Source organism: Desmodus rotundus, chromosome 8, assembly GCF_022682495.2.
Source record: "Desmodus rotundus isolate HL8 chromosome 8, HLdesRot8A.1, whole genome shotgun sequence".
In the NCBI taxonomy this organism is placed as follows: domain Eukaryota; kingdom Metazoa; phylum Chordata; class Mammalia; order Chiroptera; family Phyllostomidae; genus Desmodus; species Desmodus rotundus.
In genome coordinates this window covers 131,450,801-131,518,663 of record NC_071394.1, presented here as the reverse complement: position 1 = coordinate 131,518,663, position 67,863 = coordinate 131,450,801, and the positions used below count along the sequence as shown (strand labels likewise).

The 67,863-nt window shown below is 58.9% G+C and overlaps 3 protein-coding genes across 9 annotated transcripts in view; 2 read left to right on the top strand and 1 right to left on the bottom strand.

The window, feature by feature from the left end:
• CISH (cytokine inducible SH2 containing protein) overlaps positions 1-284 on the top strand; it is a 5,712-nt gene extending 5,428 nt beyond the window's left edge. Inside the window, exon 3 of the mRNA XM_024565885.4 lies at positions 1-284. This exon is cut by the window's left edge and continues 1,987 nt beyond it. The gene's annotated coding sequence lies outside the window, so the exon portion shown is untranslated.
• Positions 285-17,588: 17,304 nt separating this feature from the next.
• On the bottom strand, positions 17,589-28,666 carry HEMK1 (HemK methyltransferase 1, mitochondrial release factors N(5)-glutamine). Of its 4 annotated transcripts, none has more exons than XM_024566222.4 (11): positions 27,261-27,589; positions 25,890-26,233; positions 25,429-25,520; positions 25,018-25,111; positions 20,957-21,091; positions 20,573-20,637; positions 20,265-20,314; positions 19,580-19,688; positions 18,642-18,737; positions 18,372-18,485; positions 17,589-18,222 (listed from the first exon to the last, which is right to left on the bottom strand). In XM_024566222.4, exons 2-11 carry the CDS (start codon positions 25,941-25,943, stop codon positions 18,129-18,131), a joined length of 903 nt encoding a protein of 300 aa, XP_024421990.2. In that variant the 5' UTR covers positions 25,944-26,233; positions 27,261-27,589; the 3' UTR covers positions 17,589-18,128. The 4 variants fall into 4 exon arrangements, with proteins under 4 accessions (XP_024421990.2, XP_045055870.2, XP_053785967.1 ...); XM_053929992.2 differs by lacking the exon at positions 27,261-27,589 and adding an exon at positions 28,402-28,666 and having other exon boundaries at positions 17,791-18,222; positions 25,852-26,233; XM_024566221.4 differs by having other exon boundaries at positions 17,791-18,222; positions 25,852-26,233; positions 27,261-27,588.
• Positions 27,588-37,371, top strand: C8H3orf18 (chromosome 8 C3orf18 homolog). Of its 4 annotated transcripts, none has more exons than XM_053929994.2 (5): positions 27,588-27,605; positions 30,728-31,099; positions 33,838-33,863; positions 34,450-34,579; positions 35,825-37,371. In XM_053929994.2, exons 2-5 carry the CDS (start codon positions 30,866-30,868, stop codon positions 35,903-35,905), a joined length of 471 nt encoding a protein of 156 aa, XP_053785969.1. In that variant the 5' UTR covers positions 27,588-27,605; positions 30,728-30,865; the 3' UTR covers positions 35,906-37,371. The 4 variants fall into 4 exon arrangements, with proteins under 4 accessions (XP_053785969.1, XP_053785968.1, XP_071078267.1 ...); XM_053929993.2 differs by lacking the exon at positions 27,588-27,605 and adding an exon at positions 27,630-27,646; XM_071222166.1 differs by lacking the exon at positions 27,588-27,605 and adding an exon at positions 28,791-28,995.
• Positions 37,372-67,863: the final 30,492 nt, after the last annotated feature.

Sequence of the window (67,863 nt, the reverse complement as noted above, 5' to 3'; positions counted from 1 at the left end):
GGCGCCAGGGCGTGACTGGGAAGCTCCTATGCCCGACCACCAGGAGGCCTGCGGAAGGGTCATTCTGCGCAGTGGGGCAGATTTATTGCGTTGAGGATAGTGACCAGTAAGCCGGCAGGCAGGTCTGACCTCAGGTCAGGGCAGGTGGGGTTGGGGGATCCTCTCCTTCACTCAGGGTCCCGCACACCGAAAGTGGGGAGAAGAGCAGTTAAGATGGAAAATGCCCTTGTCTGGCGCTCTGACTTTGGAACGTTTCGGCACCTGCAATCTCACGAGGCCTTGCGGTGTTCTGTCCCTTCACTGGAGTACATCACAGGAAAGCTTTGAACCTCATCCAGTTGTCCAATCCTTATTTTACAGACAGTGCTGGCTGGTTGAGAGCAGGAAGGTGTGAGGAGTGACAGGGAGGCAGGAAAGGATAAAAAGCAAGAGCCATGGAGGCCCAGGACCTTGGGGGCAAAGAGTGGAGCTGACGCTAGGCGAGAGTGAGCAGGGGCAGTTGAAGGCTCTTTCCTGGGAGTGGTGCCCGGGCGCCCAGCCTGGTGCCTCCTCTGCTGCTGGCTCCTGGGCCTGAGAACACGCCTCCTCCAGGTCCCCGTGGCCCTGCCAGCGATGTATGAAGTGTCTTATTGCTTCAGCCTGGATCTTAGTGCCTTTGTGACTCCCAAAATGTCTGCAGTGACCCCTCTATGGACTCCACCCCCAGATCTGAGTCACCTGGTGGGCAGGTAGCAGATGACAGAGTGGCCAAAGGAAGGCTGTTCCCCACCTGGTGCAGTGGCCTGGACAGAAAGCTGCTGTGACCAGGGGGAGCCCAGGAACTTCGTTGCCAACAGAGGAGAGACATCTCAGTGTGTCCACGGGTGCTGGCAGTGGACAGGGCTTTGCACCCCATGCAGTGCTGACCACACGCCTGGGAGTGGGTCTAACTAGTACCCATACTCCACAAATAAGGAAACTGAGGCCCGGAGGGGCAAGGGACTGGCTGACGAAGTGAGGCACAGGGCAGAGCTAGCCCTGAGGGGCCCCAACTGCCCACCCAACTGCTACCTGAGACGGCGAGGACTGGCCGCTTTCAGGCAAGTTGCACTTGGGTGCTGGTTCTATCCCCAAGTCCCTCCTTGCTAAGGTCTCTGCAGCCACTGTCCTGTCCAGCAGAGTCCCATCCCCCTGACCCCTGCCTCATCTCAAGCCAGGGTCCCGCTCTTGCCTGGGGAGGGGCTGCCAGCTACTTCTGAGCCCCGGTAATTTTATGCTTTAACCTTATCTTCATGTTTCCCTCTCGGTGAAGTGAGTGATGCCTAGAAGAGGGACTGTGGAAGCTGTGTCCTTGGGTCCCAAACCCAAGACAGAAACCCAGTTTAACAGAGGCGGAAGATCCTCTGGTCAGCACAGGCACCCTTGGGTGGTCCTGAGCTGGTAAGAGGGGCACACCCTGCCAGCACTGGCCGGGGAGAAAGAGGGGCCACCTGGTAGGTGCACGCTGGGCCCAGCACCCGGCACTAACAATAACTGATGGTGACCCTTCACCAACTAAGTCCTTTACCAGCTCACAAGCCCCTTGGGTACCAACGGGGCCAGACTCCAGCTAGGCCCTGGGGACACAGACAACTGAATTAATGGGCACTCAGGATGAGTTTTTAGGGTAAATAAAGCAAAGCAGAAGATGGGGCAGAGTGGCTTTGGGTGTAGGGACGCTGCTGCAGATGAGAGGCTCGGGGAAAGCTCTGGAGCAGGGTGGCCCTGAGTCTGGACACCCCAGCAAAGAGCAGGAGCTCACTATGAGACAACTTAGGGCAAGGACATCCCAGGTGGCAGGAGCTTCCAGTGCAATGGCCCTGAGCAGGTCCACACCTGGTATGATAGGAGTGAGGAGGCTGGAGTGGCTGCACAGGGCAGAGGGGGCACATGGTATGGCCGAGCACCTGTTGAGTGTTTAGCAGGGAAATGCTCTGATATGATGCTCATTTCTAAAGGGCAGACCTGTAAGCTGGCTGGGGATGGCCCCAAGAGGACCTGGGGGCAGGACACCAAAGGAGGCTGAGAGGTGTGATGGGGGACCCAAGAAAACCCAGAATTATCTTCTGCAAGGCAGGCCCCTTGTAGTACAGGCTTCCCCCACTACGTGAGGGTTCTAGGAACCCATCTGCATCAGTGTGCCAGCTGGCATTGTTGTGAGAGGCTGCATTGAGCTTCAGTTAATTTTTTTTTGAAGACCTTCAGCATGTTTGTCCATTTCATGATGGGTGACTTACGAGCACACCTGCCCACACCGCGCTGAGTGCTCTGCAGTTTTTGACTAAAACCCACCAGATCCCCAAGCCCCACCCTCCCTATTCACCCCATCTTTCCTGGAGCAACGTTTTTTTATTTCCCTGGATGAAAAAAGTCCTCAAAGGGAAACATTTGCTAATGTGGAAGAGGTAAAACAGAAAATGGCAGAAGCACTAAAAGGCATCAAAATTTACAAGTTCAAGAACTGTTCTGAGAGATGTAAAAATGTCTCAGTAGGTGTATTGCATCGAATGGAGAGTACTTGGAAGGTGAATGGAGTTTAAACATGTAAAATAAATACACAATATTTTACAAAGAAATTCCGGGCTCTTTTGGGGCCCCCTCATATGGGCGATGGCAGTGTGGTGGGAGTGGGAGAAGGTAGGCACTGCAGCTTGGTGACCCTGGGCTGGGTCCATGCCCCACTGAGTTCTCACCACAGACTTGCACACCAGCAGAGGTTGTCCCCATGTACAGCCGAAGAGGGAAGACTCACAGAAAGTCGGTGGCTCTTTTAGGGTCACACAGCTTGTGAGGGGCAGAGCCAAGGTTCTAACTCTGACTTGAGAGGTCTACTCTGCCTCTCAGGGGCTAGTAAGCCAAAGCCTTGGCACTCAGGAGGTGCTGAGGGCATGTGGAAGGGGTGGGTCAATTCAGGAGGGCTACCTGGAGGAGGGGGCAAGGGCTAGGGCTGGGGGCTGGGTCCTGGAGGATTCTGCCTGGCCCTGGGGAGGTGGAGCTCAGTTCTGAGTACTGTGCCTCCCTGGACTCACAACACTCCTCTGGAGCCACTGTGGGGACGGAGATGCCACGTGGTCATCCAGGCCAGTGAGAGCTCTTGCTGGGACATTTCACCACAATCATGGGGTGCTCCAACACCCCCGAATCATCAGGCCCTGCACCTTGGCCTGGCTGTTCATCTGCCAGATGAGCAAGCCTGCAGGGCTGAGGGTGGACAGGTCTGAAGGGGGCTGGGGGCGTGGATGGGTGGGCTCCAGTCTCAGGGGAAGCCTCCAGTCCTGCACAGCCATGCACGGGGCAGGGGGCAAGGGCCTGACTTGGGCCTGGAAGAAGGCAGGAAGATTCTGGGGAGTTTCCAGTCGCCCCCTCCTCCAGGAGAAGGGGGCCCTGCACAGGCCTGGGCAGCCCTTGCTCACCAGCCTGTTGGGCCAGTCTCACTGGAAAGAAGGATCGAGCTTTGCCAGAAGTCCAATCACCTCTCCTTGTGAGTGTGTCCTTCCCCCGACCCCGACTGCCTGGTGTGGGGCCTGTCCCCAGCTTCAGCGGGCCCCACAGCTGGCTGCCCAACAGGTCACTCCAACAGTCACTCTGGGGCAGCAAGTTAGGACTCCTGCGTCCAAGACTGGAGAGAGAGGAGGCCCCTGGAGGTTTCGTCTTTCTAACACAGCCCCACACCTGATTTTACTCCAGCCGCCCCTCCAGTCTGCACCGGGGCTGTGCACTTGGCTCTGGGAAGTTTCCCTCTATCTCACTCATTCAGATGGCTCCTTGGCTGTGAAACAGGAAGCATGATAGCACCTCTCTCAGAGGGGACATGGGGGCCCCAGGGGGATGTTTGAGGTGATGCTCAGGAAAGCCTGACAAGGTTCAACGTGGCAGCTGCTACAGCTGTCATTGTATCCATTCCTTGTCCGTGTGTTTAATCCCATTTGAGAGGTGTACAGGACAGTGGTTGGTGTCCCCTGAGGTCCCCATGGGGGCTGCAGGGGAGTCAGGCTGGAACTCTGGGCCTCTAAGCAGTCCCTGACCCCATTAGCTCTGCCACCGTCCTCCAAGTGCAGCCCTCCACCCTCCGGTGTCATTTGCTACCCACAGCCTTGGGTTCCAGCCCTGGCGAATAGATCCTTTGGTTTTGGCCTTTGTGTGGCTCAGCATGAAGGCAAGTCCAGCCCAATCTTCTAGCAACTTCTTTTCCAGCTCCATGACAGTGCAGACCATCTGCTACCCTTACTCAAGGTCTCCCTCAGGCCTGTTACTTGCCCATCCCTCAGTGGCCCGTACCCTCAAAGGTGAGTTACAGGCGAGGGAGGGGAGCTGGGCACGTGCCTCTAGGTCTGTTCCATTTCAAAGATGCAAGCCTGAGACCCACAGAGGCAAAGCAGCTTATCTACAGTCAACCAGGGAGGAAGTGAGCATACGGGGCTCAGATTCCAGGCAGAGAGCTTGTCCCCTCACCCTAGAGCTCTTGAACTGGAGTCCCTGCCTGCTGGCTGGCAGTGTGAACAGCCTGGCTTGTGGCCACCCAGGCTCCTAGTGTCCAGACCTGGACTCTTCACTGTCCCGAGACACACCCCCACCCTTCTCCCATCTTGGAGACAGCCCCCACATTCACTCCTGGCCTGTTGATCTCCAAGTCCACTCGCCTTGCCCTTGGCCCCTCCCGCTACCCCCAAGGCTGTCTTGCCCAGACCTCCCCTTACCCTTTCTCACTCCTCTGGCTGGACCCTCCTGACGGCCTCCTCACCAGCCCAACTGCCCACTGCAAGGTGCAGTGCTCATAAACCTGACCTGGCGCTTCCGTCCCCCCTGAGCGCTGTTCACAGGCTTCTGCCTTATCTTGCCCGGGCCATACCCCAGGGTCCGGGATTCGGCTTTCCAAACTGCCAAGCCATTTCATTCTGCTCCCCACCCCCAAGGAGTCCACCAGGCTGTGTCACTCATCCTGGAATGTCCTCCTCCCTCAGTTCTGCCAGGGTGAACTCTTACTCACCCATCAAAGCCCGATTCAAATGTTCCTTTTCCAAGAAGCCTTCCCTAACTTCTCCAGCCTTCACTTGCATCTGCTTTAGGTACCTCACTGCATCCTGGGGAATCTCCCTGGAGCACGAGTTTTCCCAGGTCTCTCCGGCCTAGGGAGGAGAAAAAGTACCTTCCATAACAGATTAAAAGCAGGCATTCTTTGGCTTCTTGTGAAGTCTCCCTATCTCTCTCATACACACACACATACCCCGTGCTTTCCCTCAAAGTCCCCTGGGGGTGGCTTTGAGGAGGTAAACCAGCCAAGTGAGGAGGAAGAACACAGGCACGGTTCACAGCTCAGCCCTTCCAAACTTGCTCTAGGACCTCAGGCAAATGGTTATAGCTCCTGGCACCTCCGTCTTCCCCATCTGTCTAACAGAGGCTGTGGTGGAGCCGTGCCATGGGTAGGTTGGAAAGGGGTGGGCCTGGCTTTGGGGGATACGAAGTGAATGGAACTGATGCTCGTCTCTCGGCAGGCCTGGAGCCTTTTTGATGTGGTCAAAGCCTGATGCTCATTGGGAAGACATTTGCTTCCATGGACCAGGTCTAGTTGAAGCAGGCAGGGCCCAGAACACAAGAGGCAGCCTTTGAGGGCTGCTCTGCCAGGCAGTCCCCACAGGTGAGACCCACACTCTGACGGTGTGGCTGGAGAGGGACACCCATCCAATGTGCCCCGGGCAAAGCCCTGTCCCCAGGACTTTCTCCACGCCCAGCACCGATGAGCCACACGGGGCCTCTCCTGTCACCAGAGCTGGGTTGCTGCATCGTCAGAGGTAAGGATTTCCATCAAAGTCTGGACTGGGCCAAAGCTCCTTCCTCCGAAGAAGCATTTCACAGCTGCCCATCCCTCCTTCTGAGCGCCAGCACTCATTGTGTGTGTGTGTGTGTGCGCGCGCATGTGCACGCTCATGCCTGTTGGTGTTTGTACTTGGCAAACAGCCCTGTGGTTTCCCAGCTCCTGCGGGTGGAGGGCCATGGCAGAAGAGCAGGTTCTCAGGAACCCTTTTCTCCAAAGCCGCAGGGAGGCCAGGCCCAAGGAGGCTTATCCAGGAGATATGTTCGAGGGGTGTGGGTAAGACTCAAGGGCAGTTCCCTGGCAGAGAGCACCCTTCCCCCACCGTCATGGCTGTGGGGGTGGCCCTAGGACCCTCGCTGGCTCAGTGTTGCCATCCCGGCATCTTGGAGGCAGGTCGAGCTTATGCAGGCAAAGGCGGGTGACCTGGGCAGGTGGCTTCATCTCCCTGAGCCATCTAAGTCTCAACGTAGAACCAAGTCCTGGTGTTGCGGTCACTGCCATCGGCTCCCTCTCTCCCTACCCTAGGGTGCCCAGGCTGCTCTCTGTAGGTCTTGACCTCTTCCCTCAAGCCAGCGGGTACCTGAGGGGGGCTGTGCTTTGGGAGCAGTACCACCCCTTTCTCCTCTGGGTCTCTGCGGGTGAGCCAGGGCCTACTAGGCTCTGGGAGATCCCTGGGCCTTGCACGGGGCAGAGAAGGTGTGGTGTGGCCACCCTGCCCCCACCCAGGGTGAGGTGTTTTCGTTAGAATTGAAGCAGCTGTGGCTGGAGGCCTCTTCCCAGGAAAAAAGAGCAGGGCGCCTCTTCCAAGAACTCCGAGGAGGCAGGGGCGGGGGAAGCGGGGGAGTTAATTTTAAACCAAACAGCCTTCAACGCTTCTCAGGAACTGGTTGCTCAACCTGACCTGGCAGGTCTCAGGCGAGCGGGCAGGCATGGTGCCAGCTCAGATGTGGTGGGGGGTGGAGGACGCGCCCCAGAGGGGGAGGCCCATGACCTTGAGGGAAGTTGGGTCCTGTCCTTGCCCATGAATCAGGGCCCGTCACCTCTGACCCCTACCAACCTGACTCGGCTTGCTGGGGTGTGGGGTGGAGTGACTTCCTGTGTCCTGACCCGGCAATGTGAAGTCTCACAATATTAATAATACAGGTGTCAGGTCCTTCCAAGGGTCCCGAGATTGACTGTCATGTCCCCCCTTCCCTGCTCAGAGTCTGCCACTCCTATCCCCTGGTCTGTCCCTCTGGAGGTTATCTGACAAAGGCCTGTGCCGTTAGCCTATGGGACAGGACCCTGGGGTACCAGGCTGGGAGCAGGGGCAGGGAGAGATGGAGGGAGCCTGCAGCAAGCTGGCCGAAGTTCTGGGCCCAAGGAGTGAGCCTCCAGTGCCTGTGGGGAGGGTCTGAGCTGAACCCTCTGGGCCTGTCCCCAGGGCTGACTGGGAGTCAACAAGGTGCCTTCCCATACACTAATCTCCTGTCCCCTACCCAATGTGGCCACCCCCTCCCGACTGAGGACCCTCCTCCCAGCAGCTGGTCCCTAGAGAGGATCCTTCCAGGATACCCCTTCTCCACCACCTCTACCAGCTGCGCACTGAGACCCCAGTAGCCCGGGTGGGGCGGGGCCTCTGTTCTAGGAAAGAACCCTGAGCAAAGGCTGCCAGGAGCCAAAGTTCTTGGAATCAGTACCGCAGGGAGAGGGGACGCTTCTTGGAACTTGCTGGCTACTCTAGGGAGAGAGGCTCAGAGGATGAGCAATGACCTAGTTAAGGGGAAAGGGGTGCTAAGGCCTCAGCTTGTGTCCCTACCTCCAGGAAACCCTCCTTGACTTCAGACGCCTCCTCAGACAACCCCGTCTTGGAAGCAAGTATGCTGGGCCCCTCTAAGGGTCTGTCAGCCCAGGCCTGGCACAGCTTCCGTGGTCCCCAATGTCCAGCAGAGGCGGGGCCCAGAGTGCGCGGCCAGAAACAGTCGGGAAAATAGGCAGCACGTGTGCGTGGGGAGAGGCAGCGTGTGCGCACGGCCACACAGGTGGAAGTGGGAAGTGAGGCGCAAGTTTATCACCCAGGCCGGTGAAGTGGGAGAGAGGAGGCAGGGCCAGGTGGGGTCAGCAGGGCCAGGCCCTGCTCACTGACTGCCCCCTTGCCAGTGGACGGGCAGCTCTGGCCAGGACTCCTGTCACCTTTTCAGGCTGGACTTTTCCTCAGCTTCAGCATCAGGCCACTGAGGGTGGTCCCACCACCAGGGAGCGTCTGTGCAGCCTGGAGCCTGCATCTGGCCTGCGGGGCCTCAGTTTTCCTATCTGAAGAATGGGGAGGAGAAGCTGCAGGCCCCCAGGACGGCTGTGAGGGGTGTGACCCCAGCCTGGGACTGGGTTGGGGCCCGGCACCTCTTTGAAGGACTAGCCCTGAGCCGTGGTCCCTCAGAAGGTCCCAGGGTCAGCACCGGCAGAGCACGGCCAGGAAGTCTGGCAGAGGGGACTAGGGTGGTCTGGATGGGCCTGGAGGGAAGAAAAGGGCTCCCTCTCTGGCGGGGTGGTCTTGGGACAGCTGTTTAACCACTCAGGACCTGTTTGCCTTCCAAAGAATGGAGAAGCCTCCCTGGCCAAGGCTGGACAGAGGTCACTCCTAGCTGTCACTGAGCACAGCCGCCTGCCTGCTTCCCCCCGCCCCCAGCGTGTCACAGGGAGGGGCCCCCTGACCACCCTCCAGGGACCAGTCCTGGGATGGAGAAGGGCTGAGACTGCTGGGTGAGGACTGTGAGGCGGGGCTGGAACAGAGAGGTCCTTTGACCCCTGCGGAATGACAGGGGGTGGGCCAAGGGCACCCCAGAGACATAGTTCATCACTGAGCCATGCAGTGCTGATTCTCTGGGGTCCCCGAGGCCCCTGTAGACGGTGGGAATGCTGTGCTGTCCGCCCAGAGGCCCTGGGACCTGCGCCAGGTCAGGCTGGCCTTGGCCAGAAGGAACCTGCCATAGGACAGCGGGACCTGGAGTCCACCTACCCCGACTCGGCATAGCAGTCAGTAGCCTCCACAGGGTTTGCAGGGACACCGGGGCCCTGCTACAGGTGGCTCCAGAGCCAGGCCACCGCCTGTGTGACCTGAGCCCACCGCCAGCCCTCTTTGTGCACCCGTCTGTAAAGTGAGGACAGTTGGGGGTGGAGTAAATGGATGCATCTGGTGCTTTTCCCTCCTCCTCGGGGCCTCCTCCCTGGTCCCAGCCAGAGTCCACATGGACATGAGCCCCACTGTTACTCTGGCCCTTACTGAAGCAAGAAGCGTCTGTGGACGCACCTGCTTTGCCCGCTGAAGCCCAGGCCCTGGTGCTGGCAGGGCCCCAGGTGGGAGGACAGAGGGAGACCCACATCGCAGGATCGAAATATTTAAAAACCATAAAACTCAAGCTACAAACTGCTAAAAAAAATATGTGCTATCCTCCTCCTCAGCAAATAAACTTCCATAACAATAATAACCTGTAAACCTGTGATGTTTGTGCCTGAAAGTCATATAAAAATATGAGAGAAAGTCAAATATCAAAACTTACTGAATTTAATGATTATTGCTTATGCCCTGGTGTGCAGCAATGTTGGGCAAGAAGATAAAGACGCCTAATTCAGAAGGTTTTATATAGTTATCCTGTAATATTTACTGTTCTTGCTTTTATTCCAGTAAAACTATCGATCATGTGATTAAAATAAAATACTACATAAATCTAATTTAAAATATTAACAATTTGAAAGTATTGAAAATATATTTCAAAAACTTACTGTTAAGAGTCAAAATTAGTAAAATTAAAAAGGCAACATACAAACTCTAAGTTATAATAATGTCAAAATTTAAATTAAAAAGATTTGAAACTAAAGCTTTATTGAACTTGTTGAAGCTTTATGTTAACTTTATTTACTAATTGTTACGTAATTTTCTAGAAATAAGCCTTCCCAATTCACACGCAAGCCCTCTGGGAATGAAGGGCAGCTCTCAGCCTCCCTGCGCGGCCCTGGGGCCGGAATAATGCTGTCAGGAGTGCGTGTTCAGGTCTGTCTCACACTGTGCCAGTGCTGGGTGTCAAATCCTCGATGACGCGGAAACCCAAGCATTCTTTAGCCCGTTTTCTGTGAATTGATTGTTTGTGCGTCTGTGATTCATTCTAAGTAACAGGCCGCAGGCAGATTAGAAGGATGCCGAGAGACCAGGTGTGATTTCCAGTGAACCATTCTAGCAGTTTGGAAACAAATTATAGTCCACTGTCTTCCTCACACAGGAAACCACCCTCACTTCTCGTTGGACAAAATATCAGAACATGATCAATGAAACCCCAAGTCCTTTAGAGCAGGGGTCCCCAAACTCCAGGCCTGTTAGGAACCAGGCCCCACAGCAGGAGGTGAGCTTGAATGTAAAGCGCTTGAATCATCCTGAAACCACCCCCCTCCCCCACCGGCCACCCCTGCCCGGTCCATGGAAAAATTGTCTTCCACAAAACCCATCCCTGGTGCCAAAGAGGTTGGGGACTGATGCTTTAGAGCACCTCACTGGGCATCACATCAGTGCTGACTCTGGGGGAGAAAGCCTTTCTTCCTTCAAGGGCCTCGCCTGCACTCTTCGCAGGGCAGGTCTGGGGAAAGGAGAGCCCCATCAGAAACCCATTGAGTGTTACCTCCCCATCTCGGGGAGAAGCAGGCTCTGGGACAAGGCTCCAAATAAGAATAGCTTATTTGGGAGGTGAGGTTGAGACAACTCTCCATGGTTCTCTCACCCTTCTGTTCACTCCCCAGTAGAGGCACCCATTGCCCTTGTTTCAAACAGTCCTTTTAAGGGTGATTATTATGGTGAACAGCCTTAGAAGACAGATAACAACTCCCTCCAGGGAAAAGGGCAGATTTGTTTCTTTCCAGTGTAATAAAGATAATATCTCCCTCTGGGGTAAAGCTTGGGCAGGTTTGCTTGTAGCCTATTATAAAAGGTCTGGGTTCCTTTAGCTCACGGTTCCTCTCCAGTAATGCAGCCCTCTGCGTGCGCAAGCATCCTCTGGTGCTTACCGAGTTGCCCTGTGGGAACTGAGGTTTGGGGGATGTGGTACAAGAAAATGCTGATCCTCTGTCTACTGTTGCAACTGTGAATAATAAACAGACCTTTGTTTCTGAGCCGGTGGTCTTGTGTCTCCTGCAGAATCCTAAGGAATAGGGTAGGCTCACTCACTGGCTTGCAAGTTGTGTAAAATCTCAGAGCCTTCCCTAGAGGACAGGGAATGTGAGACAGGGAAGGAAATGCAGCCAAAGCAGGCGTGTTGATGAGCGGGTTCCCTCTGTGGGCGACTGAGGCTCAGTCCTCACTGAGCGACGGTGCAAAGAACATACCTCAGGGTTGTCCCACCAAAGGGGCGAGGAGGCTGGGGTGTGCATCCGCCACCTCCCACCCTCCACTGGCTCAGGGCTGCTCCAGCGGGTGAGCTCCCTGGCACTTTTGGCCCCTTACCAAGCTGGCCTCTGCAGCAGAGAAAGTCCGGCCGAGCGCCACAGCTGCAGTGTGGGAACTGGAGGGCGGGGGACTGAGCTGCTTGGGTTCCATGGGAGCTCCCCGTGAGCTGGGCCTTCTCTGAATGCTGCCCAGCCCTGGTGCCTGGCGAAATGCCAAGCAGACAGTACTGGAAGGCGGGCCACATGACCCAAGGAAAAGGGCCTGTCCACTTGCCTATCTCCTCCACGAGGCCAGGAGCTGCTGAGGGACCACTTCTGGGTCGGTGTCTGCTTCACGCCCTACTGCCCAAGAGTAGGCGTCCCAATCAGCAAATACTCAGTAAAGGTTTGTTGCATGAATGACGCAAGTAAATATGCTTCTAAAACAAACAAAGAAGACTCTGAGTCAGCCAGAGCTGACTGAGCCATCCTCAACTTAGAGAAAGGCTATCAATCCAAAATCGACCCCACAACACGTAGAGAGGCACCGCCACCTATGCAGGACACAGGCTACAAACGCTCTGGCCGTCACTGTTTTTCAAATACTGTATCGAAGGTCTTAGCCAAGCTCTGAGACAAGGAAAATAAACAAGAGCTATACACATTAGAAAGGAAAAGACAAACGTGTCGTCATTTTTTGTGGTACAAGTTCAGTGTAGAAATTCCAAAACAAGCAAAGAACCGCCGATCTAAGAAAAGCGAAGAAAGCGGCCAGTTCTGATAAACCACACACATCACCAGCTTTCCCAGTCCAGCAAGAACCGCTTAGGGCACCTCCTGGTATGACCAAGAACAACGCATGTTGTGTCACATCGGGGGGAGAGGGGCCGCAGCGCTGACTTTTCCCTAGAGCCACAGGCCTGCGCAGCCAGCGGAACTGCAAGCCACCTGCCTCCTGGCTGAGTTTTACCTCTTGCCTCCCAGAACCCACCAAACGTTCTCTGTGTTCCCCAAGCTAGGTGCACAGGCGAGGTCCCAATGTCCCCCAGCCCCACCCCGGAGCTGGCCCAGCTGCACATAAGCTGGCAGTTCCAGAGGGTAGGCTGGCTGTGGACAGCCAGGTAGCGATGGGCTCAGAGCCTCGTGAGGCAAAGGCCACCTCTCTGCCCTCGGAGACTAAGTGGGAGGGAAGCTCTCTGTGCTGGAGCAGAGAACTGTCTCAGGCCATTTTGTGAGAGAGCAGCACCCAACTGACCTGAGGGTTCTCACCCCCTTGTCCGGCCCCACCTTCACCCCACTGAGCACAGGCGCAGACGGGCCCAGGCAACCGCTGGGGCGCTCAGGATGTGCAGGAACAGACACATCCAGGAACGGCAGATGCCCAGGGCTCTGCCCGCCTGGGGCGCAGCGTCCCAGGCCTCCTCCGCCTATGGAGGGAGCACAGGGCCTTGCTGGGCCCTCAGGAAAGCACCGGGGTGGGGGCAGGTGGTGACACTGGTGGCAGCGCCATGTCCCCTGCCAGCTCCAGGGCGACTCAGGGACTGGCAGACTCTGAAGGGCAGGGTGGCCTGGGCATGACTCCCACTGTTTCAGGGTCAATTTTATGTTTAGTAGGGGGGTGAGCAGTAGGCGAGAGTGAGGACCAAGCCTAAAATCCCAGCCGCTCTTTAGAGGCCTGTCCGCAGGAGTCCACACCCAAGTCCACGAGTCCCTCAAGGCCCCGGCCCCACCTGAGTCATGCCCTTGCTGGGCCCGGCTTACAGTTGGTGCTCAGTGCTTATGGGTAAGCGAGTTCCTAGGGACGAAAGCAGAGACAGAACAGAGGACCTCAATCACCCCTCCTCCAAGCTGGGGAGGTGGCCTCAGCTCTCAGAAACCAAGGCCCCTCACAGAGGGTGTTGATAGGATAAAAGGGCTTGTCCCAGAGGCTGTCCTCACATGACCCTGGATTCCACCCCACCCAAGAGGAGGCTGAGGTGCTGAGCCCTTGGTTGTGACTCAGCGGAAGATGACAGGAAGGGGCGGGTGACGGAGCTGCGGGCCCTGGGGCTTTGCTTCTCCTTTCTCTTTCCAAAGCACTGCGAGTTCCAAGAAACAAAGGTGCTAGAACTACAGCAAGCCCAGGCTTCCAGGGACACAGGCTTCCCTGGTCCTCCCACCTCGGGAGACGTCATCAGAGGCCCCAGGGAAGCCCCCAGTCCCTGTCCTCCATGTAGGGACTTCTTCCCCTGGTGCCCTAGGACCAGGGGCTGAGTACCTGGAAGGTCCACACCAGAGCCAGGACAGGGTTGTGGACTCTTAAGACTTTCCAGGACTGTATGGCCCAGACTCACATGCTGGGACACTCCCCTGGGTGAGAGGAGGCTTGGGGATCCTCCAGGACATGTAGGGGTGGAGCAGTCAGAGCAGACTTCCTGGGAGTGGCAGAGGCTACCTACATTAAGAACCCGAGGGACACAAATATTAGCACACGCAGTGTCTGTGAAATACTGCCGTACCCCGATGTTTTATTGGGCGAGGGTTTCGGTGTGGGCAGGGCTGCACTCTTCCCCAAAGCTCTGGGGAGAGCCCCTCTCCTCATCTCTTCCAGCCCCAGGAGACTGTCTGTACCCCTCAGCCCTTCCACGCTGATGTGACGGGTGGCCTCCCTCTCATAAGAACCCTTGGGGTTGCACCGAGCCACCCGGACCACCCAGGGCAATCTCCCTATCTCGAGGTCCTTCTCCCTTGGGAGGTGGACATTCACAGGTTTGGGGGGTGAGAATGTGGGCCTCTTTGGGGCCATTGTTCTTCCTACCACAGGAGCGGTAGGGTTGCTTTGCCGGTCCCAAGCCCCATCCAGAGGGCTTGTCCAGGACTGAGGGGTCATGAGGGGTGATCAGGCCACGACTCTGGCCAACACAACGTTGGCTGGGGGCTGGCTGGGGCCCAGAGCTCCAGGAAACCTTGTGCCTGCCCCTGCCAGCGCCAAGGACAGCCTGTACTCCTGGCGGGGCCACTGTGCAGAGATCAGGTGCACCCCATCCCTGGAAGTGGCCACGGCTCAACTCGAGCAGCTGCTTGGCCCAGGGGGTGGTGGGGAGGCCAGGCCATGAATGGCTTCCTCTGCCTGCTGACCGCAATGTGTCCGAGCTGCTGTCAGGTCAGGCAGGAGCCACATGAAAGTTCCAGCTCCGCTCTAGAAAATGCATACTCTCCAGCTTATTGGTGGACATTTACTGAGCTTGAGTTATGCCAGATCCACATGGAGCCTCAGAGAGATGAGGAGACATAAAGGTTTCCAGATGCAAGGATGCCATCGATGCTGGCTGAAGGTCAGGCTAGGGGCTGGTGAGGAGAACAGAGAGGGCAGGGCGGGTGCTCCAGAGGAGGTAGTTGGTGTTGGAGCTTGAAGGAGAGGGTGACTCCGATGACCATGGTGGGCAAGGGCACTCCTGAGGGGCACACTGGCTGGGCAGAGGGAGAAGGCATGGCTAGGAGGGACTGCAGCTCTTTAGGGTGGCAGGAGGCCAGGGCAGTGGAGCAGAGTCCACAGGTGGGCAGAGATGCACACGCAGCCTGCAGAGGCTGCTGGGCAGCCCTCCGAGCCTGGCGGCAGTGGGCGCTTAGTTCCACTAGAAGCTGGCTCAGAGCGCCAAGGGCCCTTGGCAGGGTCCCCAGGCCTCTCCCATAGCCACCCCCTCTACCTTTTCAGACCTGGGCTCTATGGGACACCGACACCACACATAGCCATGGGCAGCTGCTCACGGGTTCAGGGCAGGGGTTGGGAAGTTAATGGTCCAGAGGGGAGAGCAGGAAAAGGGCTGGGGGCACATTTCAATAAGCAGCTAGATGTGCCCTGTGGAGAAACCCATGGGCAGCTGGGAAAAGCACCCAGTGTGATGAAGTCTCAGTGTCCTCAGCTGTCAGGAGGGGGATGGAATTGTTCTCCCAGAGTACGTCCACCAGACCCCTACACCCTCTGCCCACGCCCTGGCTCTGGCTGAAGGAGCCTGGGCAGGCAGCAGCCATGTCTCTCAAAACCTCAGGGGCCTGGACTCCATCAGCCCCATGGCCTCATGCTGTTCCACCTCCTGGGCTCTGGGACACATGCTGGAGGAGACAGCTCATCTTTGGCTCTGGCCCCAGGAAGGAGGGGGGAGGTGAGCCTGGCCTACCTTGGACTGGAGCCACTGGCTGCCCTGGCCTGGACCTCGGGGCACTCAGGCCCTGGTAAGAGAGGAGGGTGGGGGTTGGGGGAGACGTGGCTGCCAGGCTACCAGCCTCTGGAGGCTCCATCTCTGGAGGACAGAGAGCAGTCAAGAGCCCAAGGCTGAAATCCCTGCCTCCCTTCCCTTTCAGATGTCCATGTCCCTGCCAGTCAGACAGGTGCCCGAGGCTACAGAACCCTTCCTCTGTCTGCCTTCCAAGGCAGCCAATGAAAACACAATGCCCCATAACAGGTGCATCCCACAGGCTCCTCTCAGCCATCCTGTCAGATAAAGCACTTGTCCCATTTCTCAGGCTTGGAAGCCAAGGCTGTGGGAGATGAAGGCATCTGCCCAAAGTCACATCCTGGTGGCAGGCAAATGCCAGGATCTGCAGCCAGGCCGGTGTGGCTCTGGCATGGGAGCTCAACATCTGAGGCCCCGTCAAGCCATTGGTTGCAGGCTCCAGGCCCCACCCTGCCAGTCCACTTGGCCTGGACCTCTTTCCCAGGAGAATGGAGCCTTACTGTTTTCTGGGAAGGATGTTGTCCCCAAGGGTGGCTTCTGTCTCAGTGACCCTGGCTGCCCCTACACTGTCATTCTCCATCATTATGCTCTCCTGGGGGGCCCAGCCCACCCGCTGGCTGAGGCCTTCCCTCAGTGATGGGCCTGAGCCAGGAGGATGGGAGCATCAGGGAAGCCAGTGCTGGCTGAGGTGCGGCCCAGGCTCGGGGACAAGGACACAGGGCTGCTGGTCAGGGAAGCTACCCAGGGATGCCACTGGGGACAGCGAGACCCAAGGGCACAGGCAGCAGGAGAGCGAAGGCAGTACTGGGGAGGACCGTGTGGCAAACGTTGGAGAGCACCGGGGCTCAGAAGGCCAAAGCCTTGCTCTGATTGTGCCCTACCCCACCCCCACCCCAGGATCCTCCTGAAGCAGCTGTGAGATGTAGCCCCTGACTCCTCCCCAAGGAAAACCAGGGGCAACTGGGAGCCCCTGCAGCTGCGGCCGGGCAAGGAACAGATACCAGGGCCCTGGGGGCTGTAGTGTGACCTCTGCCAAGGCAAAAGTGACACCCAGCTACAGCAGGGGAGTTACTCAAACCAGATGTGACCCCAGCAATACAGACTCCCCAAAGGGAGGGACCTAACTTCCCGTCTTCACTTGACTACGCCCATCACAAGGCCTCAGGCGGCCATGTCTTCTGGGGAAGGCCCCGCCTGGGGACTGGGCACTCAGACACCAGCCACACACTCACCCAGCTGGCAGAGCGAACTGAGGCTGCCACCTTGCTCTGGCCCTGGAACCAGAAGAGCCAGCCTCTCAGGAAAAGTTGCTGCTCGTGGTCCCACCGTAAGACATAATTCCAGAACCACAATTCCAGGACCTGATCTGATCCCTAAACCAGATGAGGGTTCCAGCAGAGAACACTACCTACCCAACCACACTGCCTCTGGCCACCGTACCAACAGGCCAGGCCCTCACAATTCCTGGGAGGGTGGGGGAGTCTGATGGAATGAGCCAGCCTGGTCTGCCACGGTCCTCTGAAGCCAGCCCAAGGCAGGCTCATACCTGTGTCACCTGGAGGTTCCCTGTCACTGGACAGAAGGGCTCGGCCTTCAGGCCTCCTGGCAGTCATGGGTCTGCACAGACCAGAGCTGGGGTGGAGATCACACCGGTGCCTCCTCTGTCGGGCTTCTTTCTCTCTCCGGCCCCAGCCAGGGACAGACGGTTTAGCTGCAACCCCCTTGGAAGGGATATCTCAGCTCAAACTAGGGGCTAAAAAGTAAATACAAGCCCTGCTTACCCCACACGGGCTCAAGCCCTCAGCTAAATGAATGTGGACCCCAAATTGTGCAGCTAGGACCCTCAGCCCCATTCCTGCCCCCACCCCAGAAGCCGGCAGCTATCCCCCAGCTGAAGCAAGAGGAGGCTCCTGTGCTCTGAGCCGAGGCCCCTCTGCAGGGGAGTGTGTGGGTGGGCACCCAGGGCGATGGGGGGCTGAACCAACCCTTGGAAGAGACGCGCCACTGTCCCAGGCCAGGATCCCCCATGTGCCCCCCTCCACACTGGCCTCCCACACCATGCCACTGGGCAGAAGGACGTTCTTACCCCCAGCACTGCTGGGGGTTAGGAGCCAGAGCATCTACCAATCACAGTGACAGAACTGTGGTCTCTTTACTGGTCACTTGACACTGTTTTTGCTTATTCATTTTTTTATCCTTACCCAAGGACATGCTCATTGATTTTAGAGGGAGGGGGAGGGAGGAAGAGAGGGAGGGAAACACCGATGTGAGAAACAGTGGTCGGTTGTCTCTCGCACGTGCCCGACTGGGGATGAGACCCACAACCTTGTGGCGTAGGAGACAACGCTCTAACCAGCTGGGCCACCCTAGCCAGGGCCAGTTTCTTGACACTTTATTGGCCAAATCTCCCCAGGTCCCCAGAGCTGTTCCACCCACAGAGACACCAAGCAGCCTGCACTGGCCACACTGGTGTGACAGAGCCAGGCTGGGGACCCGGCGCTGCTCAGCTCCTGAGTCAGACTGTGGACGGCCTTGCTCTTTGCTGCCCCAGGAAGGACACCCCTGCGCTACCTTCTTCCCCCAAGCCTCCTAGAAACATAGAGCACCGGGAATCCCAGGGTCACGGGAAATGCCCCAAGCATCCGGGGCTCTGGAAGGCCCCATCCCCCTCTCTTCAAGGAGCATTCTGGGAAGAAGTGTCATCTAGGCACTCTGGCAGATGGGGGCTCTGGCCAGGCATCCACAGGGTAGCCACGCTGGGCGCCAGACCTCTGGATGTGCAGGAACCGGGACCTGAGGAGACACGGACAAGGACCAGTGACTGCCTGGGCCCAGGGAGTGAGTGGGGACGGGGGACAGCACACTGTCCCCACTGCCGGAGCTGTGATAGACCAGTGGAAGGACCAGTGTGCCTGGAGGGCTGGGGGAGGATGGACTCTCACCTCCCACAGAAGTCCCTGCGCACAGCCACGAGGTTGAGGGACAGGTCAGGCCGGCTCTGAAGCCAGCTGCTGACAAGCTCTGGGTGTCTTGGGTCCACTTCTAAGAAGATGCTTCTACGTGGGGGAGAAATGGGCCAGTTCAGCTGGGCAGGACCGGACCTGCACTTTTGGGTTGCCCAGGCTGGGAGGGGTGGGGGCAGGATGACGGCCGGGGCAGGCCCAGGACTCCTGGTAGGGGAGGAGGCTGATGGGGACCCTCCCCATTCATACCCAGAGTCCTTCAGGAGCCGTGGGGCCAGGGCCAGGATGTGTTCAATGATGTCCATGCCCTTCTCCCCGCCATCCAGGGCGGCTGGGTCTTCGTAGCTGAAGGGGAGGTGGTGGGAAGTGAGAATCCGGGGTGGGAGTCCAAAAGGCACAGAAGAGCTGAGCAGAGCCTCCATGAAGGGGCCCCCTGAACTTACTCTGGGCTGAGAGTCTCAGGACCCAGGCGAGGGGCCCCCAAACGACAGCAGCTCCAGCTCCCCTTCGTCCCACGAGCAGCGCGCACCAGGCAGCGCCACATGTGCCTGGTGAACCCCACTGCCTGACAGCCCTCCATGCCTCAGTGTGTCCCCGCACCAGGCTGCTCCTATTCTTGGTCCGGGTGGCCCAGAGCTGTCCCTGACCACCCTTGAGGGCCCAGGAAGGGGAGCCAGCGCCCTGCCCCACACAGCCACTGCCCTGTCCGGGGCTCTGGGGCGACCCGGGGTGCTCAGCCCGTGGTGAGAACAGGAAGGCTCAGTGCAAAGCTGGATTAGTTTGGTGCCAGCTTTCCTGCTAAGCCCCTACATGACCTTGGACATGGCACCTTCCATGTCTGGGCCTCAGTCTTCTCTGAAATGATGTGCCTGTCTGAGCACCTTCCATGTGTTCTGCCCCGTGTCTGATACCCTGCTGAGTCACTGCCGAGTCCTCCCACAGCCCCGCAGAGCTCGGCCGCCCTTTCAGGGGCCAGAAACTGAGGTGTGGGGAGGTGCGGTCGTCATCCAGTGGTCTTAGGTGGGAAGGCAGAAGCTAAACACAGGCAATTCCGTGGGCTCTAGAGTGAGCTCTCTCCCAACACCAGCACCCTTTCAGCCCCTTCCCCCCACACCTCCCGACGGTGTGGTCCTCATGGGCAGACTTGGCCTTCTCAGGCCTGGGCCCTGTCCAAGCCCATCCCGCACCTGCGGATCTCAGGGGCCAGCTGCTCCATGTCCTGGCGGAAGACGTAGGGAGGGTTGCTGACGATCAGGTCCAGGGGGCCCCAGTATAGAAGGTGTGCCCAGCTCCCCTCTGCATCCAGGGAACACACAGCAGAGAAGGGGAGGTGAAGTGGTAGCTCCACCCACCATCACGTCCCCTTCCCTGGGGAGCCACACCTGGGGCCTGCTCCCGGACCTGACAAGCCAGACCAAACCAGACCAGCACATTAGGGCCCAGGGCCCCTGCCAGGAGCTGAGACACTCGGTAAAGAGCGTGGCCAAGCCATGCTGTGCCTGGGCACAGGGGGGATGAGGGCCACACAAGAGGGGCTTTCTCTTAACCTTCTGCTTAGGCCTTGACAACAAGCCAGCCCCAGACAACGAATTAGTTATGGGGGATTTGGAAGATAAGAAAAGCCCTGGGCTGGTCCCCTCATGGGTCAAGTCAGCCCAGGAGGCCACAGGGACTTGCCTGTCCTCAGCAAGGACTGGTCCGAGATCCCCTATGTGCGCATGTGTGAGTGCGTGTGCGTGTGCCCACGCGTGCATGCATGTGTGGGGGGTAAATGTTGCGAAGCCCTCCCTCCAGCATCGCAGAGTGCCTCGTCCACCCGGCAGCACCTATCTCCAGGGTCCCCACCCCAGGGCAGATGGGTGGGGAAGGTACCTAAGGTCACATCGAGGGGGACGATCTGAATCCTGTCCTGCAAACGAAGCCTGGAGAGATGGGAAGGGAAGGGAAGGGCAGAATCCTGCTCTTGGCTGCAAGGACTGGGAGGACACGCCCTTCGTGGACTGTGAGACACCTGGTGCTCCCCACCACTCGTACCCCAGTGGGAGCCATGCCAGGCTGCCCCAGTGCCTCGCCCTTCTTGGGAGTGGATATCAGTGGGTTGGTCACCTGAACAGGGGCTGAGGTCAAGCCCAAGTCTGACTCCTGTCACCCCCAACCTTCTGGTCCCCCAGCCCACCTACCTCTGAGCATTCTCAAGGGTCAGGCAAATGGCAGCTTCTCCCTTATCCACAGCGATGGCTCGGCTCTGCTCCGAGAATGTATGAAGGGTACATGGGAGGAAGGTGCTGGGAGAGGCCAGGCCTAGAGACCAGAGCCCCCAACCAACCACCAGCCAGATAAAGAGGGAAAGACCCACATCTTTTCCCTCTGCAGGCCAGGGCCTGGACAGACAGAAGGGGACAGAGGTAGAGGCTGTGACTATGGTGGGCTGGGGGTAGCCCTGTCCTCCCACATCTGGTAGTGTCCCCTCTAGTGCTTCTAGCACAGACAGCTGGGGTAGGGACAGTGAGTAGCAGTCAGCCTGCCCAACCAGGGCGGGGTAGAGGGATGCAGGGGACACTCACCTGGGGGAGCCGGCTCAGCAGGCTGAGGGAGATGGCTCCCGATCCACAGCCCACCTCCAAGATGAGCGGGCTTCCTTGGGCATCCGCCTCATGGGGTCTCAGGGCCGCCTCCTCCAGCACCCATTCAACCAGCTCCTGTGGGGCAGAGAGGTTTGGATCAGAGCCTGTGCTAACCTGGCCCCTGGGGTCTTGGCACTGAGACCCCAGCATAATTAGTCTTTGAGTGAATGCAGGAGGGGGCGTGGCCACACTGACTGGGACCATGTCTGCACGGAACACGGGCAGTCATTCTGCCTCTGTTTCCCCACCTGTAAACTTGAGCACTGTTGAGGATAACCCACCTCATCAGGGTATGGCGGGGAGCAAACCACACGACATTCACGAACTACACGGCGTCGGCACGTGGTCAGTGTTCGGTAATCCCCAGCTCGAGACAATGCAAAGAGCCATTCTTGACGGTCCCTGGCTCTTCCCTCTGTGCTGGCCCCGCCTCCAGAGCTTTCCCTATATTAACGTGTCAGGTCCTCATGCCCGGTCCATGAGGAAACTCAGGCCCAGGGGTCAAGATCTCACCTCAAGCCTGGCTTGCAGCTCAAGGCGGCCAATTATCAAGGGCCGGGATGTCCAGGGCTTCCTCACCCACCCATCTGCCACCCACAGGAACTGTGCATGGTAGCCCAGGTAGGGGGGAGGCAAGAGGGGACTGCTGCTGCCCAAGGCCAAGTGTTTCTAGCCAGCAGTGGAGTGGGGGGCCCAGGTGTGGTGCAGGGAAAGGGCAGTGTGGCCCCTTCCCAAAGGCATCCTTTCGAATGAGTGACTCGTGGGCTCTCAGGCAGGCCCGGCACAGGGAATGGTGGCGGATGGGGCCAGCAGATGGGTGCTTCCCTCCTCTGAAATAAGGTCCACCTCCTCTTGGAAGACTCGCTCGGCCCCCGCCAGGCTCTCTCTACCATGGCTCCCCACACTGGGAGCCTAAGGTCTACATTGGGGTCTGCCTTTCCCAGCAGACTGCAGGCTGCATGCCGGCAAGGCCAGAGCTCAAACACATCAAGGGCTGTCCCCCACCAGCAGGGCCTGGCCCACAGAGGGGCCTCTTGGCCACTTCCCAGGGGCGGGGCAAACGCTCTGTGGCAGTGGGAAGATATGCTCTGAGTCCCAGACCCCAGGTGCCTCCAACTCCCTGACGTCAGCTGTCAGGCCCTACTCTCCACAGAGGCTCCTCCGTGCTGAGTCCCAGAAAGCACTTCTTCCTGCTGGGCACCCCAACCCCAGGAGTAAAGCTCACTTGTCCCCAGAGCAGCAAGTCCACTGCAGGCAGAGCTTGGCCAGCAGGCCGCACCTTCCTGCTCCAAGCCCCTTCTGCACCACACGAGCTGCTGCTCCCAGGTGAGGTGGCCTGGCTCCAGCCAGAGAGGGCTTCCCTCACTCACTGCCACGGGCCCTGGACCAACCACTCCTGGAGGCTTGGGGCACTGGCAGCCGGCTGGACCCCCAGCGCTGGGACTGGCTCAGAGCAAGCAGCCTCGGGTTGTGGCTGAGAGCCTGTGGTCTCAGTGGTGAGGCCACGTACGGAGCGGCTGGTGGGATGGCTGAGACTTGTCAGGGCTGTGAGTTTCTCTTGGTTTCCTGGCCACAGACAGACTTACTCTGGCTGGAGAATGACCCCTCAGCCAACCACAGCAGCCAGCTGCCTGCCAGATACCCCCAACCTCAGACACACCACATCTGTGAGTGGCCAACCCAGGGCAGGGTGTGAAGCTGAGAGATGGCGTCCCACTGGCACCAGTGGCCCCCCTTGCCTCTCTCTTACACTCCAGGCCACAGGAGGGTCACCTTGGCTGTAGGACCACCAGGGGGTGGGGTGGGGTGGAGACCACCCCTAAGAAGTCCAGAAACTCTCTCTCTTCCTCATCCAGTGAAGAGCTTCCCTCAGCATTAAGCGGTAGCTCCATGGGGGAGGCTGAAAGCCAGGCTGGTCACAGGTCCAGGGCAGCTTTTCCAGGTGGACAAGGGAAGAATCCGAGGACAGAGTGGGGTAAGGGCAGAGGGGCCATGCAGGAAGGCCACAGGGATTGGGCAGCTGCTGGCTCTGCCTGGAGCCGCCGCCTCCCACAGACTCCACACCCCCTCAAGAGGATGGCCCAAGGCCTCAGCAGGACCCGAGTGCCATATGCACCCTCTGCTAGGATCACGTCTCTGGCAGGGCATCCCCAGGATGGTGGCATTGCCTCCCTCTAGCCAATCACAGACAAGTCACTGAGCCTCTCCCACCAGGCTGGTGGGGATGGCTTCCCTCACAGCCTTGGGTTTCTCGCTGCACATGCCACAGGCCAGAGTCGAGCCACCTGCTGGACCCCAGGGAAAGCCCAGCTGGGCAGGCCGCGCACCTGCAACTTCGCATTTCAGACCCCGGCACCTGTGATCAGAACCCACCCTTTGGCGGACACAGAGCCCACGCAGCACGGTCCCTCCCGTGCACCCATCCTCTCTCTCCCTGCCACAGGCCACGTCCTCTCAAGTTCTTGGTAATGCACCCCCAGTGTGGCTTCACATTGGGGTGAACCCGGAGGGTTCTGAGAAATGCCTGTACAGTGAGGTGAGAACTGGGGCTCCCAGCCGCAGCCTCCCCCGTCCCCCACCCACTCCTGCTGCAGCAGAGCTGCTCTCCTGGTCCGGTCCCAGTCAGGATGGGGGCCCACGTGGCAGCCGGAAGTCTACACTCAGGACCCTGGAATACATGGCTGGTGCCAGGTCAACTCTAAAGTGACTCAGAGGTCATCATGGTAGCTTCCCTCCCTTCCCCTGACCCTTGGCAGCTTTGGGGAATAGTGAATGGTCTCCTGGCCAGAGGTCACATGCTTGGGGGAGACACAGGGTGACCTCCCAAAAGCCTGCAGGTGACAGGCTACATCCTACTCTGGGTCTTAACATCTCTTCCCAGCTCAGCCAATCCCAGGTGGGGCAGGCCCAGGTGACATATGGGGCCCTGACCCGGGAGTCAGGGTGTCCGGGTGTTGCCCCCATGTTACCCCTCCTTCCCCGCACCCCACCCTACTCCACTGCGCTTCAGCAGCCCTGTGACTTCAGCAAGGTCTTGAATTCCCTACTGTCCCTGCCCTGACGGTGGGCAGTGGGGCGAGGACCTGGCCTCACCACCGTGTGATGTGGGGGTGGGCAGAGTGAGAGGATTTCCTGGCTTGGGGAGAGAGGCTGGGAGAGTGAAGAGGGGCTCCGGGGCCCTGGCTGGTCAGGGAGACCAGGCCTGATCTTTCCCAGGAATGTTTGTGTGCCTGGGTGCCCTTTTAGAAACGCCCCTTTCTCAGAACCTGGTGCCCTCTGGCTTACCCATTGGCCCCAACCAGCCTCACCCCCTGCTCTGTGCTGGCTCCCAGCTTGGCCACCTACACGGTCAGAAGAAAGCCCATGAAGGGCCATAGAAAGCAGGACCAGGGTGCCTTGCCAAGGGACAGCATGCTGGGGCTATGCACTCCCCAGTCCTAGTAACTTGAGGGACAGGTGGTTATCTCACCAGAGAGCAGATCCAAAAGGACCACCAAATCATAGATTCCCTTCTGGGAGGCCCAACCCGCTCATCATCTGGGCCCACAGAGGGCAGAGACCTGCCTGAGGTCACACAGCTGTACCAGGCCTCCAGATGTCCAGCCACAGCTCTCCTCACTTCGCCTATGCTTCCTGAGGAGGAGGAGGTTTGTTTCCTATCGGTTAGGTAGGCCTTGGGCCCAAGGTACAACCCCTAGGGAAATGACAGGTACAGGCTAAGTCCTTGGTAGACAGCACTAGTTGGGGTACCCTGAGCCACTGCCAGCCCTGAGGGCTGGGGCGATGGCTTGGGATATGAGGACAGTCAAGGAGGCCAGCAGGAGACTTCTGTGCTCTTGGCCTCATCTACCCAGCCAGCCGGGACACACCGGTTTGGAAGGGCACAGCCTCTCAGGACAGCAGACATGAGGCCCCAGCGCCCCCTGGAGGAAGTCTGGGGCAGGACAAGTGCCCTGACCCCCACACTCATCCCCATCCCACTGTTCTGGGGGCACACCTACCTCCGTTTCTGGCCGAGGGATGAACACTGGGGGCGTCATCTTCAGACTGAGCCCTTGAAAGTCCCACTCACCGAGGATGTACTGCACAGGCATCCTGCAGAGGGGGTGGCTGGGTGAGCATCTGTGCCAGAGCCTGGACCCAGAGGACCATGCCTGGGTTGAGGGGTAACACTTGCGACTGAAAGTGTAAGGTAGGGTCATGTCTCCTGTACCCAGGGACTCCTGGCCAAGGCCTTCCCTCCCTCCCTTCTTCCTACTTGTCACCCTGAAGCCCCTCTCATCACTCCCTCGTCGCAGCACCTCCCTACCCTTGGACAGTTTCCTCCTCCGTGATCATGAACTTGGTGGGGCTGGGGGAAGCTGAACCCTTGCTCCTTGCAGAGCTCTCAGGTCTGGCTCATGGGTGCTCACCTTTGCAACCGGCGGCCACTCAGTTCCTGGATGCACTGCAGTTGCCCAGGGGTCAGGGGCTGCCTCCGAAGTGCTGGCCTCAGGCTCTGAAACTGTCCCACAGAGAATGTCAGTGACTGGCGGCCCCGGTCCAGAGCCCTGGCCCAGATTTCTCATGTGAACAATGCCTTTGGGCCCAGCACTGGCCACCTCGGTCATCTCTTCACCCCCAGCCTGGCACACATTGTAATAGTTTGCAGGATGAGTGAACAAGTATTTGCCTAAAGCATTCATCCAGAAAAATCGCGTCACTCTCAGATCAGCACTCTAGGGGTGTGGTGGGGTGGAGAGAAAAGCCTGGAGGTCTCTTCCCCAAGGTCCTTCCTCCCCCCTCTTCCCCAAGGTCCTCTGACTGCCCCCTCCCACAACAACATTGCACTTAACTGTTTTGGCTCCAAGGACATGAGCCACGATGTACTCACTGGATTCCCGGGCCTCAGGGATGCCCTCCTTCTCAAAGACCGCTGTCCACTCATTGACCAGCTGTGTGGCACTCAACAACCCAGCCTGAGGCAGATGGCGTCGCCAGGAGCTGAAGGCCCAGCCCAGAGTTCCTCCCCTCCACCCCAGGCCAGAGAGGAGGACCCGCAGCATTCCACCCCAACGCTCCATGTCGCCAGGGAAGGCTCCCCTGAGCATTCCCAAGTCCCCAAGTCTTCCTTGTGATGTCAGCTGCCGAGATGGTTGCTGGCCCCGGCGGGGTGGAGGTGGAGGTCACAGACTCTGGCTTCTCAAAGTGGCTCTGGTCTTCAGATGTGCTGCTGCCCTGGCAGAGGGAAGGAGAACCAGGACAGCAGCTGAGCCTTGCAGGACTCACTCCCCTCCACCTGCTGCCTGAGAGAGCATGCTCCGCTCTGCCACCTTCCTGACGCCACTTTAGACCCTCACCCACCTATTCGCTTCTTCTGGTCTGGCCAGTGATGTTTCCTTCATGTTTTTGGCCAAAGCGGGCTGAACCCATAGCTCAGCCCCTGCTAATAAATGGGCTGCTGGTGGGGCAGGGCCCAGGCTTGGGGCTGGACACATCGGTTTGACCCAAAAAGGTTATTATTTCTGAGTCTATTTCCTTGTCCATAAAATGGGGAAAATACCACCAATTTCAACAAGCAGTGCATTAGTCAATGAATGTCAAGGTTCTAGGAGCCAGCTCAGGACAGGGGGGACTCGATGATATATGTTCTTAATATTACAAGGGGGAGGAGGCTGCATTTGGTTGGAGGTTTTGCTTTTGACATTCTGCCTGTACTGTCATTGATTTGCACACTGAAATGCCACCCCACCCCACCCCCAATATAACCCACATTCCTAAATGTCAGCATAAATTGCCAGCTAAAATACTGCCAGTTTTTAATTTTATATTTATAATCACAAATTTTACTGAATATTTTTAATCAGTGGTCCCCTTTCCTTTCACACAGTCCGAGGTCCAAACAAGCGTTTATTGAGCCCCTGCTAGGTGCCACATCTTCAGAGACAAGAAGGGAGGGAAAGGGGGCAGCAACTTGCCCAAAGTCACCCAGCAAGGAGCTGTCCGTCCCAGGCAAGACATAAATCCTGGTCGTCGGGACTCCAGAGGGGTCTCGGTCGCCTGAACGCTGCCGGGGCCTGAAGTCAGGGGCGCAGCTTCCCTCTCGGTCCAGCACCGCAGCGTCACTGACCCAGGCAACGTCGCCCCCTCCCCAAGCCCATCTCTCCCTGTGCACAATGAGGAACTGCGCGCAGGGAAGGGTGGTGTCTCGAAGGTGTTGCAGCCCAGGCAGCGCCCCCACCCGATCCCCATGTCTAGCGCGTACCTGCCTGTGGGGTTACCCAACCCGACCGCCCGGCCTCCTGGAGAAAAGGCCCTGGGCTCGGATCCCGGACGTGCGTGGCTCGCGGAGAGCTCCCCCGGATGCCCTGCTTCCGGGGCGGTGCAGCTGAGAAAGGGCTCGGGAGAACCCAGTCGCCCAGCTCCAGGGTTCCTAACGCCACTGAGTAGCACTCGAGAGTCCCCTGAGAGCGGTGGGAGAGGCTGTGAGGGCCGCTCCCACACCTCACGCAGGCCCACGGACGAAATAGTGTTTGGCTGTGTGTGGGCTTGCTCCCTAAAGGCCCTGATCTTCCTGAAGGTTACGGCAGAAACACGGCTCCATCTCGCGGTGACTTCTCGGAGCGGGCCTTTGGGAACCGGGCCGCGGCGGTGTGCAGTCAGACCGAAAGGGGGCGCGTCACCTACGGGTTCTGGGTTCGAGAGTAATCCCGAAGTCCAGGGGCGTGGTCTAGCCGGCGCACAGTCCCAGGGTTGGGGAGTGTACCAATTTGGTGGGCGGGACTCCGAGTCCAGGACCTGCCCGGGCGAATGGCCGGAGCAGGGCGGGGGGCCAGGTGGCAACTGGACCCCAGGGCATCTCTTGCCCTCTTGCTCCCGCTTTAGGGTTTGGAGCAGGGAACTAGAAACCGGACATAGGAGACCAGGGTTTGAATTCTGACTCTATTGCCAACTAGTCGTAAGGCTTTGTCCTGGTGCCCAGCCCTCTATGGGCCCCACTTCCTCCTATAAAATTCTTGGCTGTGTCCCGCGAAGTGTGGCCCGGTAACGCCCCCTTCCCGCACCAGAATCCAGTGCTAACTAGATCACCATTCACCAAACTACTATTTAACATAAAATTTCCCGGGGAGCGGCGGGGATCTGTGTTTGTAACAGGCTACTTCGATCATCTCCATAAACTCCTTTGAAAACCTGAGGATTAGAAGGCATCTGAAGGCCCCTCCCCTGAGCTGAGCTGAGCTGATCGCGCCCTGGGAGGAAGCTACTGCGAGGGGAATACGGAGGCTTGCCTGGGTCGGGGTGCCCAATAATGCAACTGCAAGAATGATACTGTCCCTTTCCCAACTTCCCTGAAGATGCCCCATTTGCACCCCGGGGTGGGCGCCGTTTACCAACAGCCCTCATACCAGAGCCCATCTGAGCAAGAATCCGAGACCCAGGGAGGGGAAGCATCTTGCTCTAGGTCACAAAGCCAGCGCAGGGTCTAACCAGACAGAGGTCCGCGCAGGCCCAAGGACTCCCAGTCCAATGCTCTCCCTAAGCCTGCAGCGTTCGCCTGCGTTACAGGACCTCGAGTCTGTCCTGGCGGAGGTGGAGCCAGGCTGGCCCGGGGCCCGCGTTCTGGTCCAGGACGGGCCTAGCCACCCACGGTGGCCGCGCAACTCCCGCAGAGGCCACGGGGAGTGAGGGGCAGTGTTCAAGAACTACCACCCGGCTCCCTCTGGGGGCGGAGCCGGATCCAAGCGACAGAAGAGTGGGCCAATGCCTGGAGGGCTCTGGACCTGGCAGCCAATCGGGGCCCGGGGGCGCGGAGCCGGCAGGGAGGAGAGGCTCCAGAGCGCCACGGACCCGCGCGGCTGCTGGCCTCGGCCCCACCCCCGCGGTGGGTCCCGGCCCTGCCTGTCCCGGCTAGGCTGGGAGAGCCTGCGCTTGCGGCTGCGAGCGGTGCGGCGCAGCGGGCCCAGCCCGGGCTCGGAGCGGACAGGGAGGGTGGACCTCAGGTCAGACCCGCGGCCCCTCACCCCGGGCCTGGGGGTTCCCCACCCCCCCGGCCGGGTCCTTCGTCGCCACCACCCCTAGCCTCTCCCGCTGAGCTCGGCGCCCCAGAGAGGATTAAGTAAGTGCTGAGGTCGCGGAGGCGGGGATGGTGGTTGGGTCCACCATCACCCTCAGTTCCTCAGGGAGGATTGAGGAACCTGGTGGAGAACAGTGCGCGGGTTCTCTGAGGGAGGTCGCGGGGCCGGCCCCTTTCGTCCTGGTTTCCTTCCCTTGCGCTTTGGACGCTGAGGCAGTGCCAGACCGGGATGAGCAGGGCCCTTCCTCTCCTTTGGGCACAAGAGTAAAAGAGCCCCTGAAAGAGTTAAGGGTCTGGCCCAAGGTCACTCCTGGGGTCAGTGGCAGAGCCAAGAAAGAACCTGGGACTCCTGACCTGCCCAGCCTCGCTGGAGGGAGAGGGCGGAGGGTGGTAGGGCAGAGGAGGGTAAGAGGAGCCGCTCCCACCCCATGTCAGGCTGCCAGCCTTGCCCTGCCTAGGGAGCCATCACGCATGTGTGCCAACCTCACACACACCAGTGCACCTGCACTGGGGGAATCTCATATACATACCCGTGAGCACGCACAGGGAGGTGTGTGTGCAGCTGTGTGCCAGGGATCCCTCCCCTCCCTAGGCTACCCCACAGCTTGGCTAGGACCCCTTCCCACCCTGCCTTCCCCAGGGCCCTTTGGGCTGGGAAGGCCCAAGCCACACCCTGGGCTGGGCACATCTCCCACACTCTGCTCCTAAAGGGGGGTGTGGAGAGGGGAGGAGGACGTACCTCAGAGTGAAAGCTCCATCCCTGCCTTAGAGGACCTGCTCCCCTTGCCTTTCTTCTTGTCCCTGGCGGCCACTAGGTCCCCTATAAGTGGTCTAGTGGCCCCAAGAGCCTGCAGAGGAGCCCTGCCAGAGGACATGACTCTAGCCTCTTTCTTATTCCTGTCTTCTGGTCTCCCCATACCTGTCCCTGCCCCCATCCCAAGCACCACCTGGACCACACAGTGGGCTGGGTCCAGTGGCTTCTATGACTCCCTTTCCCAAGGGGGCTGGCCAGGGGGAGAAGCTCTCACGTTTCCTGGGTGCTCACCATGGATGGGGTTTTTGCTGAGCTAAGCCTTTTCTAGGGTCAGATTCATTCTGACATTTCAGGGACCTTCTGGCCCTGTGAGGGAGCTGCTCTTAACGTCCGCACCTTAGGGTCAGAAAAACAGATGCAGAGAGATAGAGGGACTTGCCTAGGATCATCCAGTACAGCTGAGCTGGAATTCAACGACAGGCCTGTCTGACTCTTGGGCAAGTTTTTCCCTCCAGAAGAGGAAAAAGCTAGAGTATGTGTTCCTCCGAACAGGAGATGAGGGATGTAGAGGCACAGAGAGAGGAGTGGGGAGTGTGGGGAGGAAGGGTTGGGAGGAAGGGTGTTAATCAGGGGAGACACCTTTGCTTTCAGACCTCACTACCTTTCACGTCGTGCAGGTATGCTCACGATGGTCATCTTACGCGCAAAGAGGGGGCAGGGCTTCATTCTCACCTTCCTAAAACCACATGGGAGCTGTCGATGTATCAACCACATGTCCCCATGCCCCCTGGACTTGCCCTTGCCCTCCAACTTGTATTTCCCCAGTGCCTTCAGAACCTAGGGGGCTTAATCTCACCACCAAGTCCCATCCTCAGCCTCATATTTTTTATTCTTTCCTTTCCAGTACCCAGGGAAGCAGGGAGCTCCCTATATCCAAGGAGGTGGCCAGCTGCATGGGTAGCAGGGCCACAGGCCGGGGCAGTCCTGATGTCGGAAGTGAGTGAGTAGGCTGACTGAGCACAGGCGGTCTCTCAGCATCAGCATGGACTCCAGGATCCCGTCTGCTACGGGCTGGTTCAGCACCCGCCCATCCACTTCTGAGCCCAACCTCGAGCCTGCCACGGATGGGCCAGCCTCTGCGACCACCACCCTCAGCCCAGAAGCCACCAGCTTTAATGGCACCAGAATGCCTGACGTGGGTAGTGGCACAGCTGGCGTGGGCACAATGCTTCTGTCCTTCGGGATCATCACGGTGATTGGCCTGGCCGTGGCCATGGTGAGGGCTGGGTCCTGGGGCTGCCCCAGATGACCTATGCTTGCAGGAGTGTGGTCAGTGTTTAGATTTTAGAGACTCTAATCAAAGATAGCCATCTGTTAATGATCATGCAATCCTCCCCTCCCCCAGGGATTTGGCCACTGGGGCCCAGAGACCAGGGAGGCTGCCTCCAATCTGAAGAACTGGAGACATTTCCAAGGGGTACATGGTGTTTTAAGCTGGGCCATGAAGGCCACATAGGAGTTGGGGAGGAGGGTGTCTTCCAGGTAGAGGTTCCTGGTGGGCAAAAGTCGGGAAGCAGGCAGAAGGTTCTGTGAGCAGCAGGCAGAACAGTGAGGCAGACGAGTGTGGGGCTGCAACAGGGGCAGAGTCCAGAGGTTCCTGAGACGGATCATGGGCTGCAGAGTCTGGGTGGGATGCTCTGCAAACAGCAGGCCACTGGCAGTGTGCATTCATTCATTCACTTGGCAGTGACTTACTGGGTAGCTGCCCCAGATCAAGCCTTCAGGACCCCATGGACTGGGTCCTCCCACAGGGAGTGGAAGACATGCAACCAAGGTGCCAAGGGAAGCCCGTAGGGACTGGGTCGGGGAGTTGGGCAGAGGGCCTTTCTAGGCTGGCTGGTCAGGGACAACTAGGAGGCAACATTAGAGCTGAGGCTTCAAGGTGGAGGCCTGGCCCCAGTGTCACGAGAAAGGCAGCGTTGGGCAGACAACAGGACAGAGGCATGCTGGGGCGAGGGCTGCGGGTGTCCCCTGCTAGAGCACAGGATGCTCCCACATCTGGTGTCTGCACTGAAGACACGAGCTTTTCCTCCAGGAGAGTACGTGGGCATTCCGAACCTCACTAAGGGATCACTGGAGATTGCGCAGCCTGAGACCAGGAAGCGTACGGGCACCTGAGGTCCCCCCGCGGGCCTGGCAATGGTGGCATTCTGCCCACTGCCCCTCGCAGGCTCCGATGGTGGGTCTTAGCTCAGAAACATTTGCTCTGACAAACGGGGCTGTGCATGGTCTGCTTGGAGCTGCTGTTGAACCAGAGTCACCATATGGGCCCCACGGGCTCCGGACCACTGCCAAGGAATAACTGCTGGCCAGCAAACGGGGCCAGCACGCAACACACTGCGTGGGGCCGGGGCCTGAGCGGTCTCCTAAGGCAGGGCGAGGCAGACTGCCAGTCCTTCCCTTTGGCACCCACGCGGTAGTTAAATGGACAGAGACACCCTAACCTCAGGGCCCAAGCAGGGCCTGGAATCTGCCCTTGTAATTCTCCATGAAAGATTTCACCCTAGAAGCTTAGGAGGACTGCCTTACCCTTGGTTCTGGAGGAACAGCCAGAGGGCCGGGATGGCTAGCCTTCATGCCAAAAGCAGAGGGAGGGGGTTATGGGGCAAAGGCACTAGAGGGCAGGAAACAGCTCCCAAGCACTAGGAGGTGGGGCCAGAGCTGTTCTCTCCTCAGGCCAGCCATGCTGGGTACACGGAGGAGCAATTGGTGGCAGGCTGTGTGTCTCACAGAGGAGAAGCGCTGGCAGAGGGCTTCCTAGAGGAGTTGGGGCTGTTACTAGACAGGAGGGGGAAGATTTGTAAAGGAAGGGTGGGGGTGGGGGAGGTGTCAGCAGAGGGGTCGAGGGAACCAGGAGATAAGGTTCTGGCCTGTCTTGGAGATCTTTCTGTATCACAGGGCAGGGAGGAGGGTTCGGGGCAAGGCTGAGAGGCAAGGGAGTACAGGGTGCTGGGGCTGGGGAAGAGACCTGGACCTCTTGTTGCATCCACCCACAGGAGAGCAAGGGTAACCTTCTGTAGGAAATATGAAGGAGCAAGGGACACCTCAGTTTCTTCCCAGGCCTTTGGGGTCCCCCAGGAGCGAGCAGCAGGAGGAGCTCTGGGTCGGGCTGGTGACTAAACCAGATTCAAGCTATAAATGGGCCACAAAGAGTATGAAAGCCACAGAGGGTTTGGGACAGACCCTGGAGACATGGCTGTCCCCAGGCAGAAGACCATGCTCCTGGTAGTCAGAAACAGCCAGCTTAGGGAAGAACAAGAGTGTGGCAGGGATCCCTGGTGTCCCTTCTTGGTGGTCACCCCCTTCCTCCCTCCTTTCAGTGCCTCATGCCAGGATTTTCTGTTCCAGCCCAAAGCCCTCGGGTCTTGGGTATTTTCTCGGGCTGTTCAGGCCTTTATCTTCAAGTCTGTGCAATGGAGTTTAGGACCCAGGGGCCTTCCTGCATCCCTCCAGCATCAGAATACTGGAGTTTGGTCTGGGCTGATGTCCAGTGGCTCAGGTCCTCTTCCCGGTCCCCATCCACGGAAGGCCACCAGCCTCCCTGGGAAAGTCCAGGAACCCAGCCCAGAGCCTTACCCAGAGCCCCTGCCTGCATCCTGTTCCTTTTGCCCATTCTTGTCTTTGGGCCTGGGGAAAGTTGAGAGGAAGGGATATGCTGAAATGTCCCCACCCTCTTCAGCCCTGAGGCGTCCCCGGCAGAGGCTGAGTGCCCGGAGCCTTGGGTTGGTATGGGCAGAGGCGGGGCCCACAGCCCCTAGGCTGGGCTCCTCGAGGACATGGTCAGCATCTCATACACCTCAGAGGGAGGCACCTTGTAGGATGTATGGGTCCCTGAGGACTTGGGGACTCACAGTCTCCTGTTCATCAGCCTCAGCATGTCCCTTGTCCCGAGGGACTGCTGGGTCCATCAGGGCCTCCTTTCTTGGCCATTTCACACTGCTCCTTCTCTTGCAGGTTTTGTATATCAGGAAGAAGAAGAGGTAACTCCCCAGCTGCCTCCCAAAACTCCAGCCCGTGGGTGGTGCTGGGTCAGGCTCCCGGGGATGTGGGTGGGAAAGGACCGTCCACACCTTCAGCTCCCCATTTGTGGTCAGGGGGTCAGGTCCCCTTTCGCACACTGAGGGTTGAGGGTGGCCCCTTTTACTCCAGGATGGTTGAGCCCCACTCCCTAGAGGTGCCCCCTGGGGCAGGCAGGTGTGACCCTAGGGTTGGGGTGGGTGAGTAGGAGAGGAGATTGGATCACCTCCAATCAACTGCCCTGCCACCCCTGCCCTATTGCCCTCAGCTGGCTGCCACTGATGCCCCTCCTGTCACATGGCTGTCCTGACCTAGGCAGTCTCCGTGGACCCCCACAGATGATAGCTGTGTAACTATCCCTCCCAGGCCACCTGTCTGAGGTAGAGCTGGTACAGAAACGGCCTTCATTGAATCCCAGGGGACACTTAGGCTCCTAAGCGTGGTTGTGTGCTCTGGCCCCACTGGTGTGCCTGCAGGACCTGGAGGGCTGCTGGGAGGGGAAGGGCCTGCCCTGCCCCACGCAGCCTCTGCACCTACCCCCACCCCCAGGCTGGAGAAGCTACGCCACCAGCTCATGCCCATGTACAACTTCGACCCCACGGAGGAGCAAGATGAGCTGGAGCAGGAGCTGCTGGAGCATGGGCGGGACGCAGCCTCCGCGCTGGCCCTGCAAGGCAAGGTAGGCACCGGCCAGGCTTCCCCACCGCCTGCAGCCCACTCACAATGCTTCCAGCCCCTCCCTCTTTCTTCCTCGTGCAGCTGTCCAGCACCTGCCATGAGGTCAGGTGACAGCTGGTGGGGGTGTAGGTTTTGTCAGGTTAGTTCAGAAATCGGTAGAATTGCTCTGTGGCCACCTGTAGACCTGCCCTGCGGGGCCAGGCCAGGGTGGCCCTGGCATCCATCCTGGCTCTGCCGTGTAGCCTGGTGATCCGGGAAGCCCTCTGGCATCTCGGGGCCTCAGCCTTCTCATGTGCACGTGACAGCCCTCGTTCTTTCCCCAGGCGCCCCATGCGCAAGCTAGGAAAGCAGGAGAGGACCGACCAGACAGGTGGGGGTGCTGAGCCCTGGGCTCCCTCTGCTTGCTGAGAGCCCATGGTCCTGAGAGGGTGGTGGTTTGGGACACTGGGGACAGTGGCACCTCTGAGTAGATTGATGGGCTTCTAGTAACTGACAGACCCCAGGCAGGTAGAGACCCAGCCAAATGTGCCTTCTATGTCCAAAGGGTCGGGTACCTGTGTGGTCATCCTGCCAGAATCACTGGCCGCTGGGCCACTTGCCATCAGTCCCCAAAGCCCCAAGGGCCAGAACACCATTAGGGGCCTGGTCTCTTCCTGACCCATGAAATCCCTTTGTGTCGCTCCTCCCTTGACCTCACGGGTTGCTGGGCTGTTGAGGGTGAGGGCCTGTCCCTACCAGAGGCAGAATTAGGAGAGTGGACTCAGGAGAAGTTAGGCCGGGAGACCAGAGACCCTGGTTTTGCCACCAGCTTTGTGTCACCTGATCGAGACACGTTGCCCCTTGGGATAGTCAAGAAATTGAGCTGAGAACCTTAGTCCACCCAGCCCGGAGGACTACTGACCATGTGACAGTTGTCTTCTGTGCTCCTCCCTTGGTCCAGCCGCTGTGCCGGGACTTGGGTTACAGAGGCGAGCCCTGCCCTGCAGGGAGACATGCAGCCTGCAGAATTCACCTTGCCGGCCCACGGGGTGAAGGCTGCTGGCCAGGCGAGCTGGGGATGGCTGCGGGGGGAGGAGTCATCTGAGCCCGATGGAACTTCTAGACTGAGCTTGCAGGGAGGGCGTTCCAGGTAGAAGGCATAGCGGTGCCAAGTGCAAGTGGGCACCAGGAAGTGAGGGCTGTGACTGGGCCAGGGATCGCAAGGCCTGGGTCAACGTCCCTGACGCCCCTGACTGTCTCTTTGCAGACCACTCTCCCATCTCAGGGCCCACTGCAGAGGCCCAGCCGGCTGGTGTTCACTGACGTAGCCAATGCCATCCATGCGTGAGTGGCCCAGGGACAGGCCTGGACCTCTGGCGAAGACACCTGCCTCCCTACCCACAGAGCGGCCTACTCTCAGGACCTGCCCTGCTGAGGCCCCTGCTGTCCCGCGGACCCACCTGCTGCCTCTCCAGGCTGGGCGCCTGGCCACTGATGTCCCCTGATGTGAGGGTCCCAGCACAGAGGACATCCCTCCTGCCAAGAAGGCCGAGAGCCACTGCTGGCTTCCTTGTGTCCTCCCTAGACCCCTCGCACCAGGATCTGCTCCCCAATGTAGAGGGAGTAGGGGAGACATGGGATGGGAGGGGAGGAGCGGAGGGAGAGCCCTGTCTTTGGAATCTGGAGCCTCCTCTGGGGTGGGATAGGTAACCACCCAGCTCTCGGGGACAGAGTGTGATGGCACCTGGGATGGAGCCAAAGCTGCCCAGTGGGCAAGGATGCTGAGGAGGGCTATCATAGCCAAAGTAGGCCCATGGCGTGGAGTGTCTGTGGGGTCTCCCCGCCACTGCTTCCTGGCGGCCAGCTGTGGGCTGGGCCTAAACAAGGATGGCAGCTGAGGGGGAAGGACAGGGGGGCATGGGTGTGGAAGTGGGGGGACAGGCAGAGCCCAGACCTGTGGAAAGGCCGCCTGCACGCGCACGAACCTGCCCACGCACAGCCGTGTGCCCATCCCAGCAGCGGGGGCAGGATGCAGACCCTCTGCACTGGCGCCACCCTTAAGTTGCCCAACACCCCAGGGTGTGTGGAAGAGTGTGGGGTGCGGCCCCTTCTGCCTTCAATGTTCAGGGGCTGAAAGGAGAGGAGAGGAAAGGGTGAGGGTGCCGCTGCCCCTCTTCCTCTCTTCACTGGGCTCTAAAAGCCGGGAACCTGCTTCTGCAACCAGTTCCCTATCTTGCTGTGTATTGGGGATCTGGGGCTGGGGGGCTATTGGGCTGAGAGCTGAGGTCACAGGCTGCGGGCTGGTGGGGGTTGTTCTGACCGCCTGAGGTCGGGTGGGGGGGATCGCCTCTCGGGTAACAGACAGAAGAAACCTAGTCTGCTTTTTGACCATAGCGCCCGCCCACCCATGGCCCACCCACCCCGTTCCTCTCAGGAATTCTACCAGTCTAGGGGCTGTGGGCAAGGCCATGGGCCAAGCCAGCCCCCAGGAGCAGCTGGGCATGCGGTGCATCTGAGCATGCCCAGAAGCATGTCCCCGTGCCCGGCCTTGCCACTGTCGCTGTCCTCTGCTGGCTGGAGGGGCTGTGGGGGCGGCATGTACAAAACTTCTGTTGGGCAAATGCCACGTGTCAGGATGTGAGGGCCTAGGTGGCCCACATGGGGAAGATGCTGGATGTATTCCCTCCCCGAGTTGCTATAAATAGGGTATCCCTGGATCGGACCGGAGGGCGGCGGGTAATTTAGGATGCACCGAAGCTCTAATTTTGCTCACAGCATCTTCGTGTGAGAGCATTAAAGATGTCATTAGGATGTTCCTGTGAAGAGAGTGTGGGCCTGTGACTCTCGGTGTGAAACTCCAGGAGGGGCAGGAAGGGTGGGGGGAGAGATGGGACAGTCGCTTCGTTCCCAGCTACGCTGCTGCGCCAGCCCGGTTGGTTTTCCTTGATCTCTCCGATGAGATGGCCTCTAGCTCTGAGTTCAAGGCTGCTCTGGGGCCTCAGGCATCAGCTGCAGAACGGGTCACGATGCCTGCCCTCCCCTTGGGCGGAGGCACCCTTGTGCACAGGAGCTTATGGGACCAGAGGAGGGAGGGCGCTTGAGCCCCAAGGGCCAGGGGGAGGTGTGACATCTTAGGACACATGGGAGCTGGATCTGAAACACGAAAGGGGACAAAAGAATGTGGCCTTTCCCAGAGCGCCAGGAGACGGATGAGTGTGAGAAGCCATAAGGGTCATGTGTGTGGGACTCAGCTGCAGGTCCAGGTGACGAGCCATCCTGGGCTTCTCAGGACTGTCTCAATTTTAACTCCCACGAACCAGGACTTTTAGTGACCAGAACCTTCCCTCAAGAGCTACCATGCTAGCTAATCCTTCAGGCTAACAGAAGTGAAAATGGGGGGTAGTCCCCCAGTTCCATGGTGGAGGCCTGGGCTAGAGGTGGGGGCTACAGGACAGGGCCTTGGGTAAGGGTGAGGGCCCCAAGCATATCCCATGGGCCACCCCCACTGGGGTCAGACAGCTGGGCCTATCAGTGACAACCCTGGTCTTCGGGAAGGTTCTTCCATCAGCAGCCAGGCAGAACTCCTGAGGGACCTGGGGCCAGAGGAATGTGTCGGTGGGCTGGCCACTCCCATTTTGTTGGGTAATGCCTCAGCCCAAGAATGTACAAGCTGAAGAAGACCCAATATCTGGGGGACCCTAAAAATGGAGCCTGCAGAGTAAGACGGGTACCAGGGCTGGGGCTGGGGGTTCAGAAGGACCCCTCCCCATTCTCTCCTATTGCCAGCCCCATGTCCCTTTCCCGGTGGGTGGGTTTGGCTAGGTGATGGATACAGGACAGCTTTCCGTGGGTGACAGGGACCCCTTCACCATCCTTTGTACCCTCACGGTCACCTCCTGTTTTCTAGCTCTTGCCCAGTCCTGGAGGACAACCAGACTCCCCACCAGTTCCCGGGGCCTCCCACAGAGTGTGGGATCAATAAATATGAAAGGGATGGAAGGTCCTGTTCGACATGTCCTTCTGTGACCTTGGGCCTGGTGGGCTGATGGGAACTCCCCTCACTGCCAGGCAGACAGAGTGAGACAGCGCCACCTGCACACCATGACTGTTCCTAAAACTGATGATTAAAGGGGCCGCTTGGGAAATGCCCCACAAGACCTGCACGCACATCAGAAGCAAAACTCCGCCTCAGGAACAGGGAGCAGGGCTTCAGGGCAGAAGCTGAGGCTGGTGCAGAGGTGAGATCAGGGTGGGCATGGGCAGGCACCTTCAGAAGAAGTCATCTTGTTTCATAAAGTGAAGTGTCACCTTCCCGCCGAAGTGAATGCAATCACCCTGTTGCCTGGCTGCAGGCAGACGGCCGGAGACGCCTTCAGAATGTAAAGGCAGGTCCTTGTGGGGGAGCCCAGAAACTCCAGTAGAGCAGTCTGACCTTGACATGAATTCCTTCTAGAAACATCACCGAGCCCCATGCGGGCCCAGTGCCATGTCCTGTCAGTGAGCCTGTCCAGTCTCTGTGTCTCCATCTGAGATGGAAGGAGACAAGTCAAACGGGAGAAAAGTATGACTGTGTGTGTGTGCACACGCGTGTGTTATGTGTGCGCACACACTTGCACTCCATGTCTGTATCTTTATATCTACACCTACAGCTGTCCCTCAGTGTCCACGGGAGATTGGCTCCAGGACTCTGCTGACACCAAAATCCTTGGGCATTCAAGTCCCTTATGGGAAATGGGGTAGTATTTGTAAATAACATAGGCACATCCTCCCTATACTTTAAATCACTTCTAGACTACTTACAATACAATGTAAATGCCATGTAAATAGCTGTTACACTGTATTGTTTAGAGAATGGCAAGAAAAATCTGTACATGCAAGCATCATAGGCCTGGTTACATAGTACACATCGGCAACAAGGTAACTTTTTGGCAACAACGTAACTTTTTCAAATATTTTCCATCCAGGGTTGGTTGAATCCGTGGATGCAGAACTGAGGGCCGACGGTATATGAAGAAAGGGACAAGGTCCAGGTGTGCCTGGGGGTGTTCAGAGGCTGAGGGCAGACACCCCCAACCTATCCTGCTGGCGGCACCCTGCCGCAGGCCCCAGTGCGGAGGTCCTTGGCTGAGGATACCTGGGGGAACCAGGAACCACCGGTCTGGCGTCCCGTCCTGCCTGGCTTCCCAGGGCTCCAGAAAGGGGGCAACTGCAGGCAGGGGCATCCATGGTCATGCGAAGGTCAGTCTCGAGAGGCCAGGGATGCTGAGAGATGAGCCAGAAGTATGCGAGCCTCAGGTGCAGGGAGAGGAGGAGGAGGGGAAGCAGTGGGTGTGGAGACCCTTAGGTGGGTGGATATGGTGACTCCAGGATGCTGTCGCACCTGGGAAGTCTACCCCACCTCAGTGCTCCTTGGCAGTGGTCCCCACCCCCAGCCCTTACCTTTGGAAAGCAGGGCAGAGCTTGTGCCCCCCAGAGTGGGCAGAATGCAGGAAGAGCAGACCCTCCACATGCCTACCTCTGGAAGCTAGAAAAAGGGCAGGCAGCATGCAGCAGGAGGAACAAGAAGCAGATTGGTCTCCCCCACGCGGGCCAAACGCTGGGCCACTCAGCCCAGCAGGGACCTTGGCAATGGGCCTTGGGCTACCTCAGGGGCCAGAAGTTGGTCCTAGTAATGCTCACCTTTGGTTGATGTGGTCCCAGCACAATCTCGCTGGACCCCAGTGCCCTCTGCAAGGGCAGACTGTCACCCGTCTCAAACAGAGAAGATCCACTGTGGAGACACTGGGGTCATTAGAGTTAGAGCCAGGGACTCCACCCTTGTCCTACACCATTCCAGAAAGGAGTGTCGGACAAACCCTAGAAACAGCAGGGTGCTGGGGCCTAAGGTGTGGGGTGGGTGCACTGGGCTCCCCAATCACGCAGCCCCCAATGCCATCCTTTCTGCCATCTGTTGGCAGCTACAGGTACTGCAGGGTACCTTCCCTCCCACCCCCCTCAGCCCCTTGGCAGTCTGGAGGGCCCATCCTCAGATTCCACCCTGCCCTCAGCCTCTCCCTCGCCCCGCCCCATTTGGAGAGCAGCCTTCACGCCGCCGAATGCCCTGGTGTGAGGCTGGCTCACCTGGCAGGGCCAGGACTAGGGGGAGGTGAACTGGAGGCCTAGGGCTCAAAAGGTAAGGAGCTGCTCAGTCAGGCTGACCCTGCACTTGCAGCAGTCTGAGGCGACGCCTCTTAAATGTTCCCCCTGCACCTCACTCACCTCACGCTAGTCCCGGTGCTGCTACTTATAGGCCCCTCTGGGTCAGGGCCCAGCAGGCAGAACCCCTAGCCCACCCTGCTCCCACGCCGGCCCCAGAAGGCCAAGCGTGGAAAGTGCAGGCCCCTGACCTGGACGAGACGCTGCTTACTGGAAGGAGGCTGAGAACACTGGGTCAGCAGAGGCCTGGGGACTTGGTAGTGACTGGATAACAGGTCGAGAAGGTGGCACTCTACAGCCCTGGGTGGCGGAGGAGGGCAGGGATTCCTGCTGCAAATGCCTGTGGTAGGTCAGACCCACAGTCCGTGTGCGTCAGCCGCCTGGGGCGCCCACAGGCAGAATCAGAACCCACTGACCCCCCAGCCATCCCAGAGCCTGGCACTGCCGGGCCCTCGTGTTACAGATGGGGACACTGAGGAATGGAGCAGCGGGGCTGCTTAGCATGTGACGGGGCCCAGATATGATATGAGGTGGACTAACCCCAGAGCTCACACCCAAAACTGCCCAAGAAGGACAGAATGTTCTGTGGAGACAGAGCTGGCCTCTCCTGTCACCACTCATTTGTTCTCTTCGAGGCTGCGGGACACCCAGCTGGGCTGGCCTTGCCAGAGTCCCACACAGTGTAAGAACAGAACAGCGACGCTGGCAGCAATAACACACCTGCCTGTATCTCTGTTGCTTCCCGGGAAGCAACAGAGATACAGGCAGGTGACGGGACAATTCGGGGGAATCATCCCGTCCGACTGCGGGTACGGCGAGGCTTCCAGTGTGCTGGGCCTTGTACTGCGTTTGGACACGGGTGACAGGGGACATTTCAGGCTGGGCAGGGGGCAAGGACGACGGGCTTCCTCCCAGCCAGGACACCGATGATGGCGATCTCACCAGGTGACCCTGCAAAAATGGAGAGCCTGCATTGCACTAGGCCAGCCCCACACACCACACACACACTGCCTGTCTGCTGAGTACCGCCTTGCTGGCCACGCTGGGACTGGTGCAGGGTGGGTCTGTCAGACACTGCTGTTCGAGAATCCCTGGGCCAATGGTGTTGCTCCCCCAGAGAGACCACACGCATCTCCACTCCCTCCAGAGGGACCCCAGAGGTCTGTTCCCACCCCCAACTGGTGACCGCCCCAAACCTGTGGATGGACTGGACCCAATTTGCCTGAGTGGAGCCCTTCCCAATGTGACCACCAGGTGGCAGTGCAGGCCCAGGTTACGGAGAGGGGATGGTGAGGAGGGGGTGTGCCCTAGGTGACATTTGGCCTTGAGCCTCTTCAAGAGTCTGGGTGGCTGGTGCTTGGAAGCTGTTGGCTTCCTCCCTGCTTGGAGCAGATCAGAGCTGGAGCTGGGTCCAGGCTGGGGCCCTGAGCCTCCTGAGCGGAGCCTGGTGTGCAGTGGCTGCTCGGGACAGGTTATTGAATGGACTGACAAATGGGCTCTGCCTCATGCAAATTAAGTGAGTTCATGTATAAAAAGCACATGGAGAGACTTCAGTAAGTGTATGCAGCTTCTGGTACTTTTATTAAGTAGAATGGCTCTTCCCAGAGCATAGACAGGGGCCCAGGGGCGCAGGGGCCCAGGGGCCCTCCCCGTCTTGGGTTTAGGGGAGCTAAGCTGTGGGCCCCACCCTGGGATCCAGACAGCCTCTCCCAGGAGGGAATAAAGGCCTCACCACACAATACAGCAAAGCTTGTGAGCGTCTGGGGACAGGAGAGGCCTGTACCAAGCTCTGAGGGGGGCCTGGCCCCTCTCAGCCTTACCACTCGACTTCCACGGGGGGCGGGGACAGCCAACCTTCTTGTGTCCCTGACAAGGCTGTCCCACCCACAGCCGAGCTCAGCAAGGGTGAGTGACTTGTCTTAGGTCACACGGGGTTTGAACCCCGCTCCGTGGGACCCCCAAGTCAGGGTCCGACTGGTTCTGGTTCATCCCTACATCTATTGTGGCATGTCCAGCCCTGGTCCTGGGTATGTCACTGACAGTCCCCTCCTTTTAGCTCCTGCATCCCCTCAGTGAACACGTGAGCCAGGACGGCTGCCACCTGCAGCAGCCGAGCTGTGTGGCTGGGGCGGGCAGGAGCCGCGCCATCTCCTCCCCATACATCATCTCCAACCAGGCAGATAGCAGGAAACAAGCAGCTCCTGCAAAGTGATTACTGGTGATGGGGGCAGCCTGGCTCGGAGGAGGAGGGGGCGGGGCAACAGCCGCAGAGTCAGCTCTGCCTTCCACCATGGTTCTGGTGCGATGACCAGAGACCTCTGCCCATGGACCCTGGAACAACAGGACTCAGCCGCATGCCCCTTGCTGCACGAACGAGCTAATCTGAATCACTGCTCGGCCACTATGCAACCCCAGGCAAGTCTCTAAACCTCTCGCCTCATTTTCCTCCTCTGTACCGTGGGGCAGGCCCTCCCTACTCGACAGGGTTACGAGTTCATATTTGTAGAGGGCCTAGAACAGCGCCTGACACATTGGAAACACTAGGGGAATACTGCTAAGTAAATAACACACTAAAGAGCCAAGAGGTGGCCCCAGGGACGTGGGCCCTTCCACAGGAGTGGCAGCTCCAAGTCACATGTGGGCTCAGTGTTCCAGCAGCCCTGGGGCCCACAGGGTCCACCTGGCTCTGGTCACACCTCCTAGCTCAGCCTCTGGCCTTGTCCTCCCAACTCTCCCGAGTGGCCCAAACTCTAAATTTGTTTCTGCCCATCTGTGCAAGTGGCCTCACCAAGACCCCCACTGCTGGGGCATGGGGGGAGGGACGGGGTGGGGGTGGGGATCAGGCCCTTGGTTGCTCCAAAGTAGGCCTGGTCTGGGGCCTCCTGGAAACAGAGCCCAGCCTTGGGGATTGGAGGCAGAGGGAGAAGCGGAGGCTGCTGGGGCAAAGGAGAAGGCTGGGGCGGGGCCTGAGCTCTGGGGCCCCAGAGCCCTCTGCCTGGCTCCAAGTAGCTGCCTGGAGTACTTTCCCCCTGGGAGGGGCAGGGTACCTCAGGCTCCTGAAAACCAGTATCCGGTAGAGGTCACTTGGCCACCTCCCCAGTCACTCCTGATACAGGAGCCACAGATAAGCTCAGGGCCCAGGAAGGGGGGGTCCGCAGGCTACTGGGGAGGGGCTGGTCGCTTGCCCCACTCATTCTCTTTCTGGCTCAGGGATGCCAGCTGCCTTCCCCCAGCCTGCAGCCCCAAGGCCAGTCACCTCCCTCCCTGCAAGTGTGCCCACATAGACCGCCTGGCCGTCTTCCCCTGGCCTTCTAGCCCAGCCACCCAACCTGGGCCCCCAGCCCTACCCCACTTGCTGCTGCCCCCATGGCCCCTCTGTACCCCACTCACAGGGCATGAGGCTCCCACTGAGCTCTGGAGCCCTCTAGTCTGGCTTCCCAGGCCCTCAGCCTGCTGCCTCCCTTCCTGCCTGAGCCATCTGCTCAGACTGCAGCCCGTCTCCTGCCTCTGCCCTCCTGCCCCAAGCCTGGATCAGGGTCATGCCCCACCCTGCCCCTGGCTGGGCACTGCCCCTGATGGGCAGCAGCCTCCCTCCCTGCCCTCCTCCCAGCTCCCTGGCAATTACTCGAGTGATTAATTTGGTAATTAATCATGATCCAGCTGCTCAGGACGTTTTCCTTCTGCTGGCCTGTCCTGTAATATAGATCTGCTCGGCCTTACTTTTCCTGGGGAGGGGCTGAGAGCCCTGGAGACAGGAGGTATGGAAACCACTCTGAGTTTATTGCCTGCCCTTCCCCAGGCCCTGCCAGGCACATAGGGGCTACTTCTGAAGGTGGCCAGGATTTTAGCAGAGAGAGAGACCCAGGTCAGCCTCTGGGGAGACCCCAGGATGCACAGCTTCTCCAGCCACGGCAGTCCCTGCCCTCTCTCAGCCTCCTGGTAACTCGTCCTCTGGGCTCCTGGGGGCGCTGGGTGAGGGATACTGGGGTCTGTGTGCTGCACTGGTCCTGGCCCTTAGTGAGCTTCCAGCCTCTCAAAGCCTCCAGACAGGCCAAGTCCCCCCATCCGGCTGGAGGGGCAGGGAGCTTCCTGACAGAGGCGCCACTTCAGATGGGCTTTGGTGAGCAGCAGGGTTTGGTGGCTCAGGAGAAACTGAGTCCTGGTGCCCCGTGGGGTTCGGGGCAGGGCCAACCCAGGTGGCCCTGACCTCCCTGTGGGCCCCAGGGGGGCTAACCACCAGATGTGTGGCCCTGCAGGTACAGCTACCAGATGCGCCACCAGGACAGGGTCCCTGTGGAGCCAGCCCTGTGGCATTGATTGAAATGCCCGCCTGCCAATTGGGATTTTTAAGAGAAATGTATAATGATCCCTAATTGGCACCCTCATTAGGTGCCAATTAAACACTTAAGCATTTCTTACAAGTTTAACACATTAATAAGGCAGCTCATTACATGGTAACGAGATTTATTTCTCGTATTTATTATATTGTTTCACCACTGCTGACAGCAGAGTTATTTTTAAGAACATGGCTTCTTATCAATTACACACTGGCCCCTCCCCACAGCCAGCCCCACCTGGGCTCTCCCCTGTGCCTTGCTCTCCGTCCAGTGGGTCCTCCCTGACCTCTTTTAGTCCTGCCTCCCAGAGGTGAGTCAAGCAGGGAACCTTCTTTCTGAAGTCTGGAAGTAACCAGGGCTGGGTCCTGCTGCAGAACAGACTCTGAAGGGTTTCAGACGCCAAGAGCCCGTGGAACCTCTGTGCATTCAGCCAAACTCTGCATTTCAGGGACACTGGTGGGGTGCAGGGATGGGTGCTCCCTACTTTCAGCTGCCTTGCAGGCCCCAGCCCCCAGCCAGGCACTACGAGGCAGCTGGCCCTGTGAGGGCAGGAGCACAGCAGCCCCGGCTGGACAAGGAGATCCTTTGAGGCTGTCCTCCAGGCGGGAAGCGGGCTGCAGGCAGAGGAAGATGTGCTGAGACCAGGGACCTGGGGGAGTTTGGGAAGTACATAGAATGAGCGGCCAGCAGGAGCAGACCCTCAAACACCGCTGTAGTGGGGCCCCGTGGTGGGATCTGGCTTCCATCCAGAGGGTGACAGGGAGCCACGGAGTGTTTTGAACAGGGAAGTATGCGACCAGATCTTTGTTTCAAAAAGTCAAGGGGAGAATGGACTGGGACCGGGAAAGAGAATAAAGACGACCTCCCCTTCCTGCCTGCTAAACCCCTGCTGGGCTCCCATTGGCCAGAGCCTCCACCAGGGGGCGCAGCCAGCCGGACACAGCTCCCACCACGCAGCTCTGCTTCGTGGGACATGGCAGGGGAGTTGGGGCTGCGAAGTCTGGAGGGTGATGGCAGTATCCCAGAACACTCGCCCCTTCTTTAAAAAAATCCCTGAAATTAGCATCCTCTGCACACACTACTGGGGGTGTCCCGCCCATGGCCCTTGGGCCTCATGCGACCCAGGGTGGCTATGAAGGTGGTCCAACACAAAATCGTAAATTTACTTAAAACCTTTTTTTTTTTTTTTTGCTCATCAGTTTTCGTTAGTGTGTATATGCAGTGTGTGTCCCAAGACAACTCTTCTTCATCCAGTGCGGCCCACAGGCGCCAAAAGGTCGGACACCCCCAGCCCTCATGCACCTTATTCTTCCATCACCGCAGGTGGCACTGCCTGGCCTGCATCCATTTCAGTAGCGGTGGGCTCTGGGTGGCGGGATGCTCCGCATTTACTCAGCCGACTCCCCAGGGAGGACTGTCTCCATCGGTTACTCTCGGAAACACGGCACAGTGAATGCCCGGGCGTGATTTGTGACTGAGTCCCTAACATGCGTGTGAGTATCTGTAGGACAAATTCGTCGAGGTGGGCCGTGCTAGCTCAAAGGTTCTGTGCGTTTTTAATTGTGGTGGCTATTGCCAAATTGCTTTCATGGAGGTCACACAATGTACACGCTATCAGCAACTGCAAGTTTCTGCTTCCCCCAGGCTCCCCAGAAATGTGCAGGGACCTTCCCCGGCTTCGCCTGTTTCATATGCATTTCTCAGAGGAAAGAGGCTGAGCCGGTGGTTTCTGTGGCTGAGTCTTCTGGATTTCCTGTTGTGTGAACTGTATGTTCCTCTCCTTTGCCCATTTTCCAGGGGGATTGTTGATCTTTTTCCTTCTAGATTTATAGGAGCCCTTTATACATTGTGAAATGTGTGATTTATCTCTCAGCTTCCTGTTTGTCTTTAAACTTTGATTTTTTTTCCCCCACGTGGAAATGTTCAATTTGGGTGTAGTCAGACATTCCAATTTTTTTCTCCTGTGGCTTTTCTGTTTCTTGTTACACTTAGAAAAGTTAAGCCTATGTAAGAATCCCCCAGTGATTTTGACACCATCCCTTCTTGGAGATTGTTCTTCACAGAATTATTGAGAATTTGGGAAATGTACCATTGGGGAAACAGCACATCCTGTGGCCTGGGGGGTGGGGTGCAGCAAGCCACTTCCGCCCCAGCAGGACAGGGTGGCAGGGTGGGGCACATCCCCTGGAGGCTGAGACAAGGGAGAGGAAAGCCCACCCAAGGGGCTGCATTTGATTTACTCATTGGGCCCCAGAACAGTCATTTTTGGTGCCCATTTTTAACTTTGCCTGCCACACCACAATTCCTTCCGTAGATGTTGTGACCTTGACATGACCTTGGATGCAGGCAGAGTGGTGGGGAATTGAGGGGTTGCAGGAAAGCAAATCTGTTCCTCCTGAGACCCCTCTGTCTGCTGGGTCCAGCTGGCCAAAGCATGAGGGTCCTCTGCCAGGCCGCCCCCCACCCCGTTCTGGAGAAAGGAGGGGCCGTTATGAGACAAGTGGGGCCTGCAGGGTGCTGAGAGCCAGCTGCACTTGTAAGACAAGGACAGGACAGGCATGGCTTGGCCGGGCTGTACCCCCTTCCTGCTCCCCTGTCTCCCCACTCCTCCTTCTCCCTGCTTCCCTTCAAGCTCCCAATTATCCTCCTCTCCTCTGCCGTCAAGGTGCATTAAGGATGTCCCTAGTGCCGTTCAGGCGTCAGTCCTCCCCTAATACAGTGGAGCCCAGACAGTCCATCTGCAATACCAGATCTCCTTTGAAGGCATTCTGGAAGGTTCTGGCGGGCACATGTCCAATGGCACCTGGGGCATCTCTGAGTCCAGGCAAGTGAAGGAAGGCGCAGGGTCCTGGCCAGCACCTGCGTGGAGTATGTGGGGAGTGCATATTCTACCCACCTGTGCCTCTGTCCCCAAACCTGAGGGATGTCCCGTCCACTTCCTTGGGGGAATTGGACAAGCTGGTGCTTTGCCTCTTATAGCCACTAGGGGGCAGCATGGAAAGCCATAGTTTCCCTCATTCTCACTGTTCTCTTTGGACCTGTGGACTTGACCTCCAAAGAGACCCTAAGGTTATCTGGTAGTCCTGGGCCTCCAAGAAGCTGAGGATAGATGGGCCCACATCTCATTCAAGGAAAAAGACCCCCTTCCATCTCAGAGGAACGAGGAGACTGTGGCCCTGGCCACTTTGTCAGCGCCGTCCCTGTAGTGGGGCAACAGCTGGCTGGGAAGAACAGAGACTGGGGGCTCCTGGGGCGGTACTCAGGAGCTTCGCCCACAGCCCCACCACAGCCAAGGCCACTGATTACCAGACAGTAGCCAGACAGGACCCTTCCTGAAGCCCAAGGACACTGGGAGGGTAGAGGGGAAGAGCAGAGGGCGGGGTAGGTGGGGCGAGGAGCCAGGACTGCCCCTGTCTGGCCCCCGACCCAGAATTCAGCACCGGGGCGGCAGGCTCTGGTGTCACTCCTCTGTGGGCCGAGGCTGAGCTTGGCCCTGGAGCCGCCTCCCCGCCCCCACCCAGTGGACCCCACTTCCCCTCCTCTCCACAAGCGCAGCGTCCTGGGGGATTGTGGGCTCTCTGCCCACACCTCCTCGCCCATTGCCTTGTCCCCTCCCAAACCCGCACCACTCAGCTGCACCAGCCTCCTTGTCAGCCACTCGGCTCCAGACATCGCTCGTTTATCTCTATCACGTTGGGGGTGGAGGTGCCCAGACGAGGTGTCAGCCTGTACAAGCACCCTGTCTGGGCTCCAGCCACAGGGCCTGGCCCAGGCAGGGCCTGGGCAACCTGCTTTCTGGATGCATGGGATCCTCAGGATCCTGGCCTTCTGGACCCCCTCTGACAGCCTGGCTCCAAAGCTTTAAGCCTTTACAGGGGACCCTCAGAAATGGGCTGGCAACCATCCCCATATTGCAGGTACACAGACAGGTTCTACCTAGCCCTGACCTGAGGGCCTGGGGGCCTGGGCACCCATGGACCAGTAGGGAAAGGATCTGGGACCCTGGCTCCTATGGAGGGCTTGGTGCCTTCCCCTTGGGGCTCCCAGTGCCTGGGGGAGACAGATGAAAATCAGTGAACCAATAAACAAGCTATTTTTAGACTCCAAAGGAAACAAACTGGGACTGTATGGAAGTAAAAAATGGGGGGGATGACAGCTTCAGATGGAGGACCAAGGAGGGGAGGGCACCTGAGGCACTGGGCGACACCTGAGTATCAGGAGTTGCTAGTCATGCGGACACCTAAGGCAGGATATTCCAGATGAAAAAAAAATAACTTAAAAGCAGCAAAAGCAAAGGTCCAGAGGCCTCTTGGAGAAACAACAGGGAGGTCAGTGTGGCAGGAGGAGAGTGGCTTGGGCAGGGGTTGCCAGGGCAGAGGGGAAGGCCCGACCGCCTTGGACACAGAGGGGTTTAGAGTAGGCCAGAAAGGATACCAGGGACAGACATGGGAATGAGTGAATGCATGAATGAATGAATGAATGAAAAAGGCCTGGTACCAAGCCCCTCCAGCAGCCCACCCCCACACACACACCCCCGAGGTCTTTGTGAGAAGGAGGATCTTGGTCCACTTGATAAGTATGCCTGGGAAAACCCACCACTTCCTGCCCTGGTGGGGACTGGGACCACTGGGGAGCTGAGAAGCCAGCAGGGCCTCAGCTTCCACACCTGTGACAGGGTGGGGCCAGCCCCTTCTGTACCCCATACTCAGCCCCCCTTAGAGGCAGGCTAGGTAGACTGGACAGCCAGGTCTCTGCTACCTGCGCAGATCCACGGCAACGGGGCCTCTCCTCCTTCCTGGCCCAGCCCCAAGTCCTCCATTAGTCCCGAGGCCGCCTTGCCCCCACCCCAGGCCCCCCTCCCCCCACAGGGGCCATTTATCCCCATGCACTGCCCCCAGCAACCAGGTTCTCTGCCCACAGGCCCTGCCTCCACCCCACAGGGCTGAGGCCTGGCGGCCCTTTCCTGACTCAGTCTCACCAAGTGGGCTCCCCAAGGGAGGAGGCCACCTCAGGCAGGTCCCTGCACAATTCTGCAGGGTCCCCTTCCCACCAAGCACCCCAGAGGCCCAGCTTCTGACAGCTCAGGACTCACCCACCCCAGATGTCTGCGAGTGCCCACCACATGCCCGCATGTGCTGGGTACTGAGAACAGCACAGTGAGCAAGGCCAGAGTCCGCCCCCCCCCCCCCATGGGGCTGGATTCCCCTGGCCAGGAAGGACTTGGTTCCCAGGCCCAGCCCTGTGACCAGTGTGAACTCAGGTAGCCTCAGACGAGAGATGCTCCCAGTTGGGGCCCAGGGGCCCCCCATAAAGGGCCTGCTTCACCTACCTTGGGGGTGAGAACAGGGGTGCCCTCAGAATCTAGCCCTGAGAATAACAGCGTGCCACTCAGGGCCCCTCCCTTACCTGGCCCTGGACCTGCTGGAACTGGCACGTCTTCGGCTGCCCTGGGGAAAGGCCGCAGATGCCAGGCAGAGCACAGGGAGCCCAGAGGCCATGTGTGTCCCTGAGGGTGAGGACATGGTCCTGTAGGACACCTGGGTGAATGGCAGCAGAGCTCCACCAGGTCAGGGACAGTCCCTGGTGACTCCAGGGTGACACCCATTTCTGTCAGGGTATGAGCAAGCCAGGCTGGTGTATGGGGGATGGGCCATAGCTGTGACTTTCCTTTGATTAAGGGAGAGCCCCTAGCCCAAGGGAGTCCGAGCTGCCCTGTCCTTCCTAGCCCTGCCAGAGTCTAGAGACCTGGGCCCATTGAGACAGCTCATTGGGCAGCTGAGGTAAGGTCGGGGCGAGGCCTCTCTCATGGCGCCCAGGGTACCCAGAAGTGGGATCTCTCTTCTCTCTCCTCCCTTCTTTCCTAGTTCACCCCCAGGCCTAGGACAGGCCCTTGGAGCCCCTAATCCCTGGGCTCCCATCTACTGCCTGCCTTTCTTCCCCACCTTATCTGTCTCCTGCAGCCATGGCTGACTCCCCTGTGGCCAGCCTCCCCTCCCTCCAGCCTCTCTGCTGGTCAGGATGGTGTGTCCTCCTCACCCCCCTCTTCCTGTCCTCCCTTCGCCCGCCTTCCTTCCCTGTCTCCTCCCTCCCCTTTTCTCCCTTCCCCTCCTTCCTCTCCCCCCATGCCCTTCCTCGGGGAGAGAAAAGAGTTGGGGAGGCTGTGGACAGTGACCACTGTTCTCCCACCTCCAAGGTCAGCCTTCCAGGGCCCATGGACAAAGACCCCTCTGGCCACTTCCCTCCAAAGGGGAGGAAGAGCTAAAGACACCTCACAGAGAGGCCCCTGGGGGCTGTTTCATTGCAGAGACAGGAGGCCGGGTGAAGAGCACACTTACTGGATAGAAACGTGAGCTGTGGCCTGGAGGGGGTTGCATCCCTCCCCCAGCAGCCTGACATGCTGCCTGCAAGCTGAGTCCGCACTTCCCAGATCGGGGTGCAAGCTCTGTCTTCCAGTTCCCGAAAGAGAGAATGCCCTGCCCGCTGCAGAGCTGGGGTGGGCCAGGAGTCTTTCTTTCTTGGCCTCAGGGCTAGAGCAGTCAGTCTGGTGGCAGTGGGAGGGCCTGGGGAATGCCATCGGTGAGCTTAGCTGGTCCTGAGGATGGTAAGAAGCCAGGGATGGTTTTGAGCAGAAGAAGGGGGCAGGCCCCTCTGGAAGCTAGATCGTCCAGGATGGGTTGTTGTGACTGTCTCTGTAGGGCCGCTGGGAAGAGGGATGGATTGGATGTGGGTGGAACAGCACACCTGGGGTGACACTCTGAACTTGACATGGATCTGCTGGCTTCCAGGCATTCAGGGACATCCAGGGGAGGTGTCTCATGGAGTAACCAGAGGCGGAGATCAGGGGCTTGTGAGAACAGTGTGTCCACCAGGCCCGGGGGATGGCAGGGGAGAGCACTGCCTGGGAGGGGACGCATGAGACCAGCAGTGGAGGACAGAGCCCTAGGGACAGCTGCTGAAGAAGCCACGTCTGGAGGGACTGAGACAGAGTGGCTGGGGGCAGGAGAGGTGGGGGGTGATGTGGAGAGCGGCCACTGATAAGCCGCAACCGCAGAGGGGCTGCTGTGTGCAAGTCAGTGTCGGGGAGCCTCGAGGCCTGGGGGGAGTCGGGCTGGGCTGGTGGGGGGGCAGCGGAACGCAGACGTGGACACTGCAGGAAGAGTGTAGGACCCAGGAGCCCAGAGACAGGCAGAGGTGGAAGCTACCTGACAAAGGCGGGTGCTTTGGGAAGGGGAGACTAACCCGAGCAGTGGGAGGAAGGGCTGATGGAGGGATCCATAGGGATGAAATGAGGAACGAAGCACAGGCACCTTGGCATAAGCACAGATGAGTGATCTTGGACAAGTCCCTGCCTCGGTTTCCCCATCTGTCACACGAAGGCCTCCCCTGCACTTGTGGGCACTGGGGATCCGGTGGTGAACAAAACAGCCTGGGTCCTCCCTCAGGGTGGGAGGGACAGCCCAGCAGGGGCCATACAGGAAGAGAATCGCCCCTCCAGGAAGTAGCCAAGGAAAGGGGAGCCGATGTGCTGCCGAGGTGCAGCAGAGACTGGCTGCTCAGATGCTCACTCCCGGTTGTCCCTGGGGAATCCCTGACCCCTTAGTTCTCTCGCCATGGGCTGGGGACAAGCACCTGCCCTCCCCCTATCTCCCTGCTTTGGCACAGGCCTGGCCTATCAGCTTCCTCTGTCTCCGGGACCATAGTGATTTTCTGGGATGGACATGTGGCCTACCTGATTCTGGAGCTTCTGCTGAGAGGACAGGGAATGAGACACATTGAAGGGGTAGGACCAGGAGGGCCTGACTGGGCATGAGGCTCACGCACAAGAAGGTACAACAAGATAGAGAGGCTGCGTCTGGTGGTAATGTTTGAGCGCCTGTGACCAGTCACGCCTGAAGCTCGCAGATCGGGGCTTTTCAGTCACGCGTGCCAGTAAATCCGTTTGTGACTGCGGTGGCAGGAGTCATGGTCTCTGCCTCCCAATTTACGAGCTGAAGGGTCAGAGTACCCCCTATGCTTGGTCAGGCCGAGTGACGGGGGAAAACGGTCTCAACAGAGAGAACAGCATGAGCAAAGGCCCTGCGGTGAAGAAAAGCTTGATGCTGTTGAGGAAGCTGCTGCTGGGGCAGGGAACACAGAGTGGAGACAGGAGACCAGGGGCCACTGGAGCCGCTGTTTTGGCGAGAGACGAGGGGTCTGTAGAACGAATGGATTGGGGTTGAACTGAGCAAGGCAGGGTGGTGGGGCCAGTGAAGAGTAAACGGACCAGCCAGCAGGAGCTGCCATCTGGGGTTCAGGAAGGCGTCTAGGAGGTCCTGGGAAGACTGGAGCCTCAGAGAGGCCAGCCCTGGAGACAGGACAGGGAGTAAGGGAGTAGGCTCAGGAGGGAACACAAGGAGCAGCCAGAAACGGGACAGGAGGAGGGCAGTAGGAGCCGCAGAGGCAGGCCGCCCCGCCCCGTTCACTGTGTGAGCTGCCCCTCGAGTCTTCGGTGGCCTTGACCTGAGCCATTTCCAGGGTGTGGAAGGGTTCTGACCAGACATGGGACAGGGGAGAGACGGAGATGAGAAGTGGGGATGAGAGTGCAGACACCGGGCTTGGCAGAGGGCTTGGGAGAGACTCAACCAGCACCTTCTGGGCATCGGGTGACTGGACTGTCGGTACCCCTTCCCACCCTCCACCCCGCACACGTCAGTCAAGAAGGGTTTACCGAGCCCTCTTCCCCACCTCTGCTGTCCTGCCCTGCAGGGCTGGGGACAGAGACTCAGGGACCAGTCAGGAGGGGCCAGGAAGTTACAAGGGCCTGGAGACTCAGGGGAGTGAGGGAGCTCAGGGGGCAGCACCGCCCCCTCAGACTGTGTGGTAAAAGCTACCAAGGTGAGGGGGGTATTCCAACACAGTCAGGGGACCCCAAGACAGGGGGCGAGTGGCCAGCCTGATGGCAGGACCTAAGGGACACCAGCAAGTAAGGTGGGACCCAGACCCTCCGCTGAAGCCCCATTTCCTTCTCTGTTCTGTGAAACGGGGGTGCCCCTCGGGCTCCTGGGAGAGAGGCAGGAGACCCAAGCCCCACCCTGAATCCAAGTTCCCCCCACCCCCACCCCCACCCCACCCAGTGGCTAAAAATAAGAGCACCGATAATTTCCCTAAATGAAACCTCCACTTAAACACTTAAAAAGCAATAAAAACTCAATTTTCTTTCTCTCAATTATTTTACTTATTTCATTTTCCAAAAGGTTCACCCTGTTATGAAGATGTATTTTTCCCCATCAGTGGCAGCGTTCTCCGCCATTACTCAAACTGACTCAGCCTCCCTCTGCCAGGAGGGTCCCCTGGTCTCCTCGGCAACCAGGTGCCCTGGAGGACTGTGACTTCACCACCACTGCCTTGTGGGGGGACCCTGAGGGGATGACATCTGCCCCCCTCTAGCCTGTGCCTCAGTTTCCTGGCCTCCAAGCCTCCCAGCCACCCACGCCCCAGCCCCTAGGCCCTCTGGTCAGGTGCCCCCAGATGCCTTGAGGGGGACAAACCCAGGGCCTCTGACTAAGCGAGGCCGGTTTTGGGGAGCGGGCCCAGTGTTCCATCATGCAGCCCTGACACCTTAAAAATCTGTTTTCCCGATGTCATTATTGCTTTGTGATCGGCTCCATTTGTATGGCGCCCGCCCTGTTGCCTCATCTCTGCTAATTGTTTTCACTCACTCTTTCCGTTTTTAAACTGCTGTCGCGTTGGCTTTTAATTTTTAATTATTGCTGCATCCCCTTCCTTCCTAATTGGTCCAGGCCCCAGCTGAGGCTCCCTGTGCCGTGGCTGCAGCTGGCTCCCTCAGGGCGGCCAGGGCTTGCCCACCTCTGGCCCCAGTCAGCCCCCATGGTCACAGCCTGGCTGCAGAGGCCAGCACACCGGGCTCCTGGTGCAGCGGGGGTGTCACCGTCTGGGTGCATCCCCCAGACACACACCGGGCACTGACCGTGTGTGGCTGTGGGTGAAGGGATCCTTGGGGGAGGTGAATGACCCCACTCGCCAGGGAACTGCCTTTGTCTTGTGGGAGGGCTACCTGTGGTCCGCAGGGGTATGGAGGGGACAGAACCTTCTCCCCTCCCATGTCTCAACCACTCGCCACCCCGGCCCTGCTTTCCTCGTGGCCCCGGGCCTCTGAGATTTACGGACATAGGCCACGGCTGCCCAAAGCCAGGAGGTCATTCTCAGCCGCATCTCTGAGCCTGGGCTCGAGCAGGCCCTCCTGCCTGGGATGCCCTTCCTCCCCTTGGCTCTGCTGAATACTGCTTGGTGCTCTCTGAATATCTGTTCCTTGGTCTGTCCATTTGTCCATCCATCTGTTCATCGTCTGCCCATCTATCTGCACTCTCCTCCATCCATCTGTCCGCCTGGCCTGCCGATGCCAGGTCTCCCAGTCTGAGGTTTTGCCTCTTGGCATCTGCCTGAGTCTGGGTCCTTCCCTCCGTATCAGCCCCCTCTGCCCCCCAGACCTCTGCTTTTCCCTTCTCTGCGATGCACGGCTCCACGGAGGCTCCCCCTGGATTTTACTTGGTCACAGACAAGCCAGAGCCAAGTTCCTGGGAAGTTCCAAAATTGAACCTGACCTCCATTTCCTCCAACCTGTGCTGCACGTATTCCTGCCTCTAGGCCTTCGCTCCCAGCAGGCATCCCTGCCAGGTGTGCCTGCTCTTTTCCTTCGCCCATCCAATGAACACAGACCCTCAGCCGGGGGGGGGCAAGAGGTCTGGGCTTGTTACAGGTTTGCTTCGCTCTTGCTGTGTGACGTGGCCAAAATCCACCCCTTCTCTGAGCTCCCACTCTTCTCATCTGTAAAATGGAAACAAACTACAGTTTCTTCACGGCCCCTCACAGGGCTGCTGGGTGGTGGATAAGGGTGCTGGACGGACGGTCATCATGTAACCAGTGGGCAGCGAGGCCAGGGGCCCAGTTGTTACTCATTGTCTGGGACCTCCCACCCCCACTCACCCTTTTCCTCCCTGAGCTCCTCCACCCCCTCCATGAAGGAGCCACTGCTGGGTCTCAGGAGCTGGGCTCCCTCATGCCATTTGATTCCCTGCACAGCCCTATGAAGTAGGGACCATGAACAGCTCCCGAGAAGGAAGGTGGCGCGCCCAAGTCCCCACAGCTATCAAGGGCCAGTAGAACTTGAATCCAGGCTGCAGCAGCTTGTCTTGGGCATACGTCTGGGTACTCCTGAGTGTTGGGGTGACCAGCACCAGCCTTGGTCAGCAGTGTTAGCTCACCGGGGCACTGAATCCATGTTCCAGATGGAAACACGGAGGATCGGAGAGGGAAGAGACTAGCCAAGGTCACATGCGAGTCCTGGTCTAGCAGGGGCTCCATCTGCCAGGCTCCTCGCTCCCCGAGGGCAGGGAGATGGCCCCGCCCTCCTGGCGGAGGGCTTGGGCCATTGGCTCCCCAGGGAATGTGTGGATCAGACTGAGGTCGCAGGGACTCAGGTCTTCTCCCACTCAGTTCCCTTCCTTTCTGGCCTGGTCTGTTTGCTTTTTCAGTGGGGTGAGGGGGAAGGCAGGGCCTGGAGGAGAAGGAAATTTAATTGAGCAGCTACATGGTGCCAGAAACAATGCCAGGTAAGGTCACACTTAATCCCTGAAGCCACCTGCTTAGGAGGAGTTACTTTAATCCGGCCTTGCTGAAGCGCTTCAGGGACGCTGACCCCCTTCCAGCCCTCCCGGAGCTGCCCCTCCGGGAATGAGGAATGGCTTTCTGGGTCTGAGAAGTAGCTCCCCTGCAGCCCTTTCGGAGGAGAAGGCAGTATGGGTCCTGCGGTTAGAGCCCCTGGAGTAACTGCATCGCCTGTCACTCAGCCTTCCCCATGCCAAACCCCCAGCAGAGGGCCCACACCTCTGGTGATGGTACGAGAAGGACAGCAGGAATGCACGTCCCAGCCCCGCTGGGCTGTTGCTGGGCGCAGCTCCAGACACTAATGCCCCCGCCCCCTCCCCCTCCCAGAGGCACCTGGGCTTCAAAGCAGGCTCTGGAGGAGGCGAGGGACCGCCAATGGGCCAAGAAGAGTTGGGAGGCCCGAGAACAGGTGGCCTTCCTGGTACCGCCTCCAGAAGCCTTCTTAGCAGCCCCGGACGACTTGGGCTCCTGGTCTGGCTCGGTCCCAGACGCGGCACCCGGCGGGCACGCGAGCGCCGTCGCCTCCGCGCCCAGGGCAGCGCCACCCGGACAGGCGCACATGCGCGGAGCGGCCGCCGGCCCCGCCGCAGCAGCCCGAGCCCCGCGCCGCCGGCGCCCCGAACTGGACGCGCGAGAAAAGCAAACAAAGACGTATAGGTTTCTGCTCTATTAGAGGCGCAGGAGGGGGGAAATCAATGTTTAGTAAATGGGAAAAGAGAAAATCGTTCAGGAAAGACAGTCTATTTCCAAGCCGGAGAGGGGTTCGTAAACAGCACAGGCCATTGCGGAGGAAGCAGCGCGGGCCATCAACTCCCCGAGTGCGCCCGGCCCCGCGCTAATGGGAGCCCGGGCGCCCTGAGAGCCAGGCGGGCGCCTCCAGTTTAGGGTGCGTTCAAGGGCGGCCTCGTCTTTTTAAGGCCATGGCCAGGCACCTTGCTTTGGCCACGCTGCCCACCCCCCTTAGGCTCCGCACTGCCCAGTTTGCATCTGAGCCTGCAGGAACCTGCGTCCGGCCGGGTCAGATCCTCCAGCCTCCCTCCACAGGCCCTTCCTCGTGGCTCTAGCCACCCTGACTGCGTGGGACTTGGCTGCTTCCGGGAGGGTCAGGGCTGGCTTTCTGGGGAAAGGGCGTTTGAACCGGGCCTTGAGTCATGTGGAGGAGTTTCCAGGTTAAGAAGGGAAGGAATGGTGACTTGCGGAGTTCCACGGGCTCTCCGGGGATGGGGGATGGAGTGCGTGAAGGGCGGGGGACAGTTTCAGAGGGGGTGGCAGGGGCAGGGGAAAGGCTTAGATGGAGAAGTGGAATTGAAGTGGAGGTTGGCATCCAGATAGCTGGAGGGGCCTCAGCCCACCCCCAGGTCCCAAAAGGACCAGAAAAAAATACAGGATCAGAGAGGGACTCTCTGAAGCCCTGAGAGGCTGAAGTCAGAGTAGTTCCTGCTCTGGCCCTGCCCGGCAGTTGGACTGTTAGAACCCACTGCAAGGGACGGCTGGGATGCTTCTCCGTCTCTCCACAGCCCCCGGGGCCCGGGTGGCTGGCGTTCCATTGTGCCAGAGAGTGTCCACGTGGGGTGGCCGGGGAGTGCTCCAAGAAGTATTGAATTTTTGCTTAATATGGATGGCACGACTAGAGTCTCATTTACAAATGAATTATATTCTGTTTACTGTCTGTGTGTGGGTGTGTGTGCGCATGCGTGCGAGGGCCTAGTGGCGCTGGTATGGACTGGAGGGGCATGCTCCCTCGGGTGGGCGCGCGTGTGTAAGAGTATGTGTGTGGAGAAGAAGTGCTGCTTGGGGCGCAGGCAACTCCCACAGGAAGTTTGATAGAAAAGAAAGATCCTCGAGGCTGAGGCCAGGGCTGCTTTCGCTGTTTAATGGGTAGGGGACTCTGTTCCCTGCATTTAGTCCCTTCCAGGTGAGTCTTTCAGCTCCTCGAGAGTGGGGGAGGCTGTGAGGTCAGTTCTGTCATCCACCCCATTTGCTGAGGAAATGGAGACTCAGAAAGGTGAGGTGACCCACCTGCAGTCACACAACAGGGTCTTGCAGCTGGGACTCCAGAGTGTGGCCGGGGCCTGGGGTGATTGTTCTGAGAGAAAGCTGGGGAGAGAGAAGGGAGGGTGGAGGACAGGGGTGGAGGCACATGAGGGCTGGAAGACACTGGGACAGAGCAGGACTGTGGGCGGGAGGGGGGCTGGCGAGGGCATGTGCCAGGCGCATGGCCTACCAGAGGGGCCTGTGTTCAGAGCAGTGGGGAAAGCCACTGGACCCCTAACCCCTCCCTGGAAATTTGCAGCCTCACCTCCCAGCCAGGATGCCCACTTCCCTTCCACGCCACTTCTGCTTTCCCATCGGCACACCAGGGTGTCTGGCCCGGGTTAGGGGAGTGGACTTGGGGCTTCTCTGGGCTCTGACCTTCCAGATCTCTGTTGTAGACATATGCACAAGTATGTGGGTGATGTTTTTCTGTCTGGGGGTACATGCCCAGAGGGATGTTCCAGTGCAAAATGGACCCTAAAGGAATGTGGGTGTGTGCTTGTGTGAATTCTAGCGTGTTCACATAGGGGAAGGGGCCTTCTGAGTGTCTGCTAGATCGTGTTCACATAGGGGAGGGGGCCTTCCGAGGGTCTGCTAGATGGCTCAGCCCCGGGTGAGAGGAGCAGCAGCTTGGGGCAGGTCAGGCTTGTTCCTGACCTAGGGGTGGGGAGCAGGGATAGGGCCTGGGGGGGGGCAGGAAGAGTGGGCAGAGGAAGCCCTTGAATTTCAGGACTCGAATTTCCACCCGCCATCGCCCATCTCCCACCCCTGCACCCGCTGGGCCCCACTGCTCAGGGCAGGCACAAAGAAAACCACGCTGCTCCAGCCAAGGCTGAGCAGGAGATGGAGGCTGCGATAAGGGAGCTTCAAGGTGAAATCGGCCAGCCTGGCCCTGGGGCTGGGCAGGGGAGGGGTTCCGAGGGAGGAGGGGCTCCAAAGGAGGGGCCTCAAAGAGGCTCTGGCGTGAGGGAGCCTGAGGAAGGAGGGGTGAGGGGAAAGGCTGCCCTAGGGGCCAAGCTGCAGGGAGGGGAGGACAGGCTCAAGGACACCAGCTATGGACTGACGAGTGGAGGAGGAGGTAGGCACTGGGGGGGGGGGGGCGGCTTTTAAGCCTGATCCCTGTGGAGCCCTGAAGGAGTCACCCACTACAGGTGTTCCCAAGTCCTGGAGTTGACATCCACTGTGGGCGTCCGGGGCAACTGGACAGGGGCCCCAGGGTTGAGAGAGCCCAAGTGGCAAGGGGAGGCCGGGGCCAGGCTGTGGCCTTGAGTGCCAGCGGAGAATCAGAGTCAGCCTCAGAGCTACTGAGCAGGAAGGTGTGGGGGTCAGCGGGTTCCTGGCCCCCAAGGCTGAGCCCCTCCCCACCTCAGGAAGGCAGGCACCCTCCATCCCAGACTCCTGGTGCCAGTGGGCACCTTCACCGGAGGAGGCATTCCAGGGCCCACTTGTTAACATGGGAACAGGTGCTAGAATGTGGGCCATGCCAGGGCCCACCCAGCTGGCCTGTTCCACTGCCCCCATCCTGCCATGCTTTGAGGTCAAGCAGGACTTGGGAAGTAGGAGCAGGCAGATGGGAGTGGCCTGAGGCAGGTGAGGATGAGGGGGGAGGTTCAGGCAGGTGCTCCCGGTGATGAGATATCTCACCCCCAGGAACCCCTCCCATGTCTCTGAAAAGAGCCAGCTCAGGCCTTGTCCAGCCACCCAGCCCTTGCTGTGGCCAGTTCATCTGTCTCTCATGACAAGTACCCTACAGGTGGCCTTGCTGTGACCCCCTTCAGCAGAGTAAAGGGAGCCTGATGGGGCTCACCTGGAGTCCCCTCCTTCCATGGCTGTGGTGGGTGAGTGAAGGACCCAGAGGTTGTTACTGGGAGTAGGGTTCCTTTTAGTGCATTTTGCTCATTGGAGAAACAATCTGAAGTCCAGGATCTTGAAAAATAGCTGCAGCTTCAGAATTGTCCTGGTCCCTTCAAGGGGAGCCCCCAGAGGTCCAGGGAATCTGTGGGGAGGGGTGCCTTTCTGCTATTCCAGTCCTTGTGGGCCAGTCCTTCCCGTGCTCCAGTGCTCTCCCCGCCCCAGCCAGACCCCACAGGTCCGGGGGTGCGGGGATGCTGAGTATCTGGCCTCAAGGTGCTGTAGGTCTGAGATCTGTATCAGACCCCAGTGGAAACTGCCACCTGTGCGGAAGTGTCCTTGTGGACGTGGTCAGTGTACCAGGCAGTCGGGACCTCTGTCCATCCCGCAGTCTTTCTGTCTACAGTTTCTGTCCTTGCTGAGGCAGCCTTGGGAAAGAGAGGAAGAGGATGAGGAAGGACCAGAAGAGGAGTGTTTGTGAGAAAGGGAACTGGGAACTGGGTGGGAAGGGCAATCCGGTCTCTGTGTTGGCCTCCCTCCAGGTGCCAGACCCAGGAAGAGAGGCAGGGGCCTGAGACTCTCCCTGGGCTGGGCAGGCAGGGTGGGCTGCAGCCGTCTCACCAAGCGGACGTACTTCAGCACCGCGGAGAGCTCCCACAACCTCACCGGGCCCAGCCGGCAACCAGCTAGCTGCTCTGCAGCCCCAGTCAGTGCCGGGTGCTCCCCCTGGTGAGTCTTATGCGTCTGTGGTGTCCCAAGTGAGGAGTGCCCCATCTTGCTTGTGTCTCCTCCACGTTGACCTGGACAGGCCAAGATCTCGGGACCAGCCTGTTTGTTGACCAGCTGAATCGCCATCTCCCAGCTCCCTCCACCATGCCCCAGGCTGCTCTCCAGTCCTGGGGGCCACATTCCCACACTCTCCTTCTCAAAGTTTTAAGTTAACCAAGCCATCCTTTCTTATCCCCAAAGAATCAATATTTTCTCTGTCTTTTGACACTTATTTTATTTTATTTTTACATGCGGCCTTCCAAAGGCTGTAATTTATGGCTAATACCATGCAATCAGAGACAACAGCTGGGTGCCTGTGAATGGGAGCAGGCAGGCTCCCTGCCGGGTGCCCCCGGCCCCCCTCCACCACCCACTCACGGGGGTGTCCATGACTGTGAGGCCTCTAGGTGCAAGACCCGCAGGAGCCTGGGAGAGACAGGAGCCATCACCTCCGCATTGCCTGGGGGGAACAAAGGGTGGGTCCCCAGCTCAGAAGGGCCCTGGAGAAGCTCAGGGGTGTGGGGGGCTTCTGTGAGGGACTGGTGTGATAGAGTGGCAGGCAGGGTGGGAAGGGGCTCCTGCTAGACTGACCTCACCCGCAATGAGCCCCCCAACTGAGGTGCCAGGACAAAATTCGTCAGCTGGCTGCGCCTCCTTCTTTCTTCCCCCGCCCCTCCTCCGCCTCTGCCGAGCTGTTCCCGCGTGGCTCCCGTGCTGTAATCTACGGCGCTGTTACTCCGTGCCAGTGATTTAAATGCTCTGATGGAGCTAGTGACAGCTTAAATGGCTGCCATCCCCTCCCTGTACCCCCAGGCCCTGACGAGGCCCCATAGTGGGGAGAGGGGTTTGCTGAGATGGGATTCAGACAGTATTTTCCCAGCTCGAGGGTGGCCGGGCTGCTGTTCCTTGCCCCTCTGGGGCGGGGGGGGAGCCAGCTGTGCCCTCCCTTTCCCCTCACTGGTGATCAAGGAGGGAAGATAAAACCCTCCATAAATTCCCCGGGAAATGAAGTGTCTGGAACATGCTCAATTCCACCTGCCCGCAGGTGAGAGGTGCAGGGAGGGAGGGGGAGGGGTGTGCAGTGTCCAGAGGCATGGAGGCCCATGGCAGTCGAGAACTAGACCTTGCTGTGCAGCAGGCCCAGCCCCCACCCTGTCAGCCCCTCCAATTATACTGATGCCCAAGCCCCAGCCCTGCTCCCCGGTCCTCCTTTCTCTTCTGGAGCCTCCGCTCCATTCAAGTATTTGATCCCTAGTTCCATCTCTGTTCAGTTGTGTTGGGTGGGGGGACATTATACAGACGGGAACATGGGAACACATAGAGGTGGAGCTGGCCAAGGGCACCCAGCAGTCAGCGGCAATGCAAGCCCTGGGGTCTGGGTGGGTGGAGCTGCCTCCCCTCCAGGCTCCCTCTCTGGCAGCAGATCCAGAGCAGGGCTCAGGGGTAGGGGTAGGGGACAGAGCTGAGAGGTCTGGCTACAGGATGGGGTCTCTACACTGGTCAAGATAGTCTGTGAGGGCCCAGCATTGTCTAGTCCTCTGGTTCTGGGGTCCCAGAGCCACCAAATACAACCCCGGGAGGAACAGCCTGCCCTGTAAAGCAAGGTCCCAGGCCGGGTCAGGAGGAAGGGCACAAGGTAATCAGCTCAGCGGGTGGATGTCAGGGACAGGACTTGGCCTTCTGGAGGCGATACCTAACAGGGACAGGTGAGTCCCAGGTAGGGCACTATGTGATGAGAGGAAGTAGTTCATGGGCCATGGGAACACCCAGAGGCCCCATTCACATCTTAGGAAGGTCATTAAAATCAGAGTCCTGAAGGAAGGTGGTGGAATTCTCTAGAAGGAAGACCCATGGCAGGGGCGGGGGGTAGGTATTGCAGACAGAGGGAACAGCATGTGTACAGTAGCCCCTGGGGAAGGAGCCAGGACTCTTCCTTAATGGCAGAGGGGCAGAGGGGTCAGCGTTCCAGATCAGGAGGGGCAGACACCAACAGGCAGCCACAGCCCTTTCCTCCAAGAGTGGAAACTGAGGCGCAGCAAGGTTGACTGATTTGCCCAAGGTCGCCAGAGCGCATGCGGCCGAGCTGTGGCTGAGCCCAGTGGTGGCTACCGCCCAGCAGCTGCCACCCCAGGCAGGACTCGGGCTCAGCTGGGCTTGTAGCTCTTCAGCCTCTAAACTGCTGCAAACCCCTCCTGGGAGCAGGAAGTGTCAGAGGAGTAATTAAATGATTGAGTGAGCAGGGCAGCAACTGGAACAAGGCACCCAGCCATACCAGGTGTCCTTCCAAATAGCCCCATGTTCCCAGATGGGGGCTCCCAGGGCCTGAGCTGGCAGGAGGGGCCTGACTGCCTGCCAGGGGTGGGGGTCCGGGGGCCAGTTGTACCCAGAGGGACCCTCGACTGCCACTGCCCTGTCCTCTGGAGCTCACAGCCGGGAGGGGCAAATCCTGGACGGCAGAGGGTGGGGTGGCAGGGGTGGGGCAGGAGCTGACTTCTCAGGGTCGCGGCTCACCTTGAGCAGGCCCCTTGGATAGAGCTGGGCTTAGAGGGAGACAGACGTGGGGTCTCTTCCTGCTTGCAGAGCACCCCCTTGCCTGCCAGCACCCCCAGATCCACAACCCTGACTCAGCGGCTTAGCCCAGCTCCACACACCTCCCACCCCAACCTCTTTAATGACTTTTTAATAAATTGAAAAATTGTTTCAATACCAAATGCGATCCTGGGACATTGTTCGTGACTGCATTGAGCGTAAGTCAAACGCTTTGCATTAAATCCGACTGATTAATAATTACAAGGAGCAAGTCTGTCTTTACTGTAATGTGTTTAGGAAAACTGATGGATTTAATTTTTTTATCGGCCAAAGTAAGAAAATGTAATCTTTCTGAAAGTATCTAATACAACAATGCACCATAATTAGTTTCTCTGGAAACAGGCATAATGGAATAGAATAATAAATCACTTCTCCTTTCGTCCCTTCCCTCTGATGGAGAGAGATTGCCCCTCTGTGGGGCTGGGGACAGGACAGGGAACAGAACTGGGAGCTGAGGTGGCCCTGGCTGCACATCCTGGGCTCTCCCCGGCTGAGTCTGTGGCCCCTGGGCCCACCCCACCGTTGGAGCACTTGGGGCATGTGCAGGTCCTCCACTCCAGGCCAGAGGCCAAGCATCTGTCGGGAGCTGCGACCCCGGTTCCAGAGTGGGGGTGGTCGATCTCTTTCCCCCTGACCACTCCTCCCCCATAGCCAGACCCCGGTCCACTGTCTCAGAGACTCTGAAGCCTGGGCAGCCAAGACAACGTGCCCTCAGGGCAGTGGTGACCAGATGGTTTTGGCTGAGTGTTTAGGGACCCAGAGCTGCTGAAGATGGAGGTGGAGAGAAAGGCAGAGGAGGGTTCTTCATCAGTGGCTGGGATTACTCACGGGGACTACCTTTCCTACTGAGTCCCCTTCCACAAACTTAGGCTGCCCAGGGAAAGACAGACCTCAGAAGCTGGGAAAGAGGGTACCTCCAGCCAGCCCACTTAGCATCTCCTCCTACCTTAGAGCCGGTGAACTGGCCTGCCTCCCTCCACCTTCAGACAGAGTTTAGTCCCCCTGTTTTGTGGATTCTGGGTCCTGCCCAGAGCAGCTCCGCCTGGCAGCCTCCACAGTCCTCATCCCTTGCACCCCCAGCCTGGTCCCACACTGCAGGTAGGGCTGTCCTCATCAGAAGCTGCCCGGGACCCCAAGTGCTTTCCTTCAGCTGCTGTCCCTGCCCCAGGTCTGCAATCAGTAATGACAAGATAACTGTTTGCTTTATTGATCAGCTTTCTGCATCCCAGTGATGGATGATGTGGGAAGAGCCAATTTGCCCCAGCTCTGGCACCCCAGCACCAGGTGGCCCCGCCTGGATGCACACCCTCCCAGCCCTGCCTCCTCACCAACCCACTCTGGCCCTGGTCCATGCCGCTGGAGCAGAATTAGCGCTAAGTTGGGAATCTGGAGATCCCAGACCCAATACCCAGAGCTCCACACAGCCCCCACCCCCAGTCTTGAGCCTCAGATTTCCCCTGGGAAGCCAGGATGCAGGTTAGAGGTTTGGAGGGTCGGTGTGTGACGGAGGTGCCCAGACAGTGTCCCATAAATGCCTGCACAGACCACGAGGCTCACAGCCCATAACCAGCCGGGACGCTGGCCACCCAGAGCCGCTGGAGGCCTCTATCCACCCCACTCATCCTTCTCTTCTGTCGTGGCGTCTCTCCTGAGGCTTCCAGCCTCTTCCTTTCTGAACCCTCCCAGCCCTCTACTCCTAGGTCTCTGCCTCAGCCCATCTTGTGCCGACCCTCCCCATACCCACGGCCAGTCACAGTCTGCAGCTCAGCTCAGACCCCCTCCCTCTCCACAGACTGCAAGGGGGCAGGACAGGCTCCCCGGTCCCCTTGGCTCACCCAGCTTCATCCCGGGGCACCCCTTTCCTGAAGCAGGAAGCCCAGCCTGTGATCCCTGCAAGGAAGCCCCCCTCAACCTCTGAAGTCCTGCTGGGCCCTGGGCTGGAGGATGTGGGTTCGGGCATCTGGGAGATGGAGGCAGGGTGACGAGAAGGGGAAGTCCATAGCCACTGTTGGCAGTTGCCAAATTCCTGGTCTCCTGCTTCCACACTAAAGGCAAAATTGCCCCTCCTGCCCCTCCAGCACCCCCGGCCCTGGCGGTCAAGCGGGGCTGTGTGTCTGCCCCTGGTGAACCACTCCTTGCCATTGTGGAACCTTTCAGGGCCCTCTTGCTCCTCTGTGACCTTTTTCCAGAGTTGGGCTGCTGGGTCAGCCTGGTCTCAGTGTGAGGACAGGGTGGAGCAGAGCCTCGGCTGACCTATGAAGGACAGGCAGCAGCAAAAAGAGCAACTTCGCTATGTGAAGCCACTCTGATTTTAGAGGTGCCACTGTAGCCTGCCTGCGTGCATCCTGGTGGGAGGGCTCTGTCCCATGAGCAGGTGGGACCTCGAGAGGGTGGAGAGAGGAGGCAGTGGCGGCCTACTACGTGACAGGAGGCCCGGATCTCACCCTTCTCTGCTCTATGCCTCAGTCTCCCCACCAACCAGTCACCTGTGCAACTTTTGGGATCGCGGAGAATCGACTGAGGGGACAGTGTGAAAGTGCCTTGAGTCGGGAAGAGTAAACACGGGTGAGTGTGGGTGGGGATGGGGACACGGGTCCCTGGCTGGGTGGTGATGTTACTGTGAGGATGACAGTGGCGGTGACTGTGGCGGTGACCGCAATGCAGACCGGTGATAGGGTTGGTGCTGGCAGTGGGGATGCCTCCAGCAGTCAACTCTGCCGCTGTCCACCCGGCCCAGGCCTGGACTTCCGCTGGGGCATGGCGTAGCAGCCCCACCGGGGACCCCGAAGGAAGGCCTCGGGTGTTAAGATTAATGACCTCCGCTGGGGCTGGCTAATTGTCTGCTGATCTCTGCTCATCAAAAGCGCCGCCTGTCTGACCCTGGTGAGCCTTGCAGAGAGTACCGCATGGTGTCAGGGCAGAGGTGTCTGAGCTATGCCAGCCCCAAAGGCCTCTCCATTTCCGTTAGCCGAGACTCCCCTGACTGGGCGCAGCAGAAGCTCCTCCTGCGGAGCCGGGTGCCGGGCTGGGCAGCTGTACAAGCATCAGATGGTGTTTTCCTGACTCTTGATGAGAACAATATGGAGCTGCCGTGTGTCAATGATGTGCACGGGGTGCAGGGCTGGGGGGCTCTCAGGGACTTGGCTAACGAGTCTCCTCTTGGACACTCCATCAGCAAACATCTGTGCTCCTTCTATGCAGGGCCTAGTACTGGCCACTGGGGGTGCCACGGACTCAATGATGACTGCCCAGGCTTGCCCACTGGGAGTCCCAGTCTGATTGATGGACAAGGCAGTTCTGGGTCCAGACACACCCGGTGTGCTGAGTTAGCGGTGGATCCTCGGGCAAGGGCTCTCTGATTGGAAGAAGGTAGGCTCCAGCCCACCTCCCTCCTGGCACCCACGGGCAAACTGAGGTCAGGCGTGGGTGAGACAGGTCCCAGGTCACACGGGGAGACGTGGGGATGAGCTGGGCCAGAGCCCTGCTCCTGCCTCCAGGCCAGGGTTCCTCACACCACACCCTAGCTCCTCATTCTGAGCTCTGTGTCTGCTGGAAGGCACAGATAACAATTTTTTTTAATTCCCCCGTTTTGTTTTTGCTGAATCGGCACTCCTGTCATCCCAGTCTGAGGGGCTTGGCTTGTCTCTTACAAGGTGGGGAAATGCCTTCATTTAAAAGCAGAACTAAAAGAAAAACATCCACGGGTCCCGTCTCACTGCGGCAGACATGATGAGCAAACCATGGTCGTTAACATGATAAAAGTCACTTTGTCTGGGTGTAAAATTCATTTTTCCCCATTCGGCACATGGCGCATTTGCATCCTGCTGCGGATCCTGGGCTGCGGTCTCCTCCCAACAAAGCCCTGAAA

Coding starts and splice junctions, on each gene's coding strand:
- C8H3orf18 (XM_053929994.2), top strand. CDS start 30,866: ATGGACTCCAGGATCCCGTCTGCTACGGGCTGGTTCAGCACCCGCCCA. Junction 31,100..33,837: donor TTGGCCTGGCCGTGGCCATG/GTGAGGGCTGGG, acceptor CTTCTCTTGCAG/GTTTTGTATATCAGGAAGAA. Junction 34,580..35,824: donor CGCTGGCCCTGCAAGGCAAG/GTAGGCACCGGC, acceptor GTCTCTTTGCAG/ACCACTCTCCCATCTCAGGG.
- HEMK1 (XM_053929992.2), bottom strand. CDS start 26,106: ATGCTCAGGGGAGCCTTCCCTGGCGACATGGAGCGTTGGGGTGGAATG. Junction 20,315..20,572: donor ACCCTTGAGAATGCTCAGAG/GTAGGTGGGCTG, acceptor CCATCTCTCCAG/GCTTCGTTTGCAGGACAGGA. Junction 18,223..18,371: donor CGCAGGGACTTCTGTGGGAG/GTGAGAGTCCAT, acceptor GTGTCTCCTCAG/GTCCCGGTTCCTGCACATCC.